Genomic DNA, 62,495 nt, shown 5'->3' with positions numbered 1-62,495 from the left:
ACCTTTTCGACCTGAAAATATTTAAAAATTTATTATTTTCCAAAGTTACTTTGTTGCTTTTGCAAATCCAACTTACCTATTTAAATACTTACCGATCCGCCCTACTTTCTGGAGTGCGTTCCGCGCTTCCGGAAATCAAAATTTTGTATTTTCCTGCAAAAAACGTCAAAAATTTTTTGCTTTCCTGAAAAGTAAAAGATTTTTCTTCTAAATAATCTTTAAATTCTATACCACTGGCTAGAGCTCGGCGAGACGCTTCTTTTGAGGTATCGCACGACCCTCTAGCTGGCGCGAAACGTCAAAAAATTGCCCGCCCACCCGCCCTTTTGGGACGATAGTAAAAATTTAAACTCTATAGGAAAGGGAGTAGCCTAACAAACATTTTAACTTTTTGACAAGACTCCATCCAGAGTCTCAGAATAGTGCAGTGTTTGTTTTCTACAGTGATAATACTGCTTATTTGATTTTTATCTTTTAACTTTAGACCTATCGGTAATTATTACTGGAGTGATTATTTTTAATTTAACATACTATAAGTGACTGATCCCCCCTATACAGGGATCTCCAAATACAACTTGTCCTCAAATTCCCTACGACACTCTTGCCTGCGCCGTAAAATGTTCGGCATCAGGACACCCGTTAAAAAATCAAACGGCAGTGAGGAGAAATCTGAACTCAAGGAACTGCCATGTCTGTCTGTGAGGCGCAGCATTAGTGATTGGCCCCCTACAGCCGAAAAAGAGCAGCAAGAGCAGCAAAGGCCAAAAATACCATCTCCACCAAAAGCTGTGCCTCAGCCGCTCCCTCCTAGGCCTAAGACCAAAGCTTCGATCGCCCAGGAAGCGAAAGCCGACCTAGGCAGACAGGCAACCAGAGTCAGCGACAGCCCGCCGAACATAGTCCCATCGAGATTCCCGAGCAAAACCGCCGAGGCTAAAGCCTGCCTTATGAAAAGTAAGGCGCAGCTCGAGATTTCAAAAAACCTAAAACGGGAAATAAAAGAAGAGGTTTTTAGGGCAATCGAACGGCTCTACCAGCTAGTGAAGGAAGCCGAAGGAGGAAAGGTAGCCCAGGCTACAAACAGGAGGCCGGCAGAAATCTGCAGCATGGCCACCCAGACCAGTGATGGGGGTGACAAATCATCTAGCCCAGAAGCGCCGACAGAGCTTATAAAACACCTAATAGGCGACCTTAAGGAGCATCGCGCCGCGTTGGAAGAATGCAAAGTGCATACTCGAGCTCTGTCGGAGCAGCTGGAGCAGGCCCCTCGCTACGTCGCGGGACAGAGACCATCCTTCGCCGAGATCGTTGCCACTCCAAGACAACAAACCACCGTCCAAAGGCCTCTCCACTCGGTAATTGTGTCGTCCGCTGACGAGAAGCATACCAGTGAGGAGGTCATTCAAAAGCTAAGAGTGGCAGTCGATGCAAAAAACGAGGGCACAAGGGTGCAAAGACTGCGGAAAGCGAGGGACCAAAAGGTGATCGTGGGGTTCAGCAGCAGGGAAGAGGTGACAAAGGTGAAGGACAGGATCCGAAAGTCAGGGGAGGCACTTACCGTTGAGGATATAACTAACAAGGACCCCCTGATAATCCTTAAAGATGTCCTGTCCTGCCACACAGACGAAGAGGTCACTCAGGCCCTAAAGAACCAAAACTCTCACCTGCTGGGGGACTTGGCTGCGGACCAGATCAGGCTGGCAGTAAAATATCGCCGCAGGACTAGAAATCCTCACATTGGACATGTCATACTGCAAGTGTCCCCTGGGGTGTGGCAGAGGCTGACGGCGGCGGGTCGGGTGCACGTCGATCTGCAGCGGATACGGGTATTCGACCAATCGCCGCTGGTCCAGTGCTCTATCTGCCTGGGGTATGGACATGGCAGAAAACACTGCAATGATACTGTCCCCTTGTGCAGTCACTGCGGCGACCCACACCTTCGCGCCGACTGTCCTTTGTCGCTGGCTGGCACGGCACCACACTGCCGAAACTGTCGGGAGACAAAAAACAGTAATGCAGAGCATAATGCATTCAGTACCGAATGCCCAGTGCGCAGGAAGTGGGATGCACTAGCCCGAGCATCCATAGCGTATTGCTAAAGTTGTGCCTGTAACTTCCAAGCTCGAAATCATCCAGGTCAACCTGCAGCGCTCTAAACTTGCTACCGACGAACTAATGCTGGAGGCTCAAAAGCGGAAGGTCCTCGGAACACTGCTCCAGGAACCCTATGTGGGATCGGTGAAGAAGATGAAGAGCTATCGGGGGACCAGGATCTTCCAGAACTCTGCAGTAGGAGAAGGGACTGTAAAAGCGGCAATAGTAATTTACCAACCGGAGTTAGACATCATACAGTACCCGCAACTCACTACGAACAACATCGTCGTGGTGGGAGTCCGAACCAGAGCCTGGAATATTACACTGGTCTCCTATTACTTCGAACCGGACCAAAACATGGGGCCATACTTGGAGCACTTAAAACGCATTGAGCTTGAGACGGGGCAAAGCAGGTTAATCATTGGGGGCGACTGCAACGCTAAAAGCGCTTGGTGGGGCAGTCCTAACGAGGACCAAAGAGGAGAGCAGATGTGCGGCTTTCTGGAGGAGCTAGGCCTGCAGGTCCTCAACACCGGAGATATCCCTACCTTCGACACCATAAGAGGAGGTAAAAGGTACAGCAGCCATGTAGATGTGACGGCGTGTTCGGCGGACATTCTCGACCTGGTGGACGGCTGGCGCGTCGAGGAGGGCCTCACTGGTTCGGACCACAACGGCATTACATTTGGAATAAATTTAATAAAATCAAAAGGTATACACATACACAGAACCACCAGAATTTACAACACAAAAAAAGCTAATTGGAGGCAATTTCATGAGAAACTGTCTCAAATTATGCAAGAAACACAACTCACCACAGAAGAATTATTAAAAGCTCAAAACACAGAACAAATAGACAAAATAATTAAATCATACACACAAGCTATCACTGATACATGCACACATACAATACCTTTTATAACCTAACCTAACCTAACCTAACCTAACCTAACCTAACCTAACCTAACCTAACCTAACCTAACCTAACCTAACCTAACCTAACCTAACCTAACCTAACCCCTCCATAACTTTTCTTACAAGAGGCTTATTTTGAAGCGGTTTTTTGTGATTTTAAAGTGCAACTGGCTTGTAAGCACGCACCGACCCTTCAAACTAGGAATCGCAGTGGTGTGACGTCATTTTTTGACACCCCCACCTTTTCGACCTGAAAATATTTAAAAATTTATTATTTTCCAAAGTTACTTTGTTGCTTTTGCAAATCCAACTTACCTATTTAAATACTTACCGATCCGCCCTACTTTCTGGAGTGCGTTCCGCGCTTCCGGAAATCAAAATTTTGTATTTTCCTGCAAAAAACGTCAAAAATTTTTTGCTTTCCTGAAAAGTAAAAGATTTTTCTTCTAAATAATCTTTAAATTCTATACCACTGGCTAGAGCTCGGCGAGACGCTTCTTTTGAGGTATCGCACGACCCTCTAGCTGGCGCGAAACGTCAAAAAATTGCCCGCCCACCCGCCCTTTTGGGACGATAGTAAAAATTTAAACTCTATAGGAAAGGGAGTAGCCTAACAAACATTTTAACTTTTTGACAAGACTCCATCCAGAGTCTCAGAATAGTGCAGTGTTTGTTTTCTACAGTGATAATACTGCTTATTTGATTTTTATCTTTTAACTTTAGACCTATCGGTAATTATTACTGGAGTGATTATTTTTAATTTAACATACTATAAGTGACTGATCCCCCCTATACAGGGATCTCCAAATACAACTTGTCCTCAAATTCCCTACGACACTCTTGCCTGCGCCGTAAAATGTTCGGCATCAGGACACCCGTTAAAAAATCAAACGGCAGTGAGGAGAAATCTGAACTCAAGGAACTGCCATGTCTGTCTGTGAGGCGCAGCATTAGTGATTGGCCCCCTACAGCCGAAAAAGAGCAGCAAGAGCAGCAAAGGCCAAAAATACCATCTCCACCAAAAGCTGTGCCTCAGCCGCTCCCTCCTAGGCCTAAGACCAAAGCTTCGATCGCCCAGGAAGCGAAAGCCGACCTAGGCAGACAGGCAACCAGAGTCAGCGACAGCCCGCCGAACATAGTCCCATCGAGATTCCCGAGCAAAACCGCCGAGGCTAAAGCCTGCCTTATGAAAAGTAAGGCGCAGCTCGAGATTTCAAAAAACCTAAAACGGGAAATAAAAGAAGAGGTTTTTAGGGCAATCGAACGGCTCTACCAGCTAGTGAAGGAAGCCGAAGGAGGAAAGGTAGCCCAGGCTACAAACAGGAGGCCGGCAGAAATCTGCAGCATGGCCACCCAGACCAGTGATGGGGGTGACAAATCATCTAGCCCAGAAGCGCCGACAGAGCTTATAAAACACCTAATAGGCGACCTTAAGGAGCATCGCGCCGCGTTGGAAGAATGCAAAGTGCATACTCGAGCTCTGTCGGAGCAGCTGGAGCAGGCCCCTCGCTACGTCGCGGGACAGAGACCATCCTTCGCCGAGATCGTTGCCACTCCAAGACAACAAACCACCGTCCAAAGGCCTCTCCACTCGGTAATTGTGTCGTCCGCTGACGAGAAGCATACCAGTGAGGAGGTCATTCAAAAGCTAAGAGTGGCAGTCGATGCAAAAAACGAGGGCACAAGGGTGCAAAGACTGCGGAAAGCGAGGGACCAAAAGGTGATCGTGGGGTTCAGCAGCAGGGAAGAGGTGACAAAGGTGAAGGACAGGATCCGAAAGTCAGGGGAGGCACTTACCGTTGAGGATATAACTAACAAGGACCCCCTGATAATCCTTAAAGATGTCCTGTCCTGCCACACAGACGAAGAGGTCACTCAGGCCCTAAAGAACCAAAACTCTCACCTGCTGGGGGACTTGGCTGCGGACCAGATCAGGCTGGCAGTAAAATATCGCCGCAGGACTAGAAATCCTCACATTGGACATGTCATACTGCAAGTGTCCCCTGGGGTGTGGCAGAGGCTGACGGCGGCGGGTCGGGTGCACGTCGATCTGCAGCGGATACGGGTATTCGACCAATCGCCGCTGGTCCAGTGCTCTATCTGCCTGGGGTATGGACATGGCAGAAAACACTGCAATGATACTGTCCCCTTGTGCAGTCACTGCGGCGACCCACACCTTCGCGCCGACTGTCCTTTGTCGCTGGCTGGCACGGCACCACACTGCCGAAACTGTCGGGAGACAAAAAACAGTAATGCAGAGCATAATGCATTCAGTACCGAATGCCCAGTGCGCAGGAAGTGGGATGCACTAGCCCGAGCATCCATAGCGTATTGCTAAAGTTGTGCCTGTAACTTCCAAGCTCGAAATCATCCAGGTCAACCTGCAGCGCTCTAAACTTGCTACCGACGAACTAATGCTGGAGGCTCAAAAGCGGAAGGTCCTCGGAACACTGCTCCAGGAACCCTATGTGGGATCGGTGAAGAAGATGAAGAGCTATCGGGGGACCAGGATCTTCCAGAACTCTGCAGTAGGAGAAGGGACTGTAAAAGCGGCAATAGTAATTTACCAACCGGAGTTAGACATCATACAGTACCCGCAACTCACTACGAACAACATCGTCGTGGTGGGAGTCCGAACCAGAGCCTGGAATATTACACTGGTCTCCTATTACTTCGAACCGGACCAAAACATGGGGCCATACTTGGAGCACTTAAAACGCATTGAGCTTGAGACGGGGCAAAGCAGGTTAATCATTGGGGGCGACTGCAACGCTAAAAGCGCTTGGTGGGGCAGTCCTAACGAGGACCAAAGAGGAGAGCAGATGTGCGGCTTTCTGGAGGAGCTAGGCCTGCAGGTCCTCAACACCGGAGATATCCCTACCTTCGACACCATAAGAGGAGGTAAAAGGTACAGCAGCCATGTAGATGTGACGGCGTGTTCGGCGGACATTCTCGACCTGGTGGACGGCTGGCGCGTCGAGGAGGGCCTCACTGGTTCGGACCACAACGGCATTACATTTGGAATAAATTTAATAAAATCAAAAGGTATACACATACACAGAACCACCAGAATTTACAACACAAAAAAAGCTAATTGGAGGCAATTTCATGAGAAACTGTCTCAAATTATGCAAGAAACACAACTCACCACAGAAGAATTATTAAAAGCTCAAAACACAGAACAAATAGACAAAATAATTAAATCATACACACAAGCTATCACTGATACATGCACACATACAATACCTTTTAAAAAGAATACGAAAACACTTACCGTGCCGTGGTGGTCCGAGGAGCTTGCAAGGATGAAGAGGCTGGTCGCCACCAGGAAGCGTAGAATCAGGAACGCGGCGCCGACTCGGAGAGCGATGGTTGTTGGCCTATACCTGGAAGAAAAAGAAAAATATGAACTAGCAGTAAAAGAAGCGCAAACCACTAGCTGGAAAGAGTTTTGCGGAAAACAGGATAGGGAAGGTGTCTGGGAAGGGATATATCGGGTGTTGGGGAGAACTGCCAAACGAGAGGAGGACCTGCCTCTTCAAAATGAGGGTATTACTCTGGACGCCGAGGGCTCTGTGAAGCTGTTGGCCGATACCTTTTACCCTGAGGACCGAGAGGAGGAAGACAATGTGGACCACCGCCATATCAGAGAACTGGCAAAAATGGTAAACGAGTGGAGTCATGGTGAGCGGCATGAACCACCGTTTACCCAAAGTGAACTTGATCGGTCCATAAAGTCGTTCAACCCGAAAAAGGCCCCGGGAGCCGACGGCCTCACGGCAGACATATGCACCCACGCAGTGAACTGTGACCCCTTTTTCTTCCTGGCACTCTTAAACAAATGCCTGGCACACCACTATTTTCCGAGGACCTGGAAAGAGGCGACAGTAGTGGTGCTCAGGAAGCCCGGCAAGGACTCGTACACCGTCCCTAAGTCTTACAGGCCGATTGGGCTATTGCCTGTCCTGGGGAAGATGTACGAAAAGATGCTGGTTGCTCGCCTCAAATTCTACCTATTACCCAGGATAAGTACTCGCCAATACGGCTTTATGCCCCAAAAAAGCACAGAAGACTCCCTCTACAATCTAATACAGCACATCCGTGCAAAGCTCTTTTTAAAAAAGATAGTCGTACTGGTGTCGCTGGATATCGAGGGAGCTTTTGACAGTGCATGGTGGCCGGCTATCAAGGTACGATTGGCTGAGGAAAAGTGTCCTGTGGATTTGAGGCGGGTAATGGGCAGCTACCTGAGTGATAGGGTGGTCAGGGTGAGATACGGAGGGGAGGAGTGCAGAAGAGCCACTAACAAGGGATGCGTCCAGGGATCGATAGGGGGTCCGATACTATGGAACTTGTTGCTGGACCCGCTCCTTAAAGAGCAGGAAAGTCGCGGTGAATACATCCAGGCGTTCGCCGACGATGTTGTGATGGTATTCGATGGGGAAACAGCTCTAGAAATCGAGGGACGGATCAATGCCGCACTCGGACATGTTCTGGCGTGGGGAGTCAGAAATCGCTTAAAATTTGCGCCGCACAAAACTTGTGCGATGGTGCTGACGCGAAAATTGAAATACGACAACCCGCGCCTGAGCATGGGTGGGATCGGAATTGAACTGTCCCAAGAAATTAAGATCCTCGGGCTTACGGTGGATGCCAAACTCACCTTCAACACACACGTGACTGAGGTATGCAATAAGGCAATTACGATATATAAACATCTTGCCAGGGCAGCACGTGTGAGTTGGGGGCTGCACCCGGAGGTGATTAGAATTATATACACCGCAGCCGTCGAACCCATCATAATGTACGCGGCGAGCGCATGGGCACCAGCCGCGACTAAGCTTGGAGTCCGGAAGCAGTTGAACGTGGTCCAGAGGGGCTTTGCCCAAAAATTGTGTAGGGCCTACCGCACAGTTTCCCTAAACTCTGCACTGGTGCTGGCTGGGATCCTACCGCTCGACCTCCGCATCCGGGAAGTGGCCACACTCTACAAAGCCAAGCGAGGTGTGCCACAGCCAGTATTGGGAGACAGGGAGGTGGAACGCATGGCCCCGATGATAAAAGCGCCACACCCTGCAGAGCAAGTAAACCTGGAATTCAAAAGCCTGATAGACGAGGAACAATATGAACACCATAACAACTTTGAGGTTCGAATCTTCACGGACGGAAGCAAGCTCGAGGGTAAGGTGGGGGCAGCGCTATCCTTATGGGATAGGGTATCCGAAACCAAAGCCCTTAAGCTCACGCTTCCGCCTTTCTGCACCGTCTATCAGGCAGAACTCCTTGCTCTACAAAGAGCAGTGAGGGAGGCGCTGAATCACTCTGGGACTGCGTTCGGCATCTTTAGTGACTCGATGTCGGCTCTTCAGACTATCACCAACGTCAGTTCCCCCCATCCCTTAGCAGTGGAAACAAGAGACACCATCAGACGCTGCATGCTCCAGAACAAGAGTGTCTCCTTGTTCTGGATAAAGGCCCACGTAGGATTGGAGGGGAACGAAAGAGCCGACCAACTGGCCAAGGAAGCTGCTCTGCGGTCAAAACGAAAACCGGACTACGACCTGTGTCCGATATCGTTCGTCAAGCGACAAATTCGATTGGAGACGCTTGATGAGTGGGATCGGAGATACAGGTCGGGGGAGACCGCATCAGGAACTAAATTGTTTTTCCCAAGTGCGTTGAGGGCATATGCGGTCGTGAGGGGGATGGAGCACTCCAGCATTACTACCCAGATACTAACAGGGCACGGTGGGTTCTCTGCATACCTGAAAAGATTCGGGTGTAAGGAGAGCTCATCGTGCACCTGCGATCCAGACGCGGAGGAAACGGTTCCGCACGTACTGCTGGAGTGCCCTATTTTTGCCCGGGAGCGCTATGACCTGGAACAGGAGCTAGGTGTCGAACTCAACAGGGATATCTTGCCAGAACTGATGACAGAAAAAGAGTTAAAAAAGAAATTTGTACAATACATGATTAAAATAGCTCAAAAAGTAATAAATAAAAATAAGACCTGAGAAAACTGGGATGTCAATATATAATTAGTATATATTTGTAACACCCCAGAACCCCCTTAAGGACAGTAAATTTTTTGGAAATAGACACTTTTTATAACATTTGATAAATATATATTCACATGAATTTGATTATTTGGAAACATTTCATAAATAAAACAATAAATAAAGCAAAAATATATACAAAGGAAAAGTAAGGGCTCTGACTACGTTAGAGGACAAGTATGTAATAAAATAAAAAAAAAAAAAAAAAAAACCTAACCTAACCTAACCCCTCCATAACTTTTCTTACAAGAGGCTTATTTTGAAGCGGTTTTTTGCGATTTTAAAGTGCAACTGGCTTGTAAGCACGCACCGACCCTTCAAACTAGGAATCGCAGTGGTGTGACGTCAATTTTTGACACCCCCACCTTTTCGACCTGAAAATATTTAAAAATTTATTATTTTTCATAGTTACTTTGTTGCTTTTGTAAATCCAACTTACCAATTTAATACTTACCGATCCGCCCTACTTTCTGGAGTGCGTTCCGCGCTTCCGGAAATCCAAAATTTTGTATTTTCTTGTATAAAACGTCAAAATTTTTCTTGTTTTCCTGAAAAATAAAAGATTTTTCTTCAAAAAATCTTTAAATTCTGTACCACTGGCTAGAGCTCGGCGAGACGCTTCTTTTGAGGTATCGCACGACCCTCTAGCTGGCGCGAAACGTCAAAAAATTGCCCGCCCACCCGCCCTCTTGTCACTATAGTAAAAATTTCAACTATATAGGAAAGGGAGTAGCTTAACAAACATTTTAACTTTTTGACAAGACTCCATCCAGAGTCTCAGAATAGTGCAGTGTTTGTTTTCTACAGTGATAATACTGCTTATTTGGATTTTATCTTTTGACTTTACTTTAGACCTACCAGTAATTGTTACTGGAGAGATTATATTTAATTTAACATATTATAAGTGACTGATCCCCCCTATACAGGGATCTCCAAAGACAAACTTGTCCTCAAATTCCCTCCGACACTCTTGCCTGCGCCGTAAAATGTTCGGCATCAGAACGCCAATTAAAAAATCAAGCGACAGTGAGGGCAAGTCTGAACGCGAAGAACAGCCAGGTTCGTCTGTGAGGCGCAGCATTCACGAGTGGGAGGCTGGCGTAAGCAGTGACCCGACTCCAACTTTGATGATGCAGGCCGGCACCGCAAGCCCGGGACAGCAGATGACACAGGCGCAGGGTACCAGAGTCACGCCCACGACGGGAAGACCATCCTCCGAGGCAAAAAGTCCGCCGAAGAAAAGTTTCAGAGACCGGACAGCAGAAGCAAAGGCCTGCATTAGCAGAGCCAAGATACAGCTCAACGCGTCCCGAAATATGAAAACTGAAATAAAAACCGTCGTGGTAGAGTCTTTGGAACGCCTTTACCAATTAGTAAAAGAATCCGAGCTTGCACTTAAAATAAGGAAACCCGCCGGAGCAAAAGAAACACCAAGAGCAGCAGAGCCAAACAGCATAGTTGCCGATGCTACATCTACGGCCAGTATGGACCAAAACTGGGTGGCATGCATTGAAGAAAACACCAAACTGCTGCTAGAGACGAACAAGATAATGGAAGAGTTGAAAGGAACCATGGAAATGCAGAGGGTATCACTAGAGCGAACGGCTACCTACGCTAGTATGACGGCGACTCAGGGAGAGAAGTCGTCACGCGGGCGAACCACGCTGCACTCTATGGTGATCTCCTCGAAAGTGGAAACAGATTCGGGAGAGGAGGTACTCGAGAAAGTTCGACATGCAATGGATGCCAAAGAAGGTTGGATAAAGGTGGAGAGAGTTAGGAAAGGAAGAGATAGGAAGGTGATCATGGGTTTTGGGACGAAGGAGGAGAGAAGCAAAGTAAAGGATCGGCTTGAAAAGGAAGCTGCTGATCTCACCATCGGGGAGGTGGGGAACAGGGATCCGCTCTTGATCCTCAGGGACGTCTTGCAGGTCAATACTGACGACGACATCTATAAAGCCCTGAGAAATCAGAACCGGGCTGTTTTCCGCGGCCTCGATGAGGAGGGGAGCAGAATTTCTATAAAATATAGGAAGAAAACCAAGAATCCCCATACCACCCATGTAGTAATCGGTGTTTCCCCGACTGTTTGGCAGAGGGTGGTGGAGGCTGGGAAAGTCCACATCGATCTCCAGCGGGTTAAGGCCGAAGACCAAACACCATTGGTCCAGTGCACGCGGTGCCTGGGCTATGGGCATGGGAAGCGGTTCTGCAAGGAGCCGGCGGATCTTTGCAGCCACTGTGGGGGGCCTCACCTGAAGTCGGAATGTACCGAATATCTAGCGGACGTACCTCCGATTTGCAAGAACTGCGTCAGGGCAAAAATGGACTATGCGGCGCACAACGCATTCAGCCACGATTGCCCAATACGTCGAAAATGGGACGAACTGGCCCGTTCAACGATAGCCTATTGCTGAGGGCACCCAGAATGAACTTACTCGCTACAAAATAGTACAGGCAAACCTCCAACGCATGAAGTTAGCGACCAACGAGTTGCTGATCGAAGCGAAAAATCGCGGTATATCGGTAGCCCTAATTCAGGAACCCTATGTTGGGGCGTCCAGGGTGATGAAAAGTTACAGGGGCGCAAGAATCTTCCAAAGCGCTGGCCCAAGAGACGGAACAGTTAAAGCTGCGATAGCTGTTTTTAACCCTGACCTAAACGTAGTCCAATACCCGAAGCTCACCACAAACAATATCGTGGTGGTGGGACTCCGTACCGGTGCTTGGGAGATCACGCTAGTCTCTTTTTACTTTGAGAACTCAGAGGGTGGTCAGCCCATCACTCCTGACTTAGAATATCTAGTGCGAATCGACAAAGAAATCGGGTCTAAAAAGTGGATTATTGGAGGTGACGCCAACGCTAAAAGCTCATGGTGGGGGAGTCCATTAAACGACCACCGAGGTGAGGAGATGCTGGGTGCTCTCAATGAGCTGGGGCTACACATACAAAACAGAGGGGAAACTCCGACTTTTGATACCATCCGAGGGGGTAAGCGATACCAAAGTTTTGTGGACGTAACAGCTTGTTCTGCGGACTTAATTGGCGTAGTGGAAGACTGGAGAGTTGACGAGGGCCTGACGAGCGCTGACCACAACGGCATAGTATTTAGTATTCGGCTGCAAAAATCTAAGGGCACAAAAATAAGTAGGACCACTAGGTTGTTCAACACAAAGAAAGCCAATTGGACGAGTTTTAGTAGAAAATAAATTTACCACCGCTGAACTCACGAATGTACGAAGTGCTGAACAACTTAACAACACCACACTAGGTCTTACGAAATCAATTACGGACGCTTGCGTAGAGTCGATGCCAATCAAAAAATCAAATGAAACACTTACCCTGCCGTGGTGGTCCGAGGAACTCGCAGATCTGAAGAGGAACGTTGCCACTAAAAAACGCAGAATCAGGAACGCTGCCCCAATCCGGAGGTCAAAGGTCATCGAGGAGTACCTGAAACAAAAAGAAAAGTATGAATTAGAAGCAGCAAAAGCTCAGACGGAAAGTTGGAAGGAGTTTTGCTGTAAGCAGGACAGGGAGGGTGTGTGGGAGGGTATTTACAGGGTGATCGGAAGGACAACGAATAGGGAGGAGGATCAGCCGCTGGTAAAGGAAGGGGAGGTTCTGGATGAGAAGGGCTCTGTCAAGTTTCTGGCAGAGACCTTCTATCCAGACGATCTCACTGACGCCGAAAATAGTGACCACCGTCAAACGCGAGCCGAAGCCGAAAAAGTGAATGATGGCAAGCAAGTTGAGCCCTGCGACCCACCATTCACGATGGCGGAGCTACAACAGGCCAGCGAATCCTTTAACCCGAAAAAAGCCCCGGGAGCGGATGGCTTTACTGCAGATATTTGCCAACACGTCATTAGAAACCACAGTGATGCATTTTTAATATTTTTGAACAAGTGTCTGGAATACCATCACTTTCCAGAGCTTTGGAAGAAGGCTACGGTCGTGGTGTTGAAAAAGCCGGGAAGGACTGACTATACCACCCCCAAAGCATATAGACCAATTGGTCTACTGCCAATACTAGGCAAAATATATGAAAAAATGTTGGTGTCACGCCTCAAATTTCACCTACTGCCTAAAATGAGTACTCGCCAGTACGGATTCATGCCCCAGAGAAGCACCGAGGACTCCCTCTATAATCTAATGCAACACATTCACAGGAAATTAGATGAAAAGAAAATAATTGTTCTGGTTTCTTTGGACATAGAGGGAGCCTTCGATAGCGCCTGGTGGCCAGCTATACGAGTCCGACTGGCTGAGGAAAAGTGCCCACTGAACCTCAGGAAGGTATTTGATAGCTACCTGAGGAACAGAGAGATAGTGGTTAGGTATGCGGGAGAGGAGTGCACCAAAATCACTACCAAGGGGTGCGTCCAGGGTTCCATCGGAGGACCAATCTTGTGGAACCTCCTCCTGGACCCTCTCTTAAAAAGCCTAGAGAATTGGGGTGAGTATGGTCAGGCCTTCGCGGACGACGTCGTGCTTGTCTTCGATGGTGACACCGCACTAGAGGTGCAAGGACGCGCCAATGTCGCTCTCGAACATGTTCGGACGTGGGGTGTCAAAAATAAGCTTAAATTTGCGCCCCAAAAAACAAATGCGATGGTTATTACCAGAAAACTTAAACACGACACCCCACGCTTGAGGATGGGAGGGATAGACATTGCCATGTCCAGGGAAATAAAACTCCTTGGTGTCACCATAGACGACAGGCTGACTTTCAACACTCACGTGGCGAATGTCTGCAGAAAGGCTACTGGAATATATAAGCTACTCTCCAGAGCGGCGAGAGTGAGCTGGGGTCTCAACCCTGATATAGTTAGGATTATTTATACGGCTACTATAGAGCCGATCATCCTGTACGCTGCTAGCGTGTGGGCACCGGCGGCAAAGAAGCTGATGACGATCAAACAGCTTCAAGTGGTCCAGCGTGGGATAGCGCAGAAAATCTGTAAGGGCTATCGAACGGTCTCCCTGAACTCGGCGCTGCTACTGGCTGGGATACTTCCCCTTGATCTCAGAGTGCGTGAGGCGGCCTCACTGTACGAGGCCAAGAGGGGAGTGCCCCGGCTGGAGCTGGGGGACAGGGAGATCGAGCGGGTGGCCCCAGCCATTGAGGCGCCACACCCCGCTGAGCGTATCAGCCTGAGGCTCGTGAGCCTGGTAGATCGGGAACAGCTCAACCAAAACAGTGACTTTGAAATTCGTATATTTACTGACGGGAGCAGGATTGAGGGCAAAGTCGGTGCTGCCTTGTCTGTGTGGAACAGCGAGACCGAAATAAAAGCCTTCAAGCTTGCTCTCCCAGGGTATTGCACCGTCTACCAGGCTGAACTTCTGGCTATATGCAAGGCCACACATGTAATTCTCGGACACCCAGCGTCTTCTTTTGGAGTCTACAGTGATTCAATGGCAGCTCTACAAACGGTCATAAATCATAGTTGCCTCCATCCCCTTGCAGTAGAGAGCAGAGATAAATTAACAACAGCATCTCTCCAGGGTAAGGTTGTTACCTTATTCTGGATTAAGGCTCATGCAGGGATGGAGGGTAACGAAAGAGCTGACCAGCTTGCCAAAAGTGCCGCTTTGGGCTCCAAAAGAAGACCTGATTACGATCTGTACCCGGTCTCATTCGCCAAGCGAAGCATTCGACTTGCGACGCTTGACGAATGGAATCGCAGATATCGAACTGGAGAAACCGCGTCGGTCACAAAGATATTCTTCCCGGATGCTGTGATGGCGTACCGGATGATCCGCAAAATAAAAATCGGTGGTATAATTACGCAAATTATGACAGGGCACGGTGGGTTCTCGGAGTACTTGAATCGCTTTAAGTGCAAAGAGAGCCCATCGTGCGCATGCGAGCCAGGAACAGAGGAATCCGTCCCACACATCCTTTTCGACTGCCCAATACCTGCAATGCAAAGGTTTGAATTAGGAAATAAAATAAATGAAAACATTGTAAGGGAAAATGTACCAAACATCTTAAATAGTAAAGAAAGAGACACGTTTTTAAAATTCTGTATCGAAATCGCTCAAAATGTTATAAACAGAAACAAAACAGCGTAGCAAGTAATTATGCTATCATAATATAGTGATATATATTATAGAGTAGCATAGAGTAAGGAATTAGATAAATAAAGATGTAGAGTTTAAGAACAAATCGTTAAAAATAGGATGTAAAAATCACTGTAAGAATAAAAAATTAAACAATGTACATAAAAAATTCCTGTAAATATTATAATATATTATATAAGAAATAAGTAGAATAGTAAGAAATGTTAAACCTAGCAGCTAAAGCTCCGATTATGTTGGAGGTAGGACGCAACGCCCTGTGAGGACGGGTGTATTAAAAAAAAAAAAAAAAAAAAAAAAAAAACCTAACCTAACCTAACCTAACCTAACCTAACCTAACCTAACCTAACCTAACCTAGTGCGTTGGGGGCATATGCGGTCGTGAGGGGGATGGAGCACTCCAGCATTACTACCCAGATACTAACAGGGCACGGTGGGTTCTCTGCATACCTGAAAAGATTCGGGTGTAAGGAGAGCTCATCGTGCACCTGCGATCCAGACGCGGAGGAAACGGTTCCGCACGTACTGCTGGAGTGCCCTATTTTTGCCCGGGAGCGCTATGACCTGGAACAGGAGCTGGGCGTCGAACTCAACAGGGCAGTTTTACCTGAACTAATGAAAGACAAAGAGTTAAAAAAGAAATTTATAGAATTCACTATTAAAGTAGCTCAAAAAGTAATAAATAAAAATAAGACCTAAGAAAACTGGGATGTCAATATATAATCAGTACATATTTGTAACACCCCAGAACCCCCCTAAGGATAGTAAAAAATTTTTTTGGAAATAGGAACACTTTTATAACATTTGATAATTCATATTAAATTAACATTAAATTCATATTAATTGATTATTTGGAAACATTTCGTAAAATAAAACAATAAATATAAGAAAAGCAAAAATAAATATAAATGAAAAGTAAGGGCTCTGACTACGTTAGAGGACAATTATGTATTGATAAAAAAAAAAAAAAAAAAAAAAAAAAAAAAAACCTAACCTAACCTAACCTAACCTAAACCATCCAGTCCATTCTCCATCGTCGGCTGAGGTCCGACGACATCGCGATCGTGTTATTATCTTTCGAGAATCGTGACTTGTTTCGTTCGGCTACCATACTAATGACCGTCTCCGATACTTGTATATTCGTATTAACCACCAGCTTACAAACTTACCTTCCTACTGGACCTATTCACTGATAATGTAAAGCCGAACCGGTAACTCACTACTACTCCCTACTACTCCGATGCAGATGGTTTGAAAACCATCACGTTGCCAACGTTCACGTTGGCCAGGGAGTTCTAAATGGGGTTTTTGAGCCATAAAGCAAGATGGGAAAGCCTTTGAAATGATATTGTTGATATAGAAACCATTGCTAGTTGCACTCCCTAACTTGATTTTCGATTCAGAAAAGTAAACTTAGCCTTTCTATTACACTGTTAATGTTTATGCTTGTTAAGAAATATAAAAACATATTTATATAATTAATAATAATAACCGTCATCACGTATACTAAACATTAGACACTCCATAGCCATCATACTAAGACTATACATAAATAAAAAAGTGTGTGTGTCACAAACGTGTACGTCACGATAGACGTGAAACTTACTAAAATTATAATATTCACAAGGGTCAACCGCTCCGCAGTGCAATGGAGCAGCCTCACCCTGGGGAACCGCCTGCATGATCACGGTATCCCTACATCAGGTAAGTATGATTTAGCAAGAGAAATACGAGAACGTCTATGAAAACTATGTAACATCTCGTCACCGCGATTTAGGAATTGTTGAACATAAGTGCAGCGACATCTGTTGATAACAAACTAAATATAAGTAATTGTAAATCATCTTTTATAGTATGAGGTAGCGCCCTCTGTGAATTGATATTTTAACTTCACGTATAATGTGTTCTATCTCATTCTCTCGTCGGCTGAATCCTATACATTTGTGTTTGTGTCTCTATGGACTTATTTTTTCGTTTCATCTAGTTTGAAATCACAACAATTCTAAAAAAAAATTGACTTAAAAAAATAGAAAGAAAAAAAATATATATAATTGGGGTTGGGTGTTGCTTGTTTTATATAAGCTACCTTTTTCTCTACCTAAGCTGATAGCCTTGAGGGGCTATGTCAGCATAAGTGGGCGAGTAGGTGAGATCGCGGGACTCAAACCTGACATTGTTGCTGACACGAACCTTAGCAAGAGCCGTGCTTCGCAGAATCTACCACCGGATCGGAAGCGCGACCTACTGAGAAGAGCTGGCGAGCAACTCAGTGGGCTGTGTCTATGGGTTAGTTTACCCGCCGAGCCCTTCATCGCAAGCGACGGGTTCTCACCTTTAGAGGATCGGGAGGATCCGAAATGACGTGCTTTGGGCAACGTCGACTGTTTACCATTCGGTCCGCAGGATCGGGAATGTGATAGCTACCGCTACAATTGCTTAACTTGGGAAGTCATATTTCGGCTACCCGGTAGCTCTTTTTCGTACGTATTGAACAGTTTACACGCATTCAGGCAATGAGTGTCTCACGGATACGAAGGGAACTCGAAACACTTAGTGTATCAGGAGTCGATTGAAAACTTTTGTTACCCACGGGCTTGAGACCAACTTGTTGGTGCAGAACTACTAAACCAACTATTACTAAATACTTCACCTACTGCTGGTGCGAGATGGTGCACAAGAAGAAGTCGAGCAACGTTCAGTCTGACTTGTTTAATTACCAAGCATTGCAGTTCCAACCTGTACCACCAGGATACGGTGGGCCCACTTCCATGCCGATCAGACCGCAAGTGTAAGCTTAGCCGTTATTAGGAACATCAAGAGGAGCTCTATGCTCGGTCAGATGCTGCACCGGGCGGAAGGCAAGGTGAGCCCGCTTGAGAATCACCAGTCTTCCAGGACCGGCTAGAGTCGAAGTCTCAAGCACAGCACATCTTTTTGGTAATAATAAATATTTTTGAGAACTTGAACCTACCATAGTCAGACCGTTCGATACGAGCGCACTGAGCGGTATATCAAATAATGTCCAATAGGCTACGGGCACTCCATAGTCACTGTGAAACTGTTGTGCGAATCATCTACTTGATAGTGTGAAATGTATTTGTTTCTTAAAGTATGATGTCTTATGGTACAACATAAAGGGAAATAAAATCACATAATACAAACAATCGGTTTTATTTCGTCTCTATCAAAAAAAAATTCGACTTAGATTCGATCGTGGCATTCGTCGTATTATAAACTATAGTTATGTTATTATTAATTATAATATTTACAAGGTGATACAGTGAGCAGAGCATGTTGCTCGTAATAGTGGTGGTCTCAGCGGGGCGGAGGGGGGCGCGGCTTGGCGGTGGCGTACGCGATCTCCGAGAGCCGCACGTCGATCGGCGCGCGCTCATCGTACAGCGTGGGCGCCTGCAAGATGATCCCCGCCGACCCCACCACCACCGCCAGCGTGAAGATCCACAGGAACAGTCGGTCCAGCACCATCGCCACGTACTTCCAGTCCTCCTTCACCTACACCAGCGCCAAACCCACGTCACACTAAGTACAGACTACATTACATTATTTTTTTTATTGCCTAGATGTGTGGACGAGCTCACAACTCACCTGGTGTTAAGTGGTGACCGGAACTCATAGACATCTACAACGTAAATGCGCCACAAACCTTGAGATATAAGTTCTAAGATCTCATAGTTACAACGGCTGCCCCACCTTTCAAATCGAAACGCATTACTGCTTCACGGCAGAAATAACCGGGGCGGTAGTACCTACCCGTGCGGACTCACAAGAGGTCCTACCACCAGTAATACATAGACTAATAAAGTAGGAGCTCACAGCGGTAGGAACTTTTGTGAATTGAGAGTGAATAAGACGGACCCTAGTGGACTCCTCCTCCTTGCGTGTCTGTTCCGCGATGTAGTTGATGCCGTCGATTGCCTTGTGGAGCTCGGGACAGCGGTGCCAGCGCCGCAGCGTGTCGCACAGGACGGGTGCCTCCTCTGGCGCGCAGACGGCGCAGGTGGGCGCCGGGGTGCGGGGGGGCCGCGGGGGGGCAGGCACTTCCGCGTGCGGCACTTCCTCCCACGGCGCCTCCACGCCCGATACAAGACCCGCGCTGCAATGCAAACAACCCACGCATGTCATCTGCACCATGCTACAACAATCTGCATAATATCTTACCATGTAGATTGACAATACGCACTATCACCAGAAACTATACAATTTATAAATATTGAAAGTATAATTTCATTGCACGTTATTCCTTCATCGTGGAAACGTTGCAAAACTTTTGTTATGTACTTTTTTTGGGTACCTTCTTGAGATTTAGAGCCCTGCCATAGTCGCATCATACGTACCCATCACACGAGTACCTGGCGCAGTGCTCGGCGTACCTATAAAATACTACGACGACTCAGTTCGGTCGCTTACTCTGAAATGATTAAAGCTTTCACGCTCCTTATTCTATGGTGATCAATTCACTTTTCGAGTCGAAGTACGAAGAGTTATTGGAATGTTATTAAAAAATATGAGTGTTGTTGGGACTCACAAGCGACTGCGGTGGGGGTCGAGGCGGTAATGTGGTCGGCGCATGACGAGCAGTCGCGGCAACACGTGAATGAAGACGCGCCGCACCCACGGGGACATCGTGTGCGTCTGCGGGGACCGGAAGTGCACGTTCAGCACTACCACCGTCACGCATATACTACAATATTGTGAAAATACAGGTTAAGCAGGAACGCAATCCACTCACACGGAGTTGACAGACCAGATGGAGTGAGTTACCTGAACGTGTCGAGTATCATGGTGAAGAGGACGAACTTGCCCAGCAGAGGCACCACCAGGGACGTCGGCGGGATGATCTCCGCGAGCAGCAGGAAGAACACAGTCAAGGAGAGGAGGATGGAGATTGAGAGCGACACTTTCTCGCCGCTGTCGGAAGGCAGATAGAACACCAGCACCGTCAGAAATGAGATGCCCATGCACGGGATAATCAGGTTGACGGTATAGAACAGGGTCTTTCGCCGCATCGTGATATTGAACGTTATATCCAGGTAGGGCTCGTCGCAGCACGTGTAGAACTTTTCATTTCTGAAGGAAGAGGGTTTTGTAATGGTGAGCAATGATGCAACCAGCGAACATTCAACACACAGTACTGCTGTATGATATCTATTGTTGGAGCTTACCGGACGGCAGGAACCTCGAGTATGTCCCACTCAACAGACGTATAGAACTCGGAGAGGTCCACCCCGAGCTCCACCACGTTGGTGCCGCGCACCTCGTCTATGTGACGGAGGTCCACCTGCGCATACAAACTGCTCTCTAATATCGTCCACTTTATCGTAATGCTTAAAATTCAGCTCACTTCGGTGGGGCGGCGGCCTCTACAAATGTGTCACCACTATCCTATCCTATCCTTCAGTCCACAGAGGTCCACTGCTGTCCCCCAAACATCGCCACAACGATGCCGCCACATGATCGCCACATGATATTTGAATCGGAACGCAAACACTTCGATAATCTTTGTAAACATTCATGCAATTTCGGGTGGATAGAATATTTCGCTCGGTACTTAACGGCGGGCGGCGATAGCATCACGACTGTTACTCACTACGGGAATGATGCGTCTAAGGCAGTGGTGGGCCACGCGCGGCTCGCAAACCATTTACGAAATGTTTACTTCAGGCACGGAATATTGCTTATTATATATCTGGCCTTGTAAGGGTCAAGTAAACATTTTTTTACGCACTACTAACCTAACGAAGCACATGAACCCCTATTGTTGCTTTCAACGCTTGCTTTACCAACTCCGCAGTGAACATTTTCAAGCAGAGATACTTTACTACCCGCAAACTTCTTTTTTATCCATTTTTAAAAACACATTCCGACACGACGGAAACAAATGACTTGTCTTTTTAAAAAACAAAAGTAAATTGAATGCTTTTTAAAAGTACAGAACTAAATATTATATATAAGATTACCTGGAATCCGTCATAGGTCCATGAACCAAACTTCATGACGCACGTCTGCTGATCGAAGGGGAAGTACTCGACGTCGATCTCGCAGGAGGACTTGTAGATGGCGGGCGGGCGCCACTCCACGCGCCCCGTGTAGTTGAGCGTCGCCTTCGTCGCCAGCGTCACCTCGAAGTTCCCGTCCGCGCTGAGCATCACCACAACACAGCATTAGTGACCGAGTAGTGCAATGCAATACTGCAATATTATACTGAACAGAACGGTTACTTGTTGTAGAGCACGATGTCCGGCCTCCAGATGTGGTCCGAGGGCACATGCAGCATCTCGACGCCGCCGTACTCGCGCGGCTCCCACGACAGCTTGTAGTCATACCAAGTCTGAAAACACCACACTACAATAATAATAATTTATGACAGACATTTGTTCCAAACGTTGATTACGTAAAAAACTAATTAAAAATATCAATACTGAAAAGGTTCTCAGAAACGACAAACAGTAATTCGACTTTCCACCGGCATCTGGCTCGGCGGCCAACCATTCCAGTGTTATAATAACAGTTTCGTTCACAAAAGGCCAATAATCATGTTAAGGCCTCAACAAAAGTAATACGAAGTAGAAGGGCCCTCCCTGGTTTAAATTAATTATTATCACATTCACTTCAATACTCGTCATTCAGGTAGTGGTACTCCCGTCACAGTGCAGTGTGCACCATTGCTAAGGTTCTGACTGTGAGTCCTCACCTGTTCCACCCATAAATTCGTTGTCATAATTTGATTCTTGAGGTTCTGGAACAATTACAATGAAATATATTTTCGATGTCTTCATTATCAATTATAAGTATCATTAAAGCGGTCCGTGCACAGTCAGAAACACATATCAAAGTGTCCTGAGAACGTCCGAGACTAGTGACAAGGCGCCCCGTGAAGGGTTGTGTGGGAGCGTGTCTTGACGCTGGCGGCGGTACTCACATTCTGCTGTCTTTGAGTTCCGGTGAGCACTCTAATCGAGGCTTGATGCAATATAATACATAAACTGAATGCAGGAAAGAATCGTAGTAGAATAGTGCTAATGATTATTATGCAGTTGTGTGCGGTGTATGTACGTGCACTGTGTGGGGTGAGATGGTCGTACCACGTCGATGAGCTGACTGAGCTTGAGCTTGATACGCACGGTGAGCGCGTCGCTGACGTTGAGCACGGGTCGCACCAGCTTGTTGTAGTTGCTAAGCAGGTCGTCGTAGAGCCGCTTGGCGTCCGGGTTGCCGGCGCACCCTGCGTGCGACAGTGCGCGTGTTAGTACCGCAACGAGGCCGGGACGCGAGCCCAGGATGACGTCACCGCGTGGGTATACCTGCAAGCGCGAGCAGCAGCAGCAGCGGTGCCGCGAGAGGCGGGGCGCGGCGCGGCATATCGGGCGCGGCATGGCGTCAGCGCATGGCGCGTTCCCGCCCTGCCCGCGCTCTTCCCCCCCGCCGCGCCCTCAGCACGCCGCCTCTCTCTCACTGCACCCACACATCGCCGCCACACTGCTCTACCACAGCATCACACACGCGACATACACTCGTACCGTGCACGGTTGTACCGCACATGGGCACCGCACACTTTGTATGTATGTATGTACTCGTTTGTGCAGTTAATGTAGTAAAAAGTATATGTGCATACTGTAACAAAACAGAAAAAAATAAACATAGTGAAAAAAAGGCTAAATAGCCAACTCAACTTATAGGCCCATCTGACAAAATTATTGTAAATTTTTCCCTGCCTATTCGCTAGTAGCCTAAGGGGCTATCCCAGGTTTGTTCCCGGCAAAACTATAATATGCGTATAACTATAATAAACTATAATATAAAACTATAATATGTCACCAGTTTATATAACTGGTGACTGGAAGATCCTGTCACCAGTTTATAGTTATATAAACTGGTGACAGGATCTTGTGAGTCCGCACAGCTACATACCACCACGCTGCCTATTTCTGCCATGAAGCGCTAATGCGTTTTAGTTTGAAGGGTGGGGCAGCCGTTGTAACTATACTGAGACCCTAGAGCTCATATCTCAAGGTGGGTGGTGCATTTACGTTCAAGACGTATGGATCTAGGGACTTTTTTTTCTCGTGCCGAGTCCAAGCCTTCTACGAGGTTGCCGCACCTAGGGGGCGCGCGGGTTATGTGGGATTTGACGATCTGCAAGTGTTGGGGGCAGACCGCAGGCCCAAGGAATTTTCGGGCCCTACCGCACTAAGCGACTCTCCTACACTCTTACACCCGACGTCCGATCTATGTCCGGGGTCAGAATCTGGTCATAGTAGGGGGGTTCCCGCGGTCAACACTGCAACCAGAGACGCAGCGCCAACCCGAGGACGCCCGACCGACGGGTTGTCGAGGCGATAGTCGACGACCAACGACGCCGGTCTCCGCGGTACGGCGGAGATACCAGGCCACCCGGGCGATGCCGCTGGTGTTCCGGGACACCCCGACCGGGTCCCTGGGGCCAGAACCAGCCTGCCGGGTCGGAACGCGATACACCGCCGACCGGGTTGTGTCTATGAGCTCCGGTAATCACTTAACACCAGGTGGGCTGTGAGCTCCACCCCTTAAGCTAATAATCTAAGCAATAAATAAATAAAAGGTTCATGCGGACGGGTAGGTAAGCTCACGGGCTCAACCCGAGAGAATTTGCTAATACTAGCCCTAGCACTTCGCAGAATCTACCACTGGATCGGAATCACGATGGGATTGAATGACCTGGACAGAGTTTGTGTGGATACGGGTCGCGCCAGCAAATATTAAACTTGCACAGATCATGACGGAACACATGTAAGTTTTGTAGAGTGTGACCTTGTTATAAAGGGACAATTTACTTCGCTTGCAGACCATGGGGTAGAGCCAACCGAGTAGGAACGCGACTCGTTCACGTACTGACTTGATGTGGAGACCGAATGTCAGGATCCTCGAGGATGATGACCAGGTACTTGGCCTTCGAGGCCCACCGCGTGCAACTGCCAAAGAGTTTGATGGCAGGAATAGAGTTTTCACGCCTAACACATTGAGTGCTTACCACTCGTATCCGAGTGGGGAGGGGCCCTATTAGCGGTGCCGCCCACTCGGATACGAGTGAGCAGCAAGTGAATTTTGTAGTTGTCAGTAACCGCCGGCGACTGTGGCGAGTGTATGTTCGTTTGCGTGACCACTCTGCCAATACATTCGACTTACGAAAACGCGTATTGGTTTTATATTTACAGTTTAATAGCGACTGGTACACACGACCATATCAAAGGTATTGTTAGATCAAAATGGATAGTAGGGCTGGGCCATCTAGAAGTAAAAATAGATCGAAAACATCAACACCTAGTAGTAGAAAAAAACGTTGGTTGAGAGAAGACTCGCAAGGTTCTGAAGGATTTAGTGATGAAGAAGTGTGTTCGCAACGAGCTCAGGAGGAGCAGTTGTCTTCAAGTTCAGAGGAATCTAGTTGCGGCAGTGATGACAGTATCTTTGATACAAGACTGAAACTGAAAACGCTCAGCCGTGGACCATCAGCTCAGTTTTCAAGGTCATCTGCCGCAAAGACGACGAAAAATTTTGTTTTAACTTTTCTGTGAAGAAATCACCTTCAGTGTTTTAATTAAACTTATAATTTTGATTTTTATACGTTTGATTGTATTGATAATTATGATTATATCATTGCTTGGCTTAGATTTAAGACATTTATGCCTTCTTAAATAAATAACCATTAAGTGCGTGTTATATTTTAAACTTAAACTTATAATTATGATGTTTTTGATACTTTTGATTGTACTCGGATCCGAGAAAACACCTTTTTCGGATCCGAGTGTCCGGCATTTGGCGTGCTATGTGCCGACCACTCGGATCCGAAAAAGGTGTTTTTTTATTAAAATAATAATATTATCAACATACTTTCATCCATATTTTTAAACATATATATATACTTAATCAATATACGCTATAAAAATAATTGGTTTCTGGCTAATAATTTTATATCATTTCGTCGGCAGCAAATGTGCTAATTCAAGACGAAATATTAGCAGTGGTGTCGGGAGGTCATCGATCACGATCACTTTTTGAAGAGGACGGCTGTACTTTTCGTGAGGTTAATTCCGATGCGCCACTTCTTGGAATCATTGTGCTAAATTGGTTTCCGCGATCTGGAGTTTACTATACATGAACGACATCAAAAGGAAAGGAACGGGCTAACCGAGTCGCCAGCGGCCGGGGTATATTGTTTATGTGTAGGCTCCAGTCGAGATTTATCACAGAAGACAGCGAAATCCCTCTACTCGATACCGGAACGAACGGGTTGACAAAAGTCTCGTATGATGAGCACGAGACTGGCTGGCAGATACGAATAATTACATAAATTAATAAACGGGTTTAGTCGTGAACACGTTGTAATTGTTTGTTTAAAAAAATGATTCGCTCACACTATATTTCAATAATCTCTACTAAGAAACCTATCTTACGGTTTCAAATCCATACTCATATTCAGGGCTACGATTAATTCATCAGTTCGTCTAACTAAAATAGTAATAAAATAAAAAATATAACTAGACAGACGTGTCCCATTAAATCTACGCTACTTGCAATAGATTGTTTTCGGCAAGCCGACTTCCGTATCCACGAGAATCTTTAATTAAACGACTTGACAATTAATTAATCTTTAATTAACAAAATGTATGTATATAACGAAGAAATGCAATACATTTTGATATTTTGTACGGAAAAGGAAAAAATATGCATTTTGTTGATTTAACGCAGTGATGGTAAGATTAGCAAAGAATTGGTCGACCTATTCCCCTAGCAGTCGATAAAGTCGATGCTAATTTTGAAAAAGAGGAGCAAGATCATGTATTCAAGTAAACTGCGTTGAGCTGTGCATCAGAAACATGTTGGTCTACAAGCTTGTCCGAGGCGCCGCTTGTCTGGCGAACAGAGCAGCCCCGTACAGGCAAAGGTCCGTGTCGCTTTCTCGAGACGTGGACCTACGTCCTTTAGGTTCACCACAATAATGCTCCTTCGCTCAAGGCCACCACTGTGAACGAATTTTTGTACAAAAACTCAACAAATACCACCTTATTCAAAAAATATGGCCTCAGCCGACTTATTTCTTTCTCCTTAACTCAAATTACCACTTCGTAACACCGGTTTTCAATCGGTAGGAGACATAAAGGAAAATTCGCGGTGAGAACTGAAATCAATTCAAGAACAAGAGTTTAAAAAATGTTTTGATGATGGGTTATTCGTTGGCATAAGGTTGTCTTTTCCGAAGGAGTATACTTTGAAGGTGATCAAATAAATTTGGATGAATAACTACCATTTTCTGTATTGTTGATCTTTTCCGGGAACTTTCTTGACAGAGTAGTAAGTAATTTCACTATCAGAAGTTCTGATTTCATTAAGGCTATTGGCCACCCATCAACCAACTTCTTTTGTTCATAACAGAATTTTGTGGTTTATTGTTGCATAAAAGTAAAATTCATACGAATTTCAACACTTCAATGGATACTTAATAAATAATCGGGGACAACACCACGCGGACCACACACGCTCCCAAACCAGGATTCCCTGTACTAACGGAATCAGGAACTGATATACATACTCGTATATGTTATAAATACATAAGTATACGGATATTAGATACCCAGACACGGAGCGAGGAAACCTGTTCGTCACACGAATATTTGCCCGATGTGGAAATCGAACCTTGACCGAGAGACAGTCGATAACAGGGGCAGTCAGGGGCAGTTATTAGCGTGCCGTCCAGTCTGTCAAATGTGGAATTATTAAAGTTACGAAGTTTAATAATTAGAACTTATTTATTTTAGGCATCATCATTGAGTCACTTATTTTTTCGAAGCCAACAACAACAAACAGTTTCCTTAGCTAAAATATTTATTTACAGATTTTTTTTCTACCACCCATTACAGACTATCGTGCGGCGCACACGGCTGTAATTGTTATCGCAGTCCATGGGCGCAGTTAAGCCGCTGTCTGCACTCATTGTTGGGTGGTGCGTGGGAAAAGCGTCACTAAATTAATTGAACTTGATGCTCGGATTCACCTAAATTTCTCTAAAATAAATGAATACAAACCAATTTCATTGAAAAGTTTATTTCGAGAGAAGAGGGTCGGACCGAAAACAATATTACGTAAGGAGGTCCAGACTTCTAATGCTGTGTCAGGGATATCTGATGGGTGTACTGGTGTTGAATCATGTTGTTCATTGGAGACAATCAATATCAAATCGCAAAGTTTAACATGTCAGGTACTTTAGGTGCTTTCGAATACACTTTGCATGTGTATGTGCGATGGTCACACGGAAACCATCGTTTCTTCTCCATTTCGACAACAACACAACAAGAACGTTGCGCAGTCAATGCGGTGAGCAAACAGTATTTCAGAAAATATGAGGTTCGTTCAGAGAGGATTCCCATGAGGGACAACGGAACCTATCTATTCTATAAAGTATTCTATAATATTGAGTCGAAAATGGGCCACAACGTGAGTATTCTATAAAGAATACTCATGTTGTGGCCCATTTTCGATTCAATTAGGCACTTCCATCATGGGAGCATCCACAGCTCCAATCTCGTGGAAGTTTTAGGGATTCCCGAATTTTTATTACGCTTGTATGGAGACAAATGAACAGTCCACCTGATAGTAAGTAGTCATCGAAGCTCAGGGACTTTAGTATTCCCAGGAGTCGAGACAAGACGCTGCCTACAAGTGAGAACTCACGTCAAGCCTTGTTTGAAGAAGGTCACGTCATAGCGGTCGCAGAACGCCCCACCGCCGCTGCGTCTGGCAGCGTACTGTAGATGAAGGCAGTAGGTTCAGATAGCGTGTATGACGATGTTTTGGAGAAGACCGGTGCAACGGCACAAACAAAATAGCGGGGTCATTTCGAACAAATCCTCAGAGCATTCCCAGTAGTACATACGGTACAAAAAGAGAGAACCGAAGTTCCGCCGCTTAAGGCATTTACAGCGTGCGGGGCTCGCTAAAAGAGACCAAGCATAATGAAGCTGATTAAGCATGGAGCCAAACGACAGCCACTCTTCAGCTCTGGTCAACTGAGGAACGCCTCCTTCTAGTCACGCTTCTGGAGACCGACACACACATAGATTGCATCTTGCTAACTAACAGGGACCAGCAATAACATCATATTATGAGAATAAAACCCTATTATTTCAGAACCGATTCGATGGTCAGGTATGAGTTGAGCTCTCATTACATATAAATATATATCAAGCAGCGTCTATTTGCTATAGTACAGTCTCGAATGGTGGATTTCTTCGGACACGTTTCGCGACGAGATGGCCGGTCCATAGAACGCCTCGTTGTACAGGGAAGCGTTGATGGTACAAGACCGCGCGGGAGGCCACCAGTGCGTTGGACCGACCAAATTAAAACTGCAGTGGGAGGACCCCTAAATGAGTGCAGCAGAATGGCCTTGAACAGGGAGAGATGGCGGTACATCGTGAAACGCATCAAGTCTGCCCCTTCCAACACTACATGACGATCACGACCACTCTGTCAAGAGTGACACGATTGACAAGAATATATGACTTCATTACACCTGTATTCAAATAAGGTTTACTTTGTCAAGTTAATTCAAGATTTGTATAACATATGAGGATCTGTGAGGGTCTGCGAGACCAGTGAATGTTTTATTGTTCTCGTTGACGTGTAACAAGAGACAGACACTCCTGAGGACGTCGTGGTTGCTGGTTCTAAACGGTAGCAGTGTAGGTGGCTGCCGCTCCAAATATTATATGTACCGCTCAGATGCGAACGATGGAGAAACATTATACTCGTATAAACATGGCCCTCGGCACGATGCACTAGCACAAGCACCCACGACACACTACTTGACACGTGCGATACCTACAATAACAAACACACACAGACAAGATACACGCAAACCAGTGTTATATCAGTAAAGTACGATTGATAGCTCTACTAAATATTACATACAATTATGCGGGTAAATTATTTAAGTAGAGAAAAGATCCGAACATTTTACTACATACATCCAGAAAGTAAAGTTTGCAATCAAAATACGAACTGAGCAATGACACGAACACATAATTCTGTTTTAGTAGTAAGTAGTAAGTACAGTGTGTAACGTGAATCGACCAAATGGGACGTCGCTTAAGGCGCCCCTTGCGGCGTCACCCGTGTTGTGTCGAAGCGGTGGCTTAATGCTGAACTTGTGTGCATTTTAATGTAGATAAAACTTAACACTAGAAAATCCGAGCATAATCTATGCTTATTCATAATATCGGAAATTGCTTAGATCAGTAATAATTCTACACGACCGCGTTGAGCGATGGGTACGCACGACTTTCATTAGATTACATATACAAACATATTGTGTGAATTGTACGAAATTCAGAAGATATGATGTCATTATCGTACGATTAAGAATGTATAAAATTTAGTGTTGATAAAATGAAAAGTCAGAAGAAAACATATTGAATTAGTGCCTAATAATTAAACAAGTTCTGATTATGGCTGTAGGATGGTCGGAGAGCAGATCCTGAGTATATAAGTTTGATTCGCTGATCTGATAGCTCTTCTCAAGACAAAAGACGACATACAGGTCCCTAAATAATCTAATTCGGTTGTCGCGAGATTTAGATCAGCAGTTAACACTTCTTCTGACACTAATTGATTTTGCAGAGAAATTAACCATTACGAAGGAACTTAGCATCATATACACATTATTTGTCTAATATTTAGGGGAGGCAGTGGTAAAGGATGAGATGTCGATGAGGATCCCTGCTGTATGCGGTTCAAATTCACCTTTAGGTTCTAGTGTTAGGTTCAACTAAATAATTTCCTTGGTTTTCATAATTTCTTTCGCTTATTTGAACATTCATGAAATCAAATTAGAAATCAAGAATTAAAGAAAAGGCTTATATGGGGTAAATGTGTAGTACTGTGACATGAAGCCAGGAAGATATTGAATGGATCCAGTTACAAGTACTTAAAGCAGAAACTAAACGAAATGAACAAGAAGCGAATAGATTCACTGATCACGAATACACTCACTAGGAAGGTCGTCAATTTATTTGTCAGCCACCATGGCTCGTCGGCCACAACTCATGCGACTCTCCGTCGGCTTCTAGCCACACTATATTAAGTACCTCCTTTTGTTTTATTGATAATCTTTTAATTTTGTGCTGATCACTATAATAAATATAACAACTGCATAAAGTTTGCGGAGACAATAGTAATGGTTCACGTGAATAGTTTAATATCGGCGACACAGATCACACGTGGATTGAACTGAAAATGACCGCGAGCTCGTCGCCCGTGCGGAGTGCCCGCCACGTGTCGTTCCGCGGCCGCGACGCTCGCGAGAGTGACGCGCGGCGCGGCGGTCGAGGCAGCTCCCTTCCCGCCCCGCCCCGCCCCGCCTCCCCCGCCGCCCGCACACACCCTCGCCCGTCGGCGGCTCACAGCTTGCACGTCGCCGCTCGTGAGCCTCACCTAAGCGCTTCTGTCACGACAATTTTCGATCCCACATCGAATACCTTCCTGTTTTCTGCGTACAAGGGTGAACGAGCTCACAATCGACTTGATCTTAAATGGTCACTGAACCCTCAATTGCATAGTGTAATGACTGTCACAAGCGTTCAAGTCTATCTGAACGATGGACTGCTTCATGACATAAATATCGAAGGTGACGGTACCTGCCCGTGCGGCCTTTCGCCCCATCAACAGTAAATAGTGTGTTAATAAACATGAACGTGCACCGCGTCACGTGCAACTAAATTGGAGCTGTGTTTCAGCGCTGCAAGTCTCTCCCGACTCCTGGACAGATGGATGCGTAATTTGAATCCTGATGGTGTGTTCTGTACTTCTACTTGGTTTCAAATTGATGTTAATGTATAGTAATACGAATCAGTTTCGGATAATAAAAATAACTATCTTTAGTTTCTCGAAGCGATAATTCATAGCAAAATTAATATATTGGAAAAGGTTTAAGTGCCAAGGTCTCCATTGAGATGTGAGAAATGAAACAGTTATTTCATAATAAGTGTGTTATGTAGAATGTCAATCCGACATCAAACATTGGGCACTACTTACTTTCTCCAGGTCATCCGGTACCGTTTCTGCAGGATAGCCATTGGAGCCCGTAGTACATGAGGAATCTGGACCTTCACGACGATTTAAATTTAGAACTGATACTTAAGTATGTACGCATGTATCTGAAGATAGCGTCACAACGCTACTTCGACAAAGAGGCGCGGCACAATAATCCTCTTAACATGGCCGCTGCTAATTACCTATCCGACCCAGGTGACGGGAACCCAAAGCCGCCCTCGCCCGAAACATGTCTTGTCGGATCGCCGGATCCACTCTCGATGCTTTTAGGTCCCTTAAGCACCGATCGTCGTCCTCTTCGATCTGGATGATTATGACGCAGAGCTCGACCTGCAAACTAGCTCGTAGACACAACAAACTGAGTTTCTCGCCGGATCTTCTCATTGGGTCAGGATTCTGATCCGGTGGTAGATTCTGCGAAGCACTGCTCTTGCTAGGGCTAGTGTTACCAAATGCTCTCAGGTTGAGCTACCCGTCCGGACGTATATAGCTGGAATAGCCTCCAGGCTACCAGCGAGTAGGTGGAAAGAATCTAATCTCTCCCTAATCCATCAAACAAATGAACTACTTTCGGTTACTATTCGAATTTGGCGATAGGACTGTTTCATACAAGGGAAGCTTTGATGATTTACGTTCACGAAACAAGAACGTCATCATAATTTCTTAATACTAGGAATTAAAAAACAGATAAACACCATACACATGGCTTCATTACTAAACTCACTATTATACTGCGTTACTTATAGTATACAAGCGTCGTGCGCGAGCGAGTCAGCGGAGCGCGCTTGTACAATAGTTTAGAACTACGTCGGACCGCCGTCACCCCGCCGCCGAGCTTTGATGCAGTTTGATATTCAACTGGAAACCAATTAGCGGAACGAAGTAAAATCTTGAAGGAATAGTTGAGTTGGAATGGAAGTCTTTATAGCCGTCTCGGTGCCGCGTCGGAACCGGGCCGGTGACGGTTCATTACGGCTCGGCCGCATTCTTCATCCGATCTCCGGTAATGCAATCACTTCGATAGCATCGAACCTATCTACGTACTTCTATATATTTGTAGACAGAGCTGGTTATTAAATCACGAGACATTCTGAGAACTCTGTTCTGCTACAAAAACACGTACGAAAAATTATACCAACTACAACATACTGATTATTTAATTATTTGATTAGACAGACTAGCACACAGTCGCAGATCTCGATTCGAGAATATCTCATAACGTGTAATATCTTTAGAATGTGATGCTCGCCCGGCCGTAGTAAATGTATTAAGCTGATATAGCTGCTGAATAAACCCGTATAAAGTATGTATTATATTTAAGATACGGTTACGGATATTGTATGATATAGAAGGTTTCATAGAAGACGGTGAGTGTGTTTAGTGAGGTGCCTCTTTCGATAAGTTTCGATAAGGAGCGCCGGTAATGTGCAGTGCCGTAACAGTGGCCGGATCCTGCCTGCTCCCCCGCCTCCCAACCCCCCAGCCCCCTCGGCCCCCTCGAGCTCGGCTCCTTCACCTTATCGTGCCCGTTGTGTCGCTTGTTGGTCTGTAACACGCGAGCAGACCTGCAACATGACGACGTCATAAACTATGTAGCAACAAAGTGCTTTCTTACTTAAATACACAAAAGAGTGAAGATTGCGTAAACATTTTCATGATTTTAAGTATGTATCGCTCGTAATTGATTTTCAGAAACTTGAACATCATTAGACAAGGCACGCATCTACGAATTTACAACAAAATATCTCAACAACTCCCGACTCAAGGCAAGAAAACACTCTCCATCATTTCAGTCATGATATCTAAGGAAGACGCAGGGCTGTGGCTGACCCAAAGTATTTTTGGGATTGGGTATGACTACGGAGCACTCAAAGCGTAGGCATCATTGATCTCGTGGCTATTTTTGATTGGTGTTTGTATATGGATAGTCGTTATTCCTAAGAACAAAATGTTGTACTGTTCCATGTTTCAGAACGATGTCCCGGTTCCATGGGTGATGTGAGTCCTTGACATAGATCTCTGCAGCGAGTCTCCTGCGTGTTGGCCGCCGTGTTGGCAATCGAAGTCGTGCAGGCCACAGCGCAGATACACTGCAAACTAACCACTTAAGATTACTTTACAGTTTGCATTCATTAAATTTAATTATATTTATTTATTTAATACAACAATACAATGTAAACAGTTACGGGAACTTCAAGCTCGCTACCATATTGTGATTAAACTCTAAAGCAATTACCATGTAGAGTCGAGGGTTTGTTCCAGTTACATAATGTAACTGTTCCCTGCAGATGTCTTCGCTGCCGCCGGTCACTCGGCACTGTGTGGTGCGGCTCTCCCGTTACCGACCCATTACCGCCGTGAGCGATGAGCGACACATTCAGCAATTGATATAAGTACTGTTTCCGGAGCAGTGCCTTACCAAACCAGGTTTGTGATTCACAAATATTCTTTTACATATTTTGTAGCTCATTGTGGCTCATTTGTATGTTCATTAAACTACATATTGCTGACATTATTGGTGGTATTTTCGATGCTACACCTACGGTTCGGTTGTTACAGCATAGGTGAGTGCGCGAAACTGTGTTATCAATGTTATCATTAGACGTGTTTTTGTTTGAGCATTGAGCACAGTTCACAGATAGAGTGGCACGCGGAAGGCCCCCCGCCCGCCCCGGGCGCGCATCCCCCGCCCCGCCGAGACCCGCGACACGCCCCTGACCCACATCCGCGCTGCGTTACGATCTCAGTCGAGTGAAACACAACGCACTCGGCCGCCGCCATACGCCACCTCACGCTTCATTTTTGGCAACCGAACAATATCGTTCGCAGATTTTCTGATGAGTGACTGATCTACTAGTGGACTTGGTGCGTGACGTGTTCCACTCGACTTACTCATAAAGCCATACCTATTGTTGAGTTCGCGGAGATGGCGCTGTGGCAATGGAAGCCGTCGCGGATTTCATCTCGGATCGACATCGCTTCAACCGAAGCTCTGATCGTCATATAGAGCTTGTGAGGCCGCCAGGCTAGATAGGTACCAATACTCTCCGTATAGTAATGTGTTCCGATATGAAGGGTGGGGTAGCTGTGATCCAGTACAATCGATATCTCTGGATTCCACATCCGGCATCCACTTTATACTAGCTTTTGCGCAATAAAGATTACAATAAAAATGAACACAACAAATTGATTCTTATTATTTTATTATTATTATTATTATTATTTTGACATTAATATAGATGTGCGCCACTGTATCTCTGAGCGATAAACGTTGTAAGATGAGGAGCAATTCCTACAAAAAAAATTGTTAATAGGTCATATACTTGAAAGAATAAAAAAAATTAAGGTGTCTGGTATGGAACCAGGACGGCACGCACGCGAACACACACGAGTCCAGCTCGGTGCAGATGTGTATGATTATGAGATCTCTCTCCATTTCACAGCATGCTATTACAATTGTGAAATAATTTCAAAACATGCTGGTTTAGTCTCCTCGCCGAGCCCGTGACTGCTGCGGTTGTAGTATCGGGGGCACCGCGCCGCTCTTCTGTTACTGAATTACTGAAACATTGATCTAAGAATCAAGTCTGAGCAGCATTCACGTTCAAGAGCTCATAGGCAACAACAAATCACACAATATCAGGCTGTGAGATGAATTACCCATCTACGGTGATACGAAGGCCGGTGAGTTCGACAGAAGATTAGAAGAGAAGTCGTTGACCGCAACTTCCAATACTAATTTTCATTCCGAGCTCTACTTATCTACATTATTAGTTATGGCTCGCAGTTTGCTGGTTGCTAGGTCCAAAGTAGCAGATGATTGTGAGGAAAGTTATCAATTTCGACGCAAACTTAAGGAAATGAAATGAAGCGGAAACTGATGCTGCCGAGGCAGATAGACGCGCGTTACGCGTTACGACCGGCAGCGCGAACCGAAGCTGCGAATGGTTCTGTATGTACGGATAGAATAGCGGAATCCACTTGTGAAGGCTGAATGGTAACTAAAACTAACAATTAAAGTATTATCGTATGTCTGTAGAGTGAGTGTGAGATGTGGGAGGACCGTGAACCCTCACCGCGTCCAACGACCCCAGTCGCTTCCGAACATACAGTGCAGAACCGGTAGCTTTCACGTAAACAATTCTTTATTGCCGTAACCTGTGTTACAATGCAACAATGACAACATGTATATACAACTAGATACATGAACAAAGATTTAAATCACGACTAAACAGCAGGAGGATCAGTACGTGATCCCAGCGCAGGTGACAGTGGCAGTCAGTACATTCATACTCGCTGTCATTGTCACCGTGTCGTGGCGATGTAGAGTCGGTGCAGTGGCTGTCCGGATGTAGCCGGCGTCGCGATGTCCGCGTCTCTCTCGACACTACGACGCAACAACCGCGGCAAGCTTTTCACTGTACTAACGCGTTCAAGTAATTTGTCAACCAGCTCAATGCCGGCGATGATGTAAGCTATAAAAGCAACATTATAACATATTGTATTCAGTACGGGAGGGAGTGCGTCGTTTGTGTATTTATGAAACGGGAAGCTACGTTTAGTGAGTGAACCACAGCTCTGTACTTGTTTGCGACAGTTACGACCTTGTGTTTTATTAATGAGATAATTTAAAAAGTTAGTTTTCAAGGTCATCAATAGGTGGGCTGATTGATATAAAATAAAAAAGCGGATTCTCGTTAAGGAAGCTGCTCAAGTATTTTTTAACACTTTAAGTATTTTTTAAGGATCATTTTCTTCTGCTGATTTCAAACAATTCGTTCCATCTTCTGCAAAGCCTTCCAGAAGTCTTAAGATTCACAAGACTGTTATACATCGATGTGTCTGATTGCAAGTCAACATGACACTTCAAGCTACAAGCTAAACTTGTGGCGGCTGTGCTCTCAACTCCATGAGGACACGCTGAAGCACATGTTAAGTATTTTTACCAATTTATCCATGAAATATAAGGAGAAAATAAACATCATAGTCATCCACGATGGCTAACAATGATATAAATGCGAAATTTTGAAAAAAATGTAATAAAAAGGTTAATAACGGAATAATAAAAAGTGTGTGTGTCCGCTCCGACGCACGACTGGAGTTTACTGGATATAAAAAATTAAACGAAACAATACGAGAAATAGTTCTATATTACGACAACACGATACACTACAGATTATTAACAAATTAACGAGACACAAAACAAACGACTAACAAATATATGAAAATACAATAATGAGAGAAACGCGCGATCAGTACGAGGCTTTGTGGCGGACTGCCGGCGCAGCAGCCCGGCGTCACCTGCGATAACGCATTTCGTGTGACATGCGCAATCAGGCGCATAACGCATTTCGTGTGACATGCTAGTACGATTTTGGTCCCCATAATTTTCATACCCCGGGCCTATATATGTAAATCGATTCTAAAGGAGTAAACTCCAAAAATATTAAACAAAATTAATCATGATGTCATCTCAGCCTGTCCGCTGTCCTCTGCTGAACGTAGATCTCTCTCCAGTCGATCTCCAGTGCGGCCGATCCGCTGCCACCTGCATCGTGTAATATCGTGCATAACATCGTGAAATAAAAATCAAACCCGCAAAATTATAATTTGCGTAATTACTGGTGGTAGAACCTCTTGTGAGTCCGCGCGGGTAGGTAACACCAGCCTGCCATTTTCTGTGATACTGTGACCTTAGAACTTATATCTCAAGGTGGGTGGCGCATGTACGTTGTAGATGTCTATGGGCTCCTAAAATAATCTCGCATGTCTCACACTGTACACTGTACAGTTTGTATTAGAATGTAATACTAATTTGAAAATCTTCTTCTGAGTCGGTCTCTTCATTACTGAAGGTCGTGTCTAATCTAAAATGTGGACCACTCGATGCACGATGAAATTTTTTAAATAATATAAGGTATTTATATTAATTTATGGCACAGTGATTGAAGCTCATAGCGTATTTGTTGTTAAGTGGTTACCGGAGCACATAAATATTATCACGACATGAGGGCTGCCTCAACCGCCACCCAGCTGGAGAACTGAAATCCAAGTCTCAATGTGTTAGTATGACGGCTGTCACAAACTTCGAACCGGAACGCTTCACTGCTTCGCGTTAGAAATTAGCAGGGCGGTGGTAGGCCCCGTGCCATCTCGCGCACTATCCATTAATGGTTTTTCTCGAGTATAATTAAAATTGTGAGTGTCGTGAATTAATTTCAATAAAATTATTATCTGTCGGATAGTAGTCAATTGAAAGAAAAAAAAAATTAGCGCTGCGGTGCTACAGCGTAGCGGCTGCTACGATGTGTTAATATTGCTTTTTCTAGCAAGTAGCACGGAGTAGCACGTCGGTCTGCAATACGCAATACGTTGATTAGTTCGACCCGAGGAAGTCGCAATAGGAACCCCTCCAACTAAACTTTCCACACCAAGTCGTCGCCGTCAAGCCGGGAGCCCGAGAAGGGCTTTCTTTTGGCTCCGACCCCTGTAGGAGGCGTCCTTCCTTTCTATGAAGGCTACGGGTGGCCCCGTAGAGCGTAGGCCCCTGAGAAAGTTCGAAAAAAGATAGAACAGAGTTTTAAGTTAACCATACTGTTTATAATTAACAAGCACTTTTTATGTTATATATTGATCGTATAAGTATGAAACAAAGCAATAACAAGACGAACAAGAAGAGGGAGGCGCTACAATATTTTTTTTTATTTTTTTTTTTTTTTTTTTATTGCTTAGATGTGTGGACAAGCTCACAGCCCACCTGATGTTAAGTGGTTACTGGAGCCCATAGACATCTACAACGTAAATGCGCCACACACCTTGAGATATAGTTCTAAGGTCTCAGTATAGTCACAACGGCTACTACTAGAAACCACCAAATATTATTAATTAGAACATATTGCTTAACCCGAGCGATGCACCGGCGCGTGCACCTCGCAGCCCGCCTACACTCGATGTGACACCGGAGTGCGCGCGATGCAGCTTGCCGTTGCTGCACACTACAGACTTCACTGTCTCTTCCTTCCATCTTGTTTGCTATCATTACAGCTTCAGAGTAAGACACCAATGACGAGCTGTATTCTTAACTTCTAAATGTAGTGCAGGGAGGATTGGTCGTGTTGGTTCCGCTAGAGGGCGCTATGTATTCAGCGACTTGGTATAAGAGACATCCTGTAAGTTGGAGCGTGACATCACAATGCCCTTTGGATACCGCTTCGGGTCACAACAGCGTTCTGACGTCCCATTAGGTACGTGCTTATGGGATAGGATTTTATAGTGTATATTATAGTCTCATCAAACGCTACAATTACTCCGGGTATGTTACATTTTAATGCACGGATGCTCCAAGCTATTACAAATGAAAAAAAAATCGTAGCTTAGTCTGATAGGAATAGATTCAAAGAAACATCCAGTACCACCAGTACAGAACCAGATATCATTCAGTTTTATTTACTACATCACGTACATGCACGTAATAATGTGCTGAGAAAGTTAATTCTATTCATGTGTGCGTGACTTGATGATTGCAAGGTTAAAGTGGCAGTAGGTAAGGCACAGTGCATCGGAAGGCTTAGTTTGGGTAGGCCCCCACCAGGTAGACAGACCAACGAACCGTCGGAGGTCACAGGAGCCGCGGGAGGCTTATATGCAGCCGTAGGTGACGATTAGTGATTACTCTGAAAATATTGTAAGATTGTGCTTACGAGTCGTCAGCTCAAGTCGTCGTGGCCTAAAAGATAAGACATCCAGTGCATTCGTATCTAACGATGCAACGGTGTTCGGACACCGTAGGCGGGTACTAATTTTTGAAATGAAATACATACTTGACAAATGTTCACGATTGACTTCCACAGTGAAGACATAACAGCTTGTAATAAAAATCAAACCCGCAGCGGCTTGGCTCTGCCCCTGGCATTGCTGACATCCATGGGCGACGGTAACCACTCACCATCAGGTGGGCCGTATGCTCGTCTGCCTACACGAGCAATAAAAAATAATATATAATTTGCGTAATTACTGGTGGTAGGTCGTCTTGTGAATCCGTACGGTTAGTACCACCACCCTGCCCATTTCTTACGGCATTTACGTTGTAGATGTCTATTGGCTCCGGTAACCACTTAACACCAGGTGGGTCGTGAGCTCGTCCACCCATCTAAGCAATAAAAAAAGAGTGCTTGCTCGTACATCAGTGCTATCAATAAGTTTAAAATGTAAATACTTATATATTGGCGATTGGCAGCGTGTATCGGTGTTGTGTGCTACCCCAAAGACGGACACTTTAATTTCCGCCCTTTCACTCAGCTCTACTGAACTCTACACAGCTTTACTTACATCTGACCTCGCAATGAATTGTACTCCACTGCATCATTACGTAAATATTATCAAACATATGTTCGTTACATAAAAATTTAATTTAATTTTCTTTAATAGAATATCTTAAATCTGTCATGAAAACCAATCTTTGACGTATTCGAAAAAAGACATCTTCTTGGAAACTAAATACAATTAAATTAATAATTTTATTTTTCTTATTGAACATTCTTGAAATCTCATTATCCTCTGGCGTTAGAAGATGGACGCCACGCACTTCGAATTAGGGCATTGGACATTGAACTCTTGATTTTCACTTCAAGTACTCTTCTGTGACGGATGCTTTAGACTAGTGGTCGCCTAACTAATGCTGATCAAATACACACCACATAGAACTAATTTTTTGGTTTTATTTATTAACATCGGTGAAACACTCGGGCTCGACCAAGGTACACTAAATAGTAGAATATTTTCTCATGTGGAGAGGGTATGCTGTTCTGGAGGATAACTTTTACAATTTACAACAAGCAGATATATTTGTAAAATAAGCAATCAAAGATAGTCTAATTCGAGACCGTGTTACCGCAGTTGGGTCACCCTGACTGCAACGCGGATGCTTTCGATCACTGGGTGGGCTCTGGGCGACCGGCACGACCAACATGTCCGGCGCATAACACAATGCCTAGATCCGGAATAAGATTGCGAAGGGCTTTCCGCAGGACTGAGACCTAGTCGATGTTCCGCAAGAGAACGCGAGCTGCTACTCCTTTAATTAGTTATACGCTCTGACTTGCTCCTCTACTGATTCGCGCGAATGACGTGTGATAATGATCCTAGCAGAAGCTAAAGTGCTCTATAGTTTGAAACATCATAAATGTATGCGTATTATGATATAGAAATAAACTAAGTGAATCGTTTAAGTATTGGGATGCGATCTGTGAATACGTGGTAGGCTTTAGTCGGAGGGTAGAGTGGGACACAATGTGCTGTGAGTACATTGTGTGAAGAGCTCTTCGCCACTCTCCAGCATCGAGTACTCTCAGTATTGGGTGCTCGTGACTTCACACGAGACCGTCGGCTTAAACAACTCTATATCTCGAACCAGTTTCTAGTCTCTAAAATCATTGTTTTATTTATTTAATCCAACATCGGAGTTGAATTGATACATAATATGTTTAAGCTATGTCTATTTCTATTTATGCCTATGTCCAGCAGTGGACGTTCATGGGCTGATAGGACGTTTAAGCTATTTGTTTATTATATACTAAATTACTTCAAATATATATTGTTAAACTTGTTGAAATTAAAAACAAATTAGCGGAGAAAATACCTGTCGGACGGGCCCTAGATTTTTCATCCTATAGAGTATGGAGTGTGTACGGAGTCTCACTTCTGACGTCGATTGCGTTTTGAAGACAAATCAAACGTTCAAATGAAATTAGCGAGTGCCAATAGTTTCAGACTATAATAATTACGACATTAGGAGCATGGTTCCTCTACACCGGAAGAAATACATTATGTATTGGTATTTAAATGTATTACGATGTTAAGAGTAATATATTTAGTACTTAATCGTAATCCCTACTTTATAATGTAGGAGTTCGCGTAGTCAACACACGTAACATAAACAAACGAGAGCTCTACCTAGTACTCTACCTTGCACCTTCCAGCAAAGAAATGCACTGATCAAAGATTCTATTTGGCCTTTTCAGACTGTCGCATTTGACGTTTATCGAATGCTGTTTCTTTGCCGAGTTCAGTGTGTGTGCCATCGCGCGGTGCAAACAACCTTATGAAGACATTAAAGACTTAACAAATTGAATGGCGTGTCAAAGGAGAGTTACGTCAGATAAAATGAATGCCGAATAGTGCTCTGAGCTATTTCTTAGCGAGCTTTATGATGAGTGGTAAAAAGTATTACAGTCCGTGTAATTTTAAAAGTCTATTTGATAGAGTTACCGAAGTTTGGGAGTAAGCAACAAATACTTACTAAACAGACATTAAACTTAATGGCCTTTCAAATCAGATAATAAAATTATCGCAGTATGGGTTCTGTTCCTCTTACAATTGATTTGGATCTATAAATGTTTATGGAGGATTCAGATGCATATGGACGTCTGCTGATAGCTCCGTCGAGATGCTGAAGCCTCCGAGATGTTAATTAGATAACAGGTAAGTGTTGAGTGCAGCGCGGGGACATACGCGCATTCATCACATCGCTCGCTCCTCCAATAGTACTACAGTGTGATTACCATATCACAATATGTAGTAATTAGTTGTCTGTTGGTCGTATTAGTCGTCATATATTAGCTGACTTTACACAAAACTGCTAACATTTGTATTCAGTTTTTTGGAGTAATAGGCGTGGGTTGACGATTTTATGCGCTATGTTCATGTCTCGGCCTTCGTGTGCGTGGAAGCATTCTTGCTGCGTCAAGTGCGGAACAGTGCGCTGTTCCAATGCAGTTAAGACTATTTTAGATATTCCACAGTCGGCCCTTCCTCAGCCAGTATTTACGCTCTGATGTGTGTATGTGTGTATGTGAGGTTGTAGTAACGGCCTTATATTAGTTTTATCAAATACGCGAATTAGACATATTACATGCATAGTAGTACATACATAATAATATGCATGTATGTACTAGATGTGCCTCGCAGTTTCACCTACTTAATTGTTTAAATCAGGAAATGTGTTGCATTTTACGTTGGTTATATTGGTAACTAACTATTTGGTATTACAAATATATTTGGTATTTATAGCTAATTGGTACTAACCAACGAACGGGCTGTGACATTTCTACTCGCAACTACCCGGGTTGTACCATACTAGACATAATGATAATTTGCCATCGTAAAAAGTGTATCATCCGACATCCAATGTATCATGTTACTAAGCATGCAAAGTTTCATTCAAAACTGTTAAGCAATTTGTACTTGATTGAGTAACAAGCATCCAAACATAAAAAAAATCACATTATTAATTTAAGTGTAGAGAGTTTACAAAACTTTACACAGCAGTATATTTGGGATGGTCTCTCCGGCGTGACGTCGCCCCCGGCTCTACCTCCGGAAGCCCTCGGCCGTGTAACTTGTCAATTAAGGAACTCTACCCAAACTCTACCGCACAAGTTGGTGTTTATCTAAGGCGAGTCCGCTCGAACCAATTTCCTTCGCAAATCGACATCTGCTACTTTAACTCTGTTCTGATCAACTAAGTAGCTTTGAGTGCTTTTGTTTTGAACTTTCAAGAAGTGAAGTAGCTTTTATCAAGAAATTGTCATTAAGGATAATTTTTTGAAGTTTAATTTTATTTTTTTACACGCTATGAAAGAACGTTGCTGAGATGGGACCGATGTCTGTGCTGAGGAGCACCTAGTATCGGTTGGAAACATGGCTCGCAAGAGCCGCGTGCCGCGGGAGACGCACCGACGCGACGTTCCCAATTTTCGTCAGCTATATTTACATTATACTAGAGGTCCCGCAGTAGTCGAAATTCGACTATAATTAATTGGAATTGTAAGTTTGTACACTATTATGATTCTATTTTATACTTCTATAATCACAAATTTCGCCAAGGCTACACTATAAAAATCAAATAATATATTAATAAAGACAAACAATATTTAATCTATTCTCAATTTGACCACAGACCTCAAGAACAAAAGTTTGACAATGACAATAAATAGTATGCATGCGTGTGTGCGTCAAATACATGGTATGTAGGGTGTGTAATGTTTTCTTTATTGATTTAATGTATCTTTTATGCATTATTTAAAAAATATATTAGCATTGTGTACTTCTTCTCTATATTCTCTATAAGTGTGGAAAATTTCATACTCCTCTGTCAGCGCAATTTACGTAAAAAGGGATACAAAGTTTTTGCTTCACGTATTAATATATAGATTAACATCCAATAACAGTAAAATGTCAATGTCTTTCTATATTGTAGAGCTTACCTGGTGTTGAATGGTTACTGGAGCCCAAAGACCTTAATGTCTAAGGACTAAAGACAGTCCCTCCGGGCTGTTCCGTGGCGCGCTGTGGTACCGGCTGTGGCTGTCTATATAATTACGTCAGTGATGGTCTCGCTAACAATAATAATTGATGATGATTACATGATTTTTGAGTAAACTGTTTGTTCTTAATAAATATCTGATTATGCACTTAATGAGTGTGTACCAATAACAATGTCTAGAGCCGCACGTAAGGCTGCCATGCCAACGGGTATTGCGGGACACCAGAGACACCGCCCGGCGCAGCCTATACTATACTAATATAATATATCCTTTGACCTGAAAATGTTTTATAAATGAATGTAAATCTGTGCTTATGTAGATCTTGATACAAATAAAAGCGCCGCAGATGAATTAAGAACTCCTAACAAAATTAGAAAGTTGGCTAAAACCAAACAATGCGTTCATTATAGTGAGTTTCGGAATGAAACGAATAATTGAAAGCTTCGTCGGCGGGAGACTCTTCATTAAGTACATTGTTCAGTAATGAAGTCCGCGGACGTAACACGATCCACCAGCCACGTTAGATTTTACATTCAGATTCGAGCAGACAAACAGTTGGAACGCGGCCGGGAGCTTGCATTCCTGTAGACGGACCAACAGCTCGTCGTCGGGGTGGTGTGGCGGTGCGGCGGTGCGGCGGTGCGGCGGTGCGCGGGACAACACGCACGAGGCACAGCTTGCCGATGCAAGACCACCAATAAAGACACCACTTGCAGTACGAACAATATTTTATTTTACTTTATAAGGCTGGGCATAAGCTTTGCCGATCCATCCACGTTTCGCGCGTTTTATGTTGCGAATTTTTATAATTCATTTATTTCAGAATATCGATCTATCTTCAAATTTAAAAAAATATTTTAAATAGATAAATATTTGGCAACAAATCACACACGGTCATTACCCTCCAACGTACTGTACCCTGAGAAACATACATACACACATACTATCTATACATACATAATAATATGTACGTACGAGGATACTACTCTGTCAAGAAAATACCGGAAAAAGATCAATAATATAGAAATCTAAATTTCTAAATTTATTTCATCATCTTCTTCTTCTAAGTGTGCTCCTTCAGAAATGATACACTTACGCCAAGAAATAACCTAATCGGCAAAATATCTTTTAAATTCCGGAATTGAGTTCAGCTTCCACCGCGAATTCTCTTTTATATCTTCTACCGGATAGAAATGGGTGCCAAAAAGTAGTAATTTGAGCACAAGAAAAACAAAGAAGTCAGCTGGAGCCATATCTGGGATTAAGGTGGTTGCTCGATGGTATTAATTGAGTTTTTGGTCAAAAAATCGTCCACAATGATGATTGGTGCAAAGGCACATTATCGTGGTACAAAATCTTAGAATTCCTTTCTACAAATCCTACGAATAAATTATTTATTCTTAGCAAAAATCTGGCATTTTTAAACACCGCATAAGGCTCAAACAACATTTTTTATTTACCGTTTGACGTTCCGGCAAGAATCCCGAGTGCACAACACTACACAACACTACACAACACTACACAACACTACACAACACTACGACACTCAAAGAAAGCAATCAAATTAGCTTTATTAAACACCGCCTAACGCTCAAACAACATTCTTTATTTACCGTTTGACGTTCCGGCAAGAATCCCGAGTGCACAACACTACACAACACTACAAAACGCTACACAACACTACACAACACTACACAACACTACACAACACTTTACAACACTTCACAACACTACACAACGCTACACAACACTACACAACACTACACAACACTACACAACACTACGACACTCAAAGAAAGCAATCAACGTGACTTTGACTTTTGAACGACTTTTACGTGTTTTTTTCGGTTCCGGTTTAGTTGAATGCCGCGACTTCGAAGTTTAGTGACTAGCTTGCATGTCAAACTTGTAAATCGACGTCTCATCCTCAGTAACAATGAGTTTTATGCGTCGGAATCAACTCGTTCTAGTGGCTTAGATATAATATATAGTTATACATAGGTATATAATATATAAGTATAGATAAAATAGTAACATATTTTATGAATGTTTTACTTACAAACTATTCGAGTTCATAATTCATTGGTAAAATTAGATTATTACTACAGTCAAATAAAAAATATGTAATTGTTGTGTAGTTAAATCATTAATTCATAATATATGTATATATTATGTATGTTTAAGTGAGCATATATGTATTCATTGTACGTTTGTGTAGCATCATTAAACCTTTATAATATGTATTAGAATACGTGTAAGCGCGTCATGTAGAGCATGTCGTTCACCGCTCTACACCGCCGACATTAATCAGCAAGTACCGCCGCGCCCGCCGCGCCTGCCGCGCCCGCCCGACTGCACACGACGCGTCGCCTCGCCTGTAGCAAACACGTCACTCATCCTTAATCGCACCTTACATTCATTAATCTTTAAACTTTATCCACAAGAGGCTTCGTAGTCTGATTTCATGTTCTTTCTAAAGTATTGTACACACTGTTGGGCAGCCAGCTTAACGATATTTCATTTCCTAGAGTTCAAAGCAGAGTATACTTGATTACGCATCAAAAACCTAACTATACCGAGATAGGTCAGAAAACTTTCTAAAAACACCCACTTAGTGGTTGGTTTTTTTGCTAAAAGCTATCAGATTTTGTTGGCCTAAATCTGATGAATCTACTGGTGAGTTAGCTACTACTGTCAACGCTAACACCAAAACAACATTGGTACATTGGCGTCAAGACAACAAAAATTGACATGTGACATTAAAGTGTGCCTTGCATTGCTAACAGACACAGAAACGAATGTGTTTTGAATCAAATTTTTACTTGCGATAAAAAATAGATTATTTTTGATCATCGTAAGCGGTCATCATGTTGGTTAGACCCTGGTTCAGTACCTAGGCAATACCTCAAATAATAACTTACCCTATAATTGGTGATCTAGTGCCGGTATAACTCATCACAGCTTGCGCCATGAGTATCCCACTCAAACGATGTACATAAATAATGACTGAATGACTCAAAATTTTAGATTATAATAATAATTTTTAAATTGTTATGAATCTCTCGTATATTACTTTTTCTTAACAAAACAAGAGGAAGATTTTTAGAGCACTCAGTTTATATTAAAATAGAATTGCGTGTTTGTTCGTGCGTTTCAATCGCGACAAATGAGAAATTTCACGGTTTAGTTCAGCGGAGTGCTCACCGCCGCGCGCCCGCCACCCACCAGATATCACACGAAGACTAAGTGTATTTTGATTTATAATTTACTTTTCATTTTCGTCAGAGTAAGCTTCTGTAGACTGATTATTTGAAAATTCTTCACCTTGTAGTCGAGTCTCCGAGGCTCGGTTGATGGCTGATGGTCGGCTTGATCGTTCTACTCACGCGCTTTACTATATATATTTTATAGTCAGATCTTGAATTGAACTGGTGTTTTTGTTCAGTAGATGCACCACGTTATCTGAATATCTCAGGTAAGCCGGCGGCACGCTGACGCCTGAAGCCTATCAAAACTTGCTGCCAAGTCCCAAATCCCTTCCAATTGTTTTGTTAATTGGCGAAATGGATTGACGAGCTCACACGGCTCATTTGTGTGAAGTGGGTACTAAAGCTCATAGACACTAAGAATGTAAATGCCACTAAAACGAGACCCAATATTGCTTCGCGACAGAAATATGCAAGGTGGCGGCACGCATCCGAACGGGCACACAAGAGGCCCTACCATCACTAAACAATTAGGCATCGCTTAATTTACATCGCCAGACCCAACAAGGGCCTACAACGTTGCTGGGCCGGGGTAACAATTCATACAGCGCATGTCCATTGGAAGTTCATTCATCACCGGGCTGGAAGAATACGCACGATGTAGTAAGATCAGATTTGCAAAGTTATAAGTCTGCATCGATAGTGGTCGAATAAGTAGAGGTTAAAGTTAGACCGGAGCGACACCACGACACCACGGAGCCGCCATTCGTTTCGTGTAATGAGAGGGACAGTACAGTCTCAAGGTGGCGGTCCATCAACCAACCAACCGCCTTAACGTTCGCAGACAACAGTAGTGACTAATAGCACAGGATCCGTTGTTATCGTGATGTCTCTACTGTGTTCTATTGTGCGCTGAAATGTATGTGCTGAGCTTCAACATTTGTTATATCCTGTTGTAATCGCGTTGCTACCTCGACGCCAACGCCTCGTGCACGTTATTTTTAGTCGACTTGTAAGCTTAACAAGTCAACGCTCCCATTGGAATGACAAAATTTCATTTGTCTCGTCCATTTTCTTAGAACGATACTTTGTCGATGGAACTGAAAACTTCTCCCGTGATTTTACGACAAACTGCTTTCTAGGAAAATAAAAATGTTTGTGAGATAAATCCAGACGAAAAACAGGAAAATGCGTTTTAAAACCATATACTGTGGATCCGCACACACCGACAACAGCCACGATATTGTGTCAGGTTATCGGAGTTCATAATATAAGATCCCCCATTTGGCAAAAATGCTAACATTTGTTCCGACAAAGTTAGTTATTAAATAAATAAAGTTGAAACGATTGATAAGCTGTGTACATCAAAGATATAAACTTAACGAAAAAGTCACACTCTTATCTGATATCTCTGTCTTAAACAAATAAAACAAACATATACAAAAAAAGAAAAGGATTATGTGGTTTTATGAAACCACGATAAAAGCGATTTTTTTTTCACATTATAGACATTTAACTCTGACAAACAACATTTATATTAAACACTGACAAAACAAACAATATAGCGTGGAGCACTGGCACAAATGAGTAATAGTCTATACACTACACGGTCAGCTGCTGCGAACTATAGGCGTCGCCATATTGGCCTTGGCTGCTCTGACGAGCGCCTTACACTTTATCCCTACTCCGCGGCCGACCGTCACGCGACATGCAACACACAGACGAAAAAGTTTGAGACGATGTAATAAAAGCTTCACTTTAAAAAAATTTAATTTTACAATACTAGTCAACATTATACTAACTATTACTAATATCACTAATATTAGCATCACTCTAAGAGAAACACGAGCGGAGCACTATAGATATAGAATGTTTCAAAATTGTTTTTTTTCCCTTTTGAGAACTTTCGCTGCGTGCGCTGCGGAAATAGTTAAAGTTTCGCTAAAATTATGTATTACAGAATCGTTTTCCTTTAAAATTTCTAAAAAAAGTCCGCGACAGCATATGTCTATATTTTATGGTTGGCTCACTATTACCTTTTTTATGCTAACAAAATTTATTAATTATCGTATATTAATATCGATTTTTTTGAAGGTTTATTTATTTAAGCATTCTATCTATTTATTTAAGCATTATATTTGAAGGTGTTTTCATAAATATTATATAAATCTTTATCTAAATAAATAAGTTATTCATTAAAGTATTTAATAAAAGTTCGAGCGCCTCCGAAAGAGTCCTAAAAGTTCATGAGCAGCTGCTTCGCGAATGAATCTACTACCGGATCGGAATCACGACCCGCTGAGAAAATCCGGCGAGAAACTCAGCGAGCTGATTCATGGGTTAGGTTGTACGTCGAACTCTTTGTCGAGTTCGACGAGTAAGGTTACCGGAGTCCCTAAGCCTGCTTCTACTGTTAGAGCTGAAGGCGTCTAATGCAAAGGTTATTGGATCTGATGGATCCTTAAGGACGTGTCTAGGGCGTCGACGGTGACTGGCTCCGCGTGATCAGGATTCGGGGAGTAGTCAGCGGCGGCAACGATAAGGCGATGATCATGACGCATAGGCTTATCGAAGTACCGTTCCGACGCTGACTTCATGTATTTCTGGATTGATTCGAGGCCCAGGTCGTCGTGTAGGTCAACGTTCCTCACGAACTACGGAGCTCCGACGGTTAACCTGCAAAAACGGGATTGTAGAGATTGGAGGGTGTCTATGTGTGTGCGGGCCGCGTGAGCGAAAACCACACTCGCGTAAGTCATGACCGCCCTTATGCAGGTTTTATAAAGTGTCACATTGTTTCGAAGGGACATTTTACTCCGCTTACAGATCATGGGGTAGAGTTTACCGAGAATAAACGCGGCACGGTCACGGACTGATTTTATATGCGGGCGGAATGTCATCGATGCATCCAGGGTAACGCTCAGGTACTTGACCTTCCTGGCCCAGGGTATGGGTTGTCTAAAGAGAGTAATCGGGGGTGTGAGATGCCTCCTCCTAATCCGGGAGGAAATCGGTGTGGAGCTTCCGCTCTGAAATAGCACCGCAGTACTTTTCGCTGGGTTGATGTCTATGCGTCATTTTCGGAACCACTGTCCTAGGGCTACGGCTGCGCTCTGAAGCTTCTTCGCGATTAGGGACTTGTTTCTACTCGAATAGTAAACTGTCGTGTCGTAGGCAAATAAAGCTAACTGGGTCGGCGGCGATCGGGGAATATCGTTGACGAATAAGCTAAATAGGAGGGGTGAGAGGACAGAGCCTTGCGGGACTCCAGCCGTGAGAGGTCGCGGGGCGCGTCGGTACTGCGCTCGTGCTCGTTGGTACAGAGCACACTCGGAGAAATGTTTGTTTGAAGGAAGACGCTTTAAAAAGTCTCTAAAAAATTGTTATTTATTTAATCGATTATTGAGTCATCGACTGGCTGATGCTGATATTAGTTCAGTTTATCATTTAGCAGATTACAACAGCTGTAACTTAAAGCAACTTTACGGCTAAGTCTCGATTTCACGTAAAAATAAGAAAGTTTCAGATGTTTTGAACACTTTAGTTTTCATGGTCACGGATGATAAGGATGGTTTGTAATTTAATTATTATTTGGATAACAACATTTACATTGTGATGTCGGCGAGCTCAAGTAACCATTTAACACGATGTGGGCCATAAGTTCATCTATCCATACTCAATAATTAATGTAAAATTGAAACTTCAATATCTGTTAGTACTAGAGAGCTAGGAGAGAGCCGAGACAGAACAATAACAATATGGTATTTGTTCAGGAATACGTTCTTGTTCGAGAATTTCGTGACTTGGCTGCGCTATAAATAGCGCTCGTAGAGAACGAGTGTTACAGTGGCTCTGAAGATCCGGCTCGTGTAATGTTAACCGCGCCATCGCCTTTATTTATTTACGCATTCTGAAAACGTTTCACTAAAATCAAAATTACAATGATGTATTTTCTCACGGCCTACTGTAGAGTCGAGATCTACTAAAGCCGACCAGGCATTAAATTAAACGACTCTACCAATATTAACTAGCACATTTGGATTCACCAAGGTTTTTAATCACCAACTGTGTTTTCGGAGAATTTTAAGTGAATTTTTCGAAGGCAGCCGAACGCGAGCTAGGCTTTTTGAAGATAATCGAGTTCTGCATATTATTACTTGTCTAAATCATATCTTCAAACAAATTTAATTTATCTTCATAACGAAAAGAGAAGAGAACTGAGTTTTTATATTGTTTATGTTTCTTTTATGATAATGAAATCGATTTCTAAAAAAAAATCATAATAGCTGTCGAATGTGCCTGAGGTCAACATTATGCAGGATGTTGCCAGGGCTGCCTTCGACAGCTACAGATAATGCACGTGGCTTGGGAGCACTATAAATGCATTTTGGAACTATTTATACTTATTTTACCTACCTCTTAGGCCATAGTTTTTATTTTATTTATAAGTACATTGTGAAAATGTTGATTGAATTTGTAATCGAGTAGTAATAAGTAATGGAGCAGCCGCTAGTAATGATGTCCGAGTTCGAGCGCATCACAATCACACACACACAGTTACTACGGGCATGTTCGACTGGCGGTGTCGACAACAGAGCCCGCGGCTGTCCGGCTCGAAGGCGCAGCGCTGCCGGGTCCCGCACACTTCTTCATTTTGGCTATATTCTTTGGTGACGTATTTCAGCCTTCCCGACTGTCAAATCATTATTGAGTACAATAGTTACCTCCTCCGTGCATCGTATTCCTCAGTGCTGAGGGCCGTGAACTTAAGGGAGCACTTTTGTTAGGACTATGTTCCTTCATTCACTTCTGTCCTCCGCGCAGTGGATAGCGACATTGATGCTGGATTCCAAACTCGTCTTAATCTGGTCGGACCAGCGCATGGGACTAAACCCCCTAGGTCTCTTTCCTTCCACTTTGCCGGTGATGAGAAGTCTTTCGAGATTGTCACCCTTTTTCCTCGCAACGTGACCGAAAAGCTCTAAAATCCTACGTAGGCAAATGGTGGAGAGTCTTGAGGAGACGCCTAGTTCTTCCAGGCTTGATTTGTCCGATGCGTCATGCAGGGAATCCGCAGCATTTTCCTCCAGCACCACATCTCAAACGCGTCGATCCGACTTCGATCAGCCTTCTTCAGAGTCCATGTCTCCGCCCCATATAAGAAAATAGAAAACACAAGACTTGTTACAAGTTTACGCTTGGTTTTTATGGAGATGTTTCTATCGGACCAGATGCTATCAAGCCGAGATATGGCACTTTTTGCTATCCCGATACGTCTTCGAATCTCAGGCTCGCACGATCCAGTATTCGCAATCATGGAGCCCAGGTATATGAATCTTTCCATTGTTTCAAGATGCAGCGACCCGGTGTGCTCCAGTTTGTTCATGCGGTCTATTACCATCACTTTTGTTTTGGATCGGTTAATGGCAAGACCAAATTCAAGGCTAATTTTTTCAAGCTTGCTCATGAGAGCAGCCATCTTGCTTTGATTAGCCGCGAGGAGAGTGGTGTCATCGGCGTATCGGAGGTTGGTCAATTTTACTCCACCAATGGTAACTCCACCATCCCAGCCTTCACAAGTCGTCTCATAATATACTCTCCATAGATATTAAAAAGGACTGGAGTTAATATGCAGTCTTGCCTTACGCCCTTCCTAAATTTAAAGGGGGCAGTGATTGTTTCCTCTACTTTAACGTCTCTCTAACAATAGTTAAGAACCATCGAGATTGTTGGAGTTATAGGCGTAAAATGAGTAAGAACAAAAATTTATTAATTAGTAATAGTAAAATATTACGTTTCACTTTTCAGTTGATCTTAAAAGCATTTAAGCTCTCAAATCAACAACAGCTTTTAATGCACTAAAGGGACCCGACGTGCAGAGTGAGCAGTAGTCGGTTGTAGGACCAAATCCGACGACTAGCGTATACGACAACTACATGACATATTAGTGACGCTTAGCGTTGAGTAATTAATTCATTAACTAACCGCAAACTCGTGCTCATAAAGAGACCGCGTGCGTGTGTAATGCGAGATTTCAATTTCCTGTTCAAACATTAGTTTCAAGTACATTTATGAGTATCTTTAAGTACATAATATATCCTATGGTATATCTTACCAGATCGTTAGTAGCCTAAGGGGCTAATCCAACTAGCTATGCGCGGACCGGCAAGCGAGCTCGTGGGCTCAATCTGAGAGAATTGGTTAACAGCAGCCTTAGCAAGAGCGGTGCTACACAGAACCTATCACCGGATCGGAATCACGACCATACTACTAGCTACACTACTAGCGCACACACGCACACGCACGCACACGCACGCACCCGCGGCGAGGGAGAGACGTTAAACAATCTACAGTAAAGGCTTGCGAGATATTGTGTACGAGCTACCGATAACAGAGGATTTAGAGCCACCGACCTAACTGCAAGAATACACAGCACATTCACACCACAGAATGTTCACTGAGAATCTTGAGGGTCGGTGTCGTCGCCAACAATGGATTTGACAAAACGACACTTTAATGATTTAGATAAACTAAACGAAAATATACACAGTATACTAAACCTGGGCAAATAATAAACACTACTTATACTATATATTAAAAACTCACTATCTACATACAATGCAATCCTAATTACCTCCCATAGAAATTTCAGAGTTTTAGCCCCAGTGGTTTGAGCAATGCGTCAATAAATCAGTCAGGACCAGTTTTTGCTTAGCAGAATTAGTACCTGCCTGGGGCGATTCCCACACGGAAACCGTCGCATCGTTTGATACAAGTACAGGAGATATTAGCGCAATAACTGTCGTTGGAAACCTCAAACTTTTCTTACGATTGTTAAAATAAATTAATAATAATTGCGTAAATAAATAGTAACAATGTTTTAAATCAAACTTACAATTTACAAAAAAACAACATTAGTTTGAACTATAATCAAGCATTCTGTCTTTATTTTGTTGTACAACAATAGTAGTTGGCCGACGTCCACAGGCCGCCCGCCGCGCCCCGCCGCGCCCCGCCCCCGCTCAGCCCTCGCCTACAATACGCTACCTGCTTGCTACATGCGCCGTACCTCAGAAGCGAGTCCGCAGTTTTCGCCGCAGCTGATTACCATCTTTTCACGGAATATCGTTATTTGTCTCGCCATGCCGTGGGATTGTTCGCACGTGACGACGTCGCCATGATTGTTTACTCGGAGCACGGCTGCGCCTGTTATTTTGTGAGTTTCCAGAAAATCAACTGAATAACACCTTGTAATATGAGTTGTGTACCAAAGTAAAGTTGAGCAAAAATATTAAGATGTAACTGCGTTAAGACATATAGGCTCTTTGTGTTTTTGCCTGGCACTCGCACTGTGTATTTTACTCGAAATGATATGATAGTTCAATGCCATTGAGATTTTGATCACAACAACAACACAGGACGGTAATGTTAGTAGAGATTTTATTCTGTGTTCACATGTTTGCTTTCCCAGAGCTTCCTTACTTAACTTTATGCATGTACATATGTCAACGAGTAGCAATTCTTTTGTACCTCGAAACCCTGCCTTACAAGCATTCTGAGTAGGTGATAATATGCTATTATTAAATATGTGATTTAGAATTTTGATTCTCAGAATGGATGTAAATATCTTATAGATGGTAGCATGGATAGCATGTAATTAGTTTTGAATTTTTAGGATCCGAGGTATTGCCAGATTTATAAATCAAATAAGCGATACCAGATGTCATGAAATCTGGGAGTGATCCCAACTCAAGGGCCTGTTGGAATTGAGCTGTTCATGTGAACCTCGGATCCACTTGATCGAGTAACTGTGCAGTCCATCCGGGCCCGGACTTCTCCAGCTCGGCATTGAACGTACTGCACGAGAAATATCAACAGCGGAGAATGCTATTGGATCCATCTCTTTATATGATTCACATTCGTGCCCAACAATCTGTATCCATTCCCCTTCAGAGTGATCAATGGGTATCGACCAAATATTTTTCCAAAACGTTCATCGGTCACTCGAGGTCCAAAGCACTACTGAAACGGTCATAGTCCTAGAAACTTGGACAAACCTGTTCTTGAACTTCCTCCTCGTGTTGTATTATTGGGGTGACGGTGTCGTTTACCAAAGGGCTTTGTTGTAGTTCGATGGGAACAGGTAGTGCTTCGTAGCGCAGTCGATCGAGTAGAAACACATTTAACAGCTTAAGAGGCTGGATAGCCCTATTATTATTATTATTATTTAGGCTTTCGAAGGTAATAAAATAATATATGTAAACGAAATTGGAATCATTTCTGACGACGGTTGTCTTACTTCAGAGGGGTGTCGTGCGTGATGGCGCGGGCTCTTAGCAGCCTTATTACGATAAAAAAATCGTTTTTCACTGAATGTGTACAACGTGAGCATGTATGTACCCATGTGTACATAAAGTGATACGTATGTGAACACGATGTAATGATGCTATACCTACATATTATGTGAAAACCAAGTCTAGTTCAAGAACGATCGATCTTCTTCACCAAGTTTAACGAAAACAACTCTACACATAGGGACGTGTGCTAGAATATTCTATCAGATGATCGGGTTAATTACAAGCAACATTAAACCTGTCGTAAACGAGAGCTTAAAGTTAGACAGTGATGTACGCGCTACGTGACTCTACATCTAACACTTTAACTAATTTCTTCTGCGAGTGCTTCATTAGTGAGGGCGGCGGAACGGCCGGCGCGGGAATGAGGGAGACAAGTACTGCAATTACGGAAGAATTCATTCAATCACTGTTTGGGATATTCATTCAATAGTTTGCTATGCACCACAGAATGAAAATGCCGACCCATTTAGCTTTATTCGCCGACGACACGACTGTTTACTATTCTAGTAGAAATAAGTCCCTAATCGCGAAGAAGCTTCAGAGCGCAGCCCTAGCCCTAGGACAGTGGTTCCGAAAATGGCGCATAGACATCAACCCATCGAAAAGTACTGCGGTGCTATTTCAGAGGGGAAGCTCCACACGGATTTCCTCCCGGATTAGGAGGAGGAATCTCACACCCCCGATTACTCTCTTTAGACAACCCATACCCTGGGCCAGGAAGGTCAAGTACCTGGGCGTCACCCTGGATGCATCGATGACATTCCGCCCGCATATAAAATCAGTCCGTGACCGTGCCGCGTTTATTCTCGGTAGACTCTACCCCATGATCTGTAAGCGGAGTAAAATGTCCCTTCGGAACAAGGTGACACTTTACAAAACTTGCATAAGGCCCGTCATGACTTACGCGAGTGTGGTGTTCGCTCACGCGGCCCGCATACACATAGACACCCTCCAATCCCTACAATCCCGCTTTTGCAGGTTAGCTGTCGGGGCTCCGTGGTTCGTGAGGAACGTTGACCTACACGACGACCTGGGCCTCGAATCAATTCGGAAATACATGAAGTCAGCGTCGGAACGATACTTCGATAAGGCTATGCGTCATGATAATCGCCTTATCGTTGCCGCCGCTGACTACTCCCCGAATCCTGATCATGCAGGAGCCAGTCACCGTCGACGCCCTAGACACGTCCTTACGGATCCATCAGATCCAATAACCTTTGCATTAGATGCCTTCAGCTCTAATACTAGGGGCAGGCTTAGGGACCCCGGTAACCGTACTCGTCGAACTCGACAAAGAGGTCGACGTGCAACCTAACCCATGCATCAGCCCGCTGAGTTTCTCGCCGGATCTTCTCAGCGGGTCGCGATTCCGATCCGGTAGTAGATTCATTCGCGAAACAATTGCTCTTGAGTTGTTAGGTCTCCTTCGGAGGCGCTCGGGCAGTTGTTAGCAAATCCCACCCCTCTTGGCTGAGCCTTTGCTCGCCCACCTGTCCTGGTGAAACTGGAAAGGCCTTCGGGCCACCAGTAAACTTTCAATCATAAAAAAAAAAAAAAAAAAAAAAAAAAAAGAATGAAAATAAACATAGTAAGGTTCACTCACTGTGTTTATTTTGTACACGCATTTTCAGTAATTACGTAAGTTATTAAAGTTTGGCGGCGATGTATGCTGACACTAATCATGACGGCCGATACTAAACTAACTACTTCAAGTCGGCGGCGGCAGAGAGACAAGCGAAATAGCACTGCACAACTTTAAAATACTATAGAACGAGACTTAGAACTTAATACTGACACTTAACAGCAGGTAGACCGTGAGCTCAGCCAAACATTTTTACCTTTGGAAAAAATTTAATTATTTGTTATCTTATACCTGTAAACGAGGAATTCTTGTATATTAATATATATGTATATAATCTGAATCTCGGAAACGGCTCCAACGATTTTCATAAAATTTAGTATACAGGGGATTTCGAGGGCGATAAATCGATCTAGCTACGGTTTATTTTCAGAAAATGTTGTTTTATTCGTGTTTTCAATAATCAATTCTTCCCGACATCTATTGGTGAATAATAATACTATTTTTCTTAATTGACGGCAACTAACCGCTTTAAAGACACAACAAGATGGCGTTATATAAAAAAAACCGAGCGAGGCTCGGTCATCATCTAGTTTTCAATTATTTGCAATAAAAACAATAACCTGTCGCAATTGAACAACAGCACGGCCGGGTCATTCGGTACGAGTACATCGGGCGTTTTATTTTTTGAGCAATGACAACAATAAAGGCTACGAAGATCGTTTATGAAGCTTCGCACTTGACATCCGATTACATTTCCTGATGAACCAATCTAAATATTTCAAGATTTCGAAATAATTTTGTGGACATCATTTGAAGTTAGAAGAGCTGATGATGTTCCTATTATCTCGTCGGTGGGTAAACGGGTTGGTGTACAGCGGCCGCCCCCAGCCAAGACAGGCGGTCGAAGTCCCAGTAGTCCCAATTGTAAAAGAGCTGTCCTATTCTTAGATCCGTAACGTCTGATTACTTCGAGGCAGACACAGGCAGGGCGGTAAGCTCACAGTACAGCCTACTACCAGTAAACGTCGGTTGGCGATCACAGTATGCTGGTAAAATACTCACAGAGCACTGATACCTAATCTCCGACCATACACAAACGAAAAGTATCTGAGATTGCTGAAGAGTTTTTCACGGTGCAGCATCCCCAGACGTCTGAAATACTCGGCTTTTAAAATAAGATGTAGTTACTTTTTCGTATTGTTATATTTTGTAATTGATAATAAACTAAACAATAAATAATTACGTGATTTTCGATTAAGCGAAGATTCTAATAATACAGTAACACATCTTGAACCTCAATCAACCTTAGTACTTAAGTGGGACAGCTTAATGTGTAATAAGGTAGTAGAGTTCTCGTTGTGTAGAGATGGTAGAGTGCGACAATAGCACGACTACAGGGGATCATCAACAATGCATCGCTTGCACAAAGCGCACTCACACACACGCCTCTACATATTATAGAGAGAATGTAATTTCGTTTGGTAGGTGTGAGTGAGCCGCGGGAGATGCTACATAAGCAGCCGCTAGTAGCAGCTGGTACTCAAAGCGTCATTGTTTTAACTTCCGTCGCTTGAGCTTGCACTACTGAGTGAGACTTGTTCGTGGCCGTACATGCAGACTTGGAGCCTTGTGGAGATTGTCCTTGCTAGGTACATTACAGTATTTGGTACATTCATTATGGTTATGAACACTATATTGATTCAATCCCAGACGTGTGTGCGTGCGTGTGCATTATTCACTTGTTTTCACTCTCGTTTCTCTATCAACTGTACAATTATTACGATAACTTGTTCGCTACAACCCTCGAAGTTTATTTGTGGTTGTCTGTGACAGGGTTATTATATTATCACACCTTAACTAATGTGCATGCTCTGGTGATCCAATAAATATATACCGTAAAGACGAGACTGCTGTCTCAACTCAACGAGATTTATTTTAAGATACGTTTATCACTACTCGCCTTGAACTATCCTCTAAGATCATCTGGTACATATTTTAATCACTATGTCACTACAAAAAAAGCTTTTATTTTCTCCTGCGCCTATTTTTTATCATTCAACGGTGTCGAACGGAAACCGTCCGTTTCCCGGTCACATGAGCAGAGACTAAAACCAGACGCGCCGTGCGTACAACAGTCTCTACGATAAAGTGTTTATTTCTGACGCGTGAAAAGCATGAGAACGGATATGTACTGATCATTAACGGATCTGCACAATCTCATAAATATTTAAAGGTTTTAAACAATTTGTATTTCTGTTCCACTAAAATGCGCCGAGAAAATGGCGAAGATTAAGAAACCATGACGCCATGTTGTCATTGTAGCGAACGTAGCGGAGTGGAGTTCTCATGATTTACGAGTGAAGACGGACACCGCGCCACCCTCGGTTTCACTTTATTATTGATGGAGCAGGCCGCAGAAGGAACTAATACTCGGTGTACAGTGGATACGGTCTCGACGTGGCCGGAAATGTGTCTCGCGGAGATTCCGTCCGAGAGATGCCGTTCAATCTATATAGCTTCTGCCTTCCTCTGAGTTGTGTCTAGACTTTCTCTTGCCTTTTCTTTGAACTATCTACCTGTGCTTGAGTTGGTTGTTCTTCACCTTCTCGACTATTCATAAAGGTTTTGTTTTTTAATTTGTATAATGTAATATACGAGGCGGTACTGAAAATTTCGGGAATTAACGAAGTGACACAGCATTACTATTTAAAAATGTATTTATTGCTTTTCGAAGTATTCTCCGCGAAATTTGACACATTTTTCCATACGATGGAACCACTCATTGAAGCAACCATTCCATTCGGAAGTTGGGGTCTCCAAAATGGCCGTTTTGTAAGCGTCCACAGCTTCTTCAGGTGATGAAAATCTCTGTCCACGCAATTTATTCTTTATTTTAGGGAAAGTATAGAAATCATTAGGGCTTAGGTCGGGGCTGTACGGCGGATGGTCTAATAATTCTATGTTTTCTTGCTCTAAAAACTCTTTTGTTCTGTGCGCGGTGTGAGAACTCGCATTGTCGTGATGGAAGATGATGCGGCGGTTGCAGTTCTCTGTACGGAGTTCAGAAACGACCTGTGGCAAACAAATGCTAGCATACCATTCTGCATTAACCGTTCTTTGTCCCTCAAGAGGAATAGTCGTAACATGGTCGGTATTGGAGACAAACGTGGCCACCATTTTTTTTGCAACACTCCGTGAACGAACAATTTTTGTTGGCTTTAACTCATTTTCGAACACCCAAACTCGTGACTGGTTTTTTGTTTCGGGTTCGTACGCGTATATCCAGGATTCGTCACCTGATACAATGTTGTATACAGCATTTGAGGATCCTGCGTGGAATCTTTCGAGAGTTCTGACGCACCAAGTAACGCGAGCCGCTTTTTGCTCTTCACAGAGCGAATGCGGTATCCATCGGGAAAACAACTTTTTTACACCTAATTGTTCATGCAAGATTATTTGTATTTGACTCATGCCAATGTCTAAAGTTGCCTGAATTTCGCGGTATGTCACATGTCGATCTTCCTCAATCAGCTTACGCACAGCATCAACGTTTTCTTGGGTGACTGCAGTTTTTGGACGACCTTGACGGGGATCATCACTGAGCTTGACACGTCTACGTTGAAACTCAGCAAACCAGCGATAAATTGTGGTTTTGGATGGGGCTTCATCACCAAATGCAGAAATCATCCGGTCAACACACTGTTTTTGTGTTAAACCACTTCGAATGTCATAATAAATCATCGCTCTTGAATTTTCTCGAGTCAATTCCATTTTCTCAACGACTAAACAAGTTTGACAAAACCTCGTGACAAGACCGAGAATCTTTTTTAAAATAAATAAATGGTATTCGATTTTTAAAACCAAGGAGTTTTCAATTAAAAAGATTTTAATATGACAGGAACAGTGGAAATATTCCATTCCCGATACTTTTAGTGCAGCCTAGTAATGACTTGTCGTGTGCGAGAGTCGGATTAACGGATCTGACGCGTCGCATCACCTCACACATACACGACTCCATATTTCATTTCAGTATTTTCTTCTGTAATACGAATTTCTAAAACATTCGCACACATACACACGCTAGTTAATTAATTTATAGCCCACGTCCCCGGTCCGCGATCAAAACCAAAACATGTTGTATTCGAAGTGTCCGTGAGTCGAGCGGCCTCGGCCCGCTGGTGCTGTGGCCCGCCCCCGCTCGCGAGGCACGCCTGCATGCTCTACAACAACATCTACTTAGATGTACACTATCAGTCTACCAACCTTAAATTTAGTCTTGATACTTTTTCCGATAATCTTTTACAATTTAAATAGTTGATTGGTCTAAAAAGGACGAGACAGACAGAGAGACCTCCCGAATAATGTATCGGTCGGTTGTTCATGGAGTTCGAATTTGCGCATTTTAGATGATGCTGTAATGTAAAATATTCCAAAGTGTTCCCGTTCATGTCCACGGACCTCCACATGTCTCTTTCAGCCAGCGCCAGCCACACGAGCCTGAGCATCAGCTTGTGCATATTAATAAAAAAAATTACAAATATAAACTTGGCTCATTGTTAAACTCTGAATCGCATCGTCACGCTGTTTGTGTGCACCAGCCCTTACGTTAGTGGCTTCGTATTCCGAGAATCCTTTACGTTTCTGTCGGACTGATCAATGGAGATGTCAAACTAAATTTTTATAACGAGAACCGAGTAAATTGATGTAAAATACAGTGTGAGACGGCTTTATACAAAAACAAAACATTCGATGAAGATAAAAAACAAGCAGCCGGTTTTCTCTTATCGGTTTCGCTCAAGATTATGACATCAGATATTATAAAGTCTACTCGTTAATAAATGTCTACTGTTGTTTACGCAGACGGATGTAAAGATGATAAAACTTAAATAAAACTGTCGAATGAAATATGAATTGATTACAACAACGACGTGAGACAAAATACCACACAGCGCCAGCTACTGCGACTATCTTGCGAGTGATAACGGAGGAAGTCTAGCCGCGTCATTATCGTTTCCGATACTCAGTTTATTTGTAGAAAATTATAGGAAATTAGGATCTTCAAAAATATCACTTAGGTCTTTAAGTCAGTAATCTCAGAGTCACAGCCGACTCGGGTTCAAACCATATTCAAAGCACTCTAGAAGAGGCGAGAAGATAGTGCGAGATGTTCCAGACCAGCGAAAGCAAGCTGCACTAGTGGAACTCAGCAAGGAACTCTTTAAAATATTACAAAAATTAATAATGGTAATGTGGATATGAAAACAATATCGTAAATATTTCAAAACATTTTACTATTTTTTGAGACAGAAATGAAAAAAAGAAAAGAGCTAATAACATGATCAATAAATAATTCGTTACAAGAGGAAGTAGTGGTCTTCGCTCATATCCGGAGCACCGGGATCCGGATAATAAATGTACCGGGGAACTGACCGGGCCAGAAATATCGGGTAAACGACACCACAGTACTGAATCATAACAATCAGGTTAGCTTGAATAATTTAGCAAGAATAGAATTGTAAATAAGAGTGCAAGTATGCTGTACATTACATTAAGCATTACCATTAGATAAGCACATCACACGTAGATGTTTCTGTGCACTCCGCGTATGTTATTCACCTTTGTACTTCAGGATAGGGGCTCCGGGCTACCCACCGATTGTTATTCTATTCGAAGTATTGTTCAATAAGCGATATTGTACGCGTCCTCTCGGCGTACCGCGTCGCGTCGCGTCGCGACCGGGGACCAACTATTAATTCTAATAATACTCGTA

At 43.8% G+C, this 62,495-nt stretch overlaps 1 protein-coding gene and 1 pseudogene across 2 annotated transcripts; both read right to left on the bottom strand.

Annotated features, from left to right (window-relative positions):
- Positions 1 to 16,732: 16,732 nt before the first annotated feature.
- On the bottom strand, positions 16,733 to 16,865 carry LOC119628978 (U1 spliceosomal RNA; annotated as a pseudogene).
- Positions 16,866 to 18,308: 1,443 nt separating this feature from the next.
- On the bottom strand, positions 18,309 to 30,498 carry nAChRa3 (nicotinic acetylcholine receptor subunit alpha 3). Of its 2 annotated transcripts, XM_038012674.2 has the most exons (11): positions 30,199 to 30,498; positions 22,476 to 22,785; positions 22,257 to 22,396; positions 21,866 to 21,910; positions 21,393 to 21,502; positions 21,132 to 21,312; positions 20,337 to 20,452; positions 19,936 to 20,241; positions 19,700 to 19,855; positions 19,030 to 19,267; positions 18,309 to 18,666 (listed from the first exon to the last, which is right to left on the bottom strand). In XM_038012674.2, the coding sequence occupies exons 2-11, from the start codon at positions 22,531 to 22,533 to the stop codon at positions 18,469 to 18,471; spliced, it is 1,548 nt and encodes a 515-aa protein (XP_037868602.1). In that variant the 5' UTR covers positions 22,534 to 22,785; positions 30,199 to 30,498; the 3' UTR covers positions 18,309 to 18,468.
- Between the last annotated feature and the right edge of the window lie 31,997 nt (positions 30,499 to 62,495).

The sequence above is a fragment of the Bombyx mori genome, chromosome 9 (genome assembly GCF_030269925.1).
Source record: "Bombyx mori chromosome 9, ASM3026992v2".
Lineage (NCBI taxonomy): Eukaryota > Metazoa > Arthropoda > Insecta > Lepidoptera > Bombycidae > Bombyx > Bombyx mori.
This window is presented reverse-complemented; position numbering and strand designations above follow the sequence as displayed.

Excerpts from the sequence above, each read along its gene's own strand:
- nAChRa3 (XM_038012674.2), bottom strand. The coding sequence starts at position 22,533 with ATGCCGCGCCGCGCCCCGCCTCTCGCGGCACCGCTGCTGCTGCTGCTC. Across the intron at positions 20,453-21,131 it reads GGACCTATGACGGATTCCAG|GTGGACCTCCGTCACATAGA; the intron begins GTAATCTTATAT and ends TTGTATGCGCAG. Across the intron at positions 19,268-19,699 it reads GACCCCCACCGCAGTCGCTT|CGCGGGTCTTGTATCGGGCG; the intron begins GTGAGTCCCAAC and ends TTTGCATTGCAG.